This window comes from Microtus oregoni, unplaced genomic scaffold (genome assembly GCF_018167655.1).
Source record: "Microtus oregoni isolate MIOR12 unplaced genomic scaffold, Mior012 000004F_ref0000308, whole genome shotgun sequence".
NCBI classification, from domain to species: Eukaryota; Metazoa; Chordata; class Mammalia; order Rodentia; family Cricetidae; genus Microtus; species Microtus oregoni.
In genome coordinates this window covers 10,782,957-10,855,045 of record NW_024543063.1, presented here as the reverse complement: position 1 = coordinate 10,855,045, position 72,089 = coordinate 10,782,957, and the positions used below count along the sequence as shown (strand labels likewise).

The window sequence follows — 72,089 nt, the reverse complement described above, 5'->3', positions numbered from 1 at the left end:
GCATCGGAGGCCAGGAAGATTTTCAGTTGGACCATCTCCGACTTGGTCTTGTTGCTGTTGTTGTTGGTAATAAAACTCACATTTACCAGAATGGGGCCAAACACAGAGTGGAAAGAAAAGCATTTCAGTGGCTCCAGCCAAGTCCCAGGGGTTTGGTGGCCCCATGCTGGCAGCTAGAGACTAGGAATCTGATGTCTTTGCTCGGGATGGTTGTGTCCCCCTGGTTCTGCGTGCATGCATGGTGAGCGCTTACAGAAATGCTGCTGTCCTTCCTGGGAGTATCGGTGACCAGCAGGTAAACACACCCCACACCATGAGCCCTCATGGAAAGGGGGGTAGGATGCCAAGAAGACATCCAATGCCTAACTCTTATTCTGCACGGAGAGAGTGTTGCCACAGCTTCTAAGCTGTTGTGAGAAATTCCTTTCCCAGGCATTCAGCTCCCAGCTGCAAGACTGCAGATCCAGATGGAACACAAGAAGGAAGGAGCGGAGGTCCGTCAGTATTATCGCGCCTGTTCCTTAGCACTCCTGTGTGCTGGGAACAAGATGCACGGCACATCAGCTCTGCCCTCTGGGAGCTCACAGTGGTGACCCGCTGATCGTGTGGACTGTGTAACCTCTTTGTCTGACAGATCTGGATGGAGACCAAGGTGTAAAACACAGGTGCACAGACCGCCTGTCTCTAGAGTGGAGGAACAAGCTGGCAATGGTTAGACAGTGTGCCAAGTGCTGCCATGGGAAAAGTCCAGGGCATTATGAGAGAGGTCATGGCTGGATCATTGAAACGATAAACAGGGACCTGTGTTAGAGGCCATCCCTTGTCATCAGGGTCACATGGTCAGAGTTTGATGATACACTTGTGTGATTCTTCTTGGGTTCCTTGGTGACGATGACGTTGTTCCCATCAAGGTGGGCTTTGTGGCACCATGGATAGCGGCATTGGACAATGTTCCCATAATACTACAGAAGAAATGAACGTCCTCAGGCAGTCACTGATGCCCACCATCTCTCCCAGCCCTTGAGACTATGCGTGAATTGGAGCTCCTTGGGTTGCAGAACTTCCCAAACGCTACAGGAAGGCCGACACCTGCCCAGAACACAAATGGACTGTTTTCTGAATCGTGTTTATAGACCCTTCCCTAGTTCCATAGAGAAAAGCTAAGCTTTCTTGAGGAGGATGCTAGAGCTTGTTTTATCTGATCCATGCTCCCTGTCCCCTCTTCCAACCCTTTCAGACTCCTCACTCGCAGAGAGAGGCCACTGGTGAGACCATACCTTTGTGGATACCGAGACAGCGTCACTCACCACACAAGCCTCCGCTGGCTTTAGTCCCCAGTTGTGTAGCCCCTACCTCTGGGGCTTCACTGGATGTCAGACTAGCACACTGCATCCAGTCATGCTCTGCCATCAAGCCCAGGGAATGAATGGATAGCCGATGGGTGAACCAAGGTGAGATGGAAGCCATGGCAGTTTTTCTTCTCTTCTCCTGAAGGACTGGATTGAGACACCCTTCAGTAACTTGCCAGAGGACAGTCCCATCCTGAGAAACCATAGCCAGTTCCCTAACACACTCTGGAAGGGGCTCTATCTCCTTCCTATCTGGGTTCCCCTGCTCCTTCTGAGTGACTTAGACTAACCCTTCTGGCAAAGGGGAACAGTATCTCGTCTTGACATTCTTCTTTCCAAGGAACCCAAACCCTTCCAGGGCTCCTCTCCCCTTCCACAGGATCTTGTTGGTGCCACAGTCAGCAATCCCCGGTCTCCTCTGAGATGAGCACATGACTCAGCCTGCTTGGTCCTCCGATCTTCTGCTTACAAACTATGTATGGTTCAGGAACATTATGCAAACAATCTTAGAGCTGCTGGGAATTAACCTATGGACACTGGGGGCCTTGTGTACCTCCCTCCCCTGTCTGGACAGGTTCATCCACATCTAAGCAGGAGCTAGCTTGACCTCTGTTTCCTAATACCTTTTTTCATCATCTCAGTTCAGAGAGTTCTTAATTTGATAGTAAATATTGATGGTCAAGTTGACAGGATCTAGAGCAGTGGTTCTCAACCTTCCTAATGCTGCAAGCCTCTAATTCAGTCCCTCGTGTGCTGAAAACACAAAGTTAGTTAGTTAGTTTGTTTATTTATTTATTTATTTAGATTTTTTGAGACAGAGTTTCCCAGTAGCTATGGGGTCAGACCTGGAACTCACTTTGTTCGACCAGGTTGGCCTCATGCTCTCAGAGATCCACCTGCCTCTGCTTCCAAAGTGTTGGGATTAAAGGCATGCGCCACCACTACCTGGTCACAAAATTATTCTCACTTCACTTTGGAAGGGGGCTCCTCCTACCTACCTTATAGCCCTGCCCACTGAACAGCACGGCTAACCTATTGTTTCATGTTTGCTGAGATAGCAGCTATTCAGGGAGGAGGGATTTATTGAGGCTCATGGTCTAAGGGAACATACAGTCCATTATGGTGGGGAAAGCATAGTGATGGGACCAGTCTGGGGCCAGGGGAGCATGAAGCAGCCAGCTTTTTGATTGTCCCATGGATCAGGAAATAGAAAGCTAAGCTGGGCATCTGCATTTAATGCTCCGACCATAAAATTATTTTCACTGCTACTTCATAACTGTAATTTTGCTGCTGTTATGAATCATAAAGATCTATGTTTTCCAGTGGTCTTAGCTGACTCCTACAAAAGGGTCGTTCGTCTCCCAAAGGGGTCTCGACCCACAGGTTGAGAATCACCGGCCTAAAGCCCAGGCGGTAGTGGCGCTCGCCTTTAATCCCAGTACTCGGGAAGCAGAAGCAGGCGGATCTCTGTGAGTTCGAGCCCAGCCTGGTCTACAGAGCAATTTCCAGGACAGACTCCAAAGCTACACAGAGGAACCCTGTCTCAGAAAATCAAAACCAAACAAACACCAAAATAAAAAACTCCGCTGATCTACAATCACTTAGGAGGCAAACTTTGGGCCTGTCCAAGAGGGAGTTTCTAGATTAGTTAATTAAGGTGACAGGGCTTACCCTGGAAGTGGACAGCACCATTTTGGGGGATGGGGTCCTGGACTGAATGAAAAGGAGGAACCAAGCTGAGCAGTGTGTTCATCACCCTCCATTCCCTGACCACTGGCGCCAAACCTGCCCTCCATGGTGAGCTCTACCCTCAATCCGTGAGGCAAAATAATCCTCAAGTTGTGTTTCCCAGGTGTTTTGCAGGTATTTTGTTATAGCAACGAGAGAAGTAACCAATGCACTTAACAAAATCCAGACTTCCCGGAACAGCAGCCTCCCAGGCACAGCTCCACTCTCACACAGCTGATGGAGGAGGCCACTATTGTGTAGCCAGTTACTGGTGTATCTGCTCTGCCTGGTAACCCAGGGTGGATCAATTGGCCAACTGGGGCAGACAGGTAGAGACCACCCTGAGGTGACCGCACTGTTCCTGTTTGCTTATGACTGCCTAAGCTCTGGCATTCCATGCTCTGCTTACAGAGGACCCTCGCTGCTCCAAATGACTGTGGCAATTGGCTTTACGACTTGAGTGTGAAATACCCCCGGCAGGCTCATGTGGTTTTTTGAACATTTGGCTCCCAGCTGGTGGTGTCATTATGAGAAGTTATAAAAACCTATAGCATATAGGACTCAGATGGCTGATGAGGCCATGTGGGGGCAGGGTGGCAGGCTTTGAGGGCTATAGCCCAGTCGTCTTCTCCTCCTCCTTCTCCTCCTCCTCCTCCTCCTCCCTTACCTCCTCACCTCCTCCCCCTTCTTCTATTTGTTTTCATTTTTTGTTTGAGACAGGGTCTCATTATATAGGCCCAGCTGTCCTGGAACTTACTATGTAGACCACGCTGGCCTTGAACTCAGAGATCTGCCTGCTTTTCTCTCCCGAGGGCTGGGATTAAATGATGCATGTGCCAAGTTTAGCTTCCTCCTTCTTGATTCATGGGATTATAAAGAAGCTGGCTGCTTCATGCTCCCCTGGCCACAGACAGGGGCTGATTCCACCATTATGCCTTTCCCACCATAATGGACTGTATCCCCTTAGACCACAAGCCACAGTAAATTCCTCCTCCCTAAATTGCTTCTGTCTCAGCAACCAGAAAAGCAATAGGTTGGCCATGCCTTTCAGTGGTCAGGGTTATGAGGTAGATGCTACCGTGGAGGAGTCCTCTTCCAAAGTGAAGGCACAGATTGCACAGATTTAGCCTAAGGTCGTTTGCGTATCCAAGAAATATGGATTATTGAGCTCCTACTGTGTGTCAAGTGTTCTGTGAAGTTTTGGACCTCCAGAGATGTATGAGACCCAGTCTCTGCCCTAAAAAGTTTCCTGCAAAGAGAATCATTTGAGCTGTTGTGAAGTTTACAGTGCCTGAAACCTAAATCTGTTGTTGCCCCCAAAACAACCACAGACAGCATGGACAGGTTTGGCCATGTGCCAAGAAGACTCCCTGGAGCAGATTTGGAAGCACACATACAAGACCTCAGAACATCTGTCAGGCCCCTGCTGAACGCAGCTGCTCCAGAGAGCTTCACAGGTGGCCCTGTGAGATTTTATATGGGCCCCATCTTCCCTGACATGTGGCAGTTAACTGACCCAGCAATGGACATTGGTGGATAGACCAGCAAAGACAATGACAGCTGGCTGGAACAATGGTGGCAGGAGACAGTCTGAATGGCCTTCCAAACCCTGAGCCACTTTCCAGGTCCCATGAAGCCCAGCCCTGGGAGGTCTGGCTGTGGCCCCAGACAGCCATGCCTTGGAGTTAGGTGTCTGGCTTTCTCTCTTCCCATATATAGTGTGCCTTCTGTATTTACAGTTTCCATATTCAAGAAGCCAATCAACAGAGGACTATTTGGGGAAAATGTATTTGTAAGGAACCTGCAAAGAATTTTTTCTTATCATTATTTTCTAAACAATACAGCATAACGAGCTGTTTATTAGGATTTATATTGTATTTTGTATCTCAAGTAACACAGAGATGATTTAAAGTATGTGGGGGTGTGGCAGGAAGGCTCCGCAGGTAACAGTGCTTGCTATACAAGTCGGGTGATGTGAGTTTGAGTCTCAGAACCCATGTAAAGGTAGGAGAAAAGCTGACTCCACAAAGTTGTCCTCTGATCTCCACACATGTGTGGTAGCATGGGTTCCCAACACATTCATGTCATACACACACAAACAATAATAATAATGACTACTATTATTAATTAAATAACTCTAACTGGGTGATAGTGGTGGTGGCGCACGCCTTTAATCCCAGCACTCAGGAGACAGAGGCAGGTAGATCTCTGTGAGTTCGAGGCCAGCCTGGTCTACAGAGCTAGTTCCAAGACAGTCAGAGCTGTTACACAGAGAAACCCTATCTCGAAAAACCAAAATAAAAAAACAAAAAAAATTAAACAACCCTTAGAGTGTGTGGGACTTGAAGATAGGTCCTATGTAATACCACGTTAGTCCCTGCGAGAGACTGGGACCTCTGTGAATGTGAGGGGCAACTGCGCAACCTCACAGGGAAAATGCTTCCTTTCTTGCTTGTTTAATACAATCATTTTTAGTAAACATGTTAAGTTATGCAACCACTGGTCTCTGTCAAAAACCTTCTATTATTGAAGAAATATGGCTGAGGGTTTCCTGACACCAAAACCCCTCGACCATCCCAATACCCCGAGGGAAGATGTTTCTGTGTTCCAGGAGCACACAGGATGGGCCCCCAGCTGGCCCTTGGGGAAGTCTTCCCTAGAGCTACCCAAGGAACTGTGGGAAACTGTGGGAAAAACATCTCCATCTCTTTGGCCCTTAAGTGACAGCGACCAGGTGCCCACATATGGGCCAGGCACCCCCTGTAGCAGATGTGGTGTGGATGAAACCTTCCTTCAGGGCTACCCACCAGCTTCTGCCTACAGACAGCAACATCCCTGTCCTCCACCCCACCCCACGTACGACCATTGGCCTGCTTTTGCTGTCTGTGTACAGCACCTCCAAATCCCTTGGTGTCTCAAGTCCCCACCACAGGAAGGGGATGGGTCTATACTCATCCCCAAGGCAGTCAGCAACCAGTATCACCTCAGAGTTACCATCCAGGTAGACTCCTATCCCAGGGTTTCCAAGGAATTGGGATGAAAATGTCGCAGTATACCTGATACCTGTCATTCTGAGGTTTGCAGGAGAGGTCTAGCCCCATGGCTGGCTAATCTTCTTCTCTGTTCCCGCACTAGGAGGAAAATCTTCCAGTCTCGTCCACGTCCTGTGCCCCAGCTCCCTCCTCTTTTTTCACTGTGGAGACTTCATTTCACTTTTAATTAACAGTAGCATTCTTTGTTGCCTGCAAGAGGATCCAGTCGGAGCTAAATCAACTAAATAGGGGCTCCTCACAGGGACCTGGAGCAGCTTGCAGTTGCTGGGCAACCAATACTGCTGTCTCTTCCCGAGGTGATTTCCACGGCCTTAGGCCCCCTTCAGCCTCTTTCCTGGCAGAGAGCATCCGATGGCACAGTGTGGTGTGAGGGTCCCTAGCCTTGGGCTTTTACGTCCTGCACAGACAGGGAAGAGGGACGTTATTCCAGGCCATCTCCGGAAAATGTCATACTGTTGTGGCTTGAATATAAAATTTCCTTACAACATCCCGGGAACACTCAGCCCCCAGCCGGCGAAGCTATTACGTGAGGGTTCTGGAAACTTCAGGAGGTAGGCCCTCGTCAGAAGAAACAGGTCACCGGAGGCAAGCATTTGAAGACCACACCAAATTCCCAGCCTCCAGCTCCAACTTTACTTCCTGTCTGCCAAGAGGGAAGTAGCATCCTCCGTACCTGTCCCGCTGCCATGATGTTCTGCGTAGAGTCAAGCTACCCTGAACTGAACCCACTGAAACTGAGCCGGAGGAAATCCTTCCTCCCTACCTTGGGTTTCTGTGAGGCTGCTCCCAGTGATGAAGTTCTGATTAGTCTATACTCCATTCCCCTTTTGTTTGTCTGTGTGTTTGAGAGCACGTGTGTGTGCGGGTGTGCACATACACACAGGGCACACATGACGATCGGAGGACAACCTTGGGTGCTGGTCCTAAGGTGCCTTACACATTTTGTTTGAGATAGGATCTCATTGGCCCAGAGCTTTGTTAAGTAGCAAGCTATCTGGGCAGCAAGCTTCCAGGGATCTGTCTGTCCCCACTTCCCATGTCTCTGCTGCCAGGATGGCAGGTGGACACCACATGCCCAGTTGTTTACACAGGTTCTGAGGTCCCAAACTCATAACCTCATGCTTGCAAGGCAAGCACTTGACTGATCCAGCCATCTCTCCAGCCCTCATGGAATTTTTTAAAAAGATGTATTCATTTGTGTATTTTATGTATGTAAGAGCTCTATTTTCATGATTGCCTGTATGACAGAAGAGGGCCCCAGATCTCTTTATAGATTATTGTAAGCCACCATGTGATTGCTGGGAGTTGAACTCTGAACCTCTGGAAAAGCAGCCAGTGCTCTTAATTGCTGAGCCATCTCTCCAGCACCAGAATATACATGCATACATGTATATATTATATAATCTTAACTAATATATAATATATGCCAAATCTTAACTTGTTACTAGCAATGTGACATTTGTTTCTTTGTTATTCCGAGGCACTGTTTGAGTCAACAGTGGTTCCCCTGCCTCCTTCCCAGCTCAGGGAGAGAGATTCAGCCCCCTTTGAATCCCTACTTAGCGATGGCTCTATCAGCCAGAGAGCTCCTTCTGATACTGTTGGAGGGCTCTGGAGATGTTATTTTCATCTTAAGAAAAATGTGACCATCTTGGTAACTGGTGACTGTCACCACTCCTACTGTGAAGGCTGCCCACACGCAGAAATGAGAGACTTGGGACAAGACCCATTCCCTGCTGTCATCAGTAGGTACTATTGCCAGACTCCAGGAGCTGAGCCTCCCTTGCCTTCTGGTTTGAAGTGAGGCTGTTGCTTGGCAGTCAACCATGCACAGCAGAGGGATGCCTGTGAGGCCTGGGGAGGGATGGGGGGAGAGCACCTCTCTGTGCGGGGAATCGTGGGGTTTGCTTCGTCTCAGCCGCTTCAAGAGGCATGAATCATGGTGTTTTTAAGGTTTGAGCTGCCGGCTTCGGCGGCACTTTGTGTGCCTTCCAGTCACTGAGAACCCGAGGTACTCCCTCAGGCGGTGCAGCACACAGGCCGCCTGTGTGTCTCTGTGTTCCTCGGAGACTGGTGAAGCATGCAGAACTTGGCCGAACATTTAACATTAGACACTAATCTTGTATACCCTGCCAAGCTTGCAAAACCGCCATTCTATCTTTTTATGACAAGTGTATACAAAGTCTGATTGCTTAAGATAAATGCTCAGCCTCAGTCTTGCATCCCAGCCAGGCACCGGTTAGGTTGTGTTGACCTCTGTTTGCGGTGCGGAGTAGCTACCTCAGGTAGCTCATGGCTTTGGGGGGGTGGGCGGGGACCCAAGAGTATCTTGCAGTAGAGTCATTGGACCGGGGCACACAGACCCAGTAGGGATCCACAGGGTGTGGTGGAAAGAATATATGCAGAATATAGGGGAAACATCCCCCAGACGCCCCCAGTTTCTCCTACGTTCACTCAGCAATCAACACAGACCTCTCTCCCTCCCTCCCCGTGTGTGTGTGTGTATGTGTGTGTGTGTGTGTGTACACCTGCCCCTCAGTGGCATCAGCTGGGTGGCCTCTGACTCACTTCAGTTCCAACACTGTCTACTCAGAGGTAGCATCCGATGCCATAGATTGAGAGCTCGGTCCCCCAAACTGTCCTCCCACTTCAGACATCAGCCACAAGCCCCAGCTGTCTTACTTGAGCTTTTGACCTTGGTACTCTACATTGGGGTTCTTCCAACTCCTTGAGATTCAAATAATTTGCTAGAGACACTCCCAAGGCTCAGAAAAACATGTTTTCAGATTTTTATACTTATTTATTTATGCATATGAGTGCTTTATCTGCACGCATGTCAGCATGACAGGAGAGAGCATCAGACAGAAGAGGGCATCAGATCCCCATTGTAGATGGATGTGAGCCACCATGTGGTTGCTGGGAATTGAACTCAGGACCTCTGAAGGAGTAGGCAGTGCTCTTAACCACCGAGCCATCTCTCCAGCCCATGTTTTCAGATTTCACATAAAGGATACTCCAAAAGGTGCCAATGGACACTAATGAAGGGAGTTGCATGATAAAGTTGGAAGGAAGGGGTGCAGGACTGCCATACCCTTCCTGGGCACCTTGTGCTCAGGGGACCTGCATGTTTTAGCTATCAGGAAGGCCCAAGCCCTGCCCTTTGGGGTGGAGAGAGGGAGCTATGAAGGTATTCTTACAACAGCAGGATTGATTAAATCATTGACCCTCAGTCCTCCTTGCTTCCTAGAAGGTCGAAGGACAGATTCTGAGAGTCCCAGCTCTCTCCTGCCCTGGCTTCCCTATGACCGGCCCCACCCCGGGAGCCACCTGGAACTGCCACCATCAGCCATCTCATTAGTATTAGTATGCAGGTGTTGCTCACCACATGGCGAGGCTGAGGATTTTAGGAATTAAATGCCAGGAATCAGGCTGAAGAGCACTGGTGCATTTCACAGTATTTGAGGGAAGCTGGTGGCGCTCTCTTGAGTGTCCGTGTCCGTGAGCCAAGGTCCTGCTGCGCGCCAGCTTCCAGCCCGAACTCCCCCAGCTATGGAGTCGCTCCCTTTCCGTTGTCAGGTCACGCAGGAGGACTTGTGATAACACTCCACACTCAGAGCCCCCCACAGTCCTAAGCCGAAAGCCGGCCAATGGTGCTTCTCACTCAAAGTCAAAGCAATCTGCCTCCCCTCCCCTGTGTCTGACCCCGTGTGGCAAAGGGACGTTTCCCTCTATCATCCGGACGCTCTCCGGAGCAAGCTGACAGACACCCGAAACCAGAGGGAATGAAAGCCTACACACTCGCGCGTGTACAAATGTGGAAAAGTCGAGCATGGAAAGTCACAAGTGTGTGGCCACCCACCGGCTCTACGGGGCACACAGAAGGCAAACCCGACTCCTGCTGGGGAGGCGAGACTGTAGACAACTTTGAGATGGACTCATACACCGTGTTGGGGGGGGCGGGGGTATCTAATGAGCTTTGAACATACACAAAAGCCCAGGACGAAGCCCCACGAGCTGTAAAGCAGACAGGGGTTTGTAAATGATTCTCTACGGGACAGCAAGAGGACATGGTGTGTGACAGGCTTTTCTGCCACAGGAGCAGATTTAAAGGAAATGCAAGGTCAGAGGGACCTGACCTTTGGGAGTGTGGGAGAGACTAAGGCCCCCCAACCTCTCAGAGCATTGATCTTTGGGGTCCTGTTTCCTGGGCATTCCACATTCTTTCTCACCTGAAGGACAGCTCACAAGGCTACAGCTTGAACTTACTGAAGGCGGGCCATGGGGAAAAGCTCTGATGCTTTACACTATAAAATGCATCCTGGTTGCACCAGCTGCTGGGGACCCCCTCCCCTCAAACCTCCCCCGTACTGCCCTCCTTCTGAGTTTGATTATTTTAGCTGCAGCCTAGTTTGGGGAGGACACAATAGCTCAATACAGCCGGCTTCGTTAAACTTCTGAGGAACGCGGGGGTGGAAGAATGGGGGGGCTATTTCCATAGGTGTTTCTCTCTTAGTGCTGCCTTTGAATGAGAGCTTTGCAGTCCTCTCCCGTTCCTCAGATGACAGTGGAGTAGGAAAGACCAAAGGAAGTGCTCAGAAGGCAGCGACTCTGAATTCACAGATGTGCCAAAGGCAGCCTTTGTGGGGAGTGGGTGGGCCACTGGAGGATGACAATTTTGCAGCAGGTCAAGTAAGGACATCCCTGGAGGGTGGACTTTTTTATGACATCAACTCCTAGGAAGGGATAAAGATTAATAAACATCTTATATAAAGATGACAGCATGGCTGTGTGCCCTCGCACTGCCTTAGATCACAAAAACCCTCGCATTAATTGTATTGCTGAAATTCATTACTTTAGTCCGTATGTGTTCTTCAGACGGGAAGATCGTCTCTAGTGATTCCCAGGATCTTCCTTAGGTCAAAGACTCCACAGGGAAACTCAGTTTTGCTTGCTGAGCCCTGGAGAAGGATGGGCTATGGCTTCTCCATGCAGTCAGAAGGTGTCACCCTTGAGGCTCCAGGCAGGACCTCTTCAGGGGAGAGGGGATGTACACAGTAGTGTGTACCACAGACAGCAAGCAGGCTTCGGACCAGAACCCCATAGTCCTATTGCTCACACCCCTGATCCCAGGATGCCCGTGGATACCCACTTAGCCGGCAAGTGCGACCAGCAGTTGAGTGGGGCGGTTCCTCTGCCATCTCTTTAAGTACCAGACTGCTAGCCCTTCCACTTAAACTGCTGAGCACTCACCTATGGGAAGGTGGTGGGCACTATTGCAGGCATCTCGAGCAAAGCCTATGGCAGAAGTGGGCTCCCAGTTCCCCTATTCTTTCCTCTTCAGGAACGGCTGGCACCACAGAGAGCCGCCAATCCTCTGTTCCGTCCTTCTTGCTCCATTCAGGAGTAGATGTGGCCTTTACCCGGGAAACACAAATGCCAACTATTTCTGCTGGAGATGCTGTCCCGACACCACGGTTCCATTTTCTCCAGCAGTATCCTGATTACAAGGATGGGTGCCAAAAACCATCTGCTTTGGACGTCTCCAAGCTTTTCCTGTCTTCAAGGTGGCCAGACTTTGGAGCCCCAGATCCAGATGGAGAAAGTGCCATAGGATCTGTGGGGAGAAGGCACGTCAATGGTCCAGGGAAGGTGGCCAGTCTCCAAGGAATGTTTTTGATGTGGACATTTGATCTGGAGGGAAGAGCAGCTTGCAACCCAGTGGGAACTGTAGGAGAAAGCCTTGTGACCGTGTAACGTGAAAGCCTTCATTCACAGGCCTTGTCCTGGGACCCTGGATCTGTGACCACTTCCCTGCTATTTCTCAAATAAGGATCCTCTTTTATTCATTTACTATTTTTTACGTATCTGGGTGCTTTGCATCATGTGGATGCAGTTCTTGAGAAGGCCAGAAGAGGGCACCGAATCACCTGGGACTAGACTTTCAGACCGTTGTGTCACGGTCCCTGGGAAACAAACCCTAGTCTCTGGAAGAAGAATTCTTAACTGCTGGGCCATCTCTCCAGCTAACCCCACTTAGTTTTAAAGATTTATTTTCCCTTTTATTTGTGTGTGTTGTGAGCCACCCTATGTAGGTGCTGGGAACTGTACTCAGTACCTCTGCAAGAGCAACAAACGTTCTTAACCACTGCGCCGTCTCTGCAGGTCGGAAGGAGACTCGTTAGAATTCATACAGGTCCCAGAGCAAGAGGGAATCCAGTGACGACAGAGGTGGCAGGCATGTCTTTGTAAAATGTCATGGAGCTCAGAGCTGGGTGTACTCAGTAGAAGTCGTGGGGACTGCCTGAATGCTTCCACCTAAATTCAGGTATCGAAGCCCAACTCTGGACTTTTAGGAGGGCAACGAAGGTAAAATGAAACCCCAACAGCCGAGCCTGACCCAAACAGATCAGTATCCTTATCCGAGGGTTCCAGAAAGCTTGTTCTCTCTCTGCCACGTGCAGACACACTAAGAAGCAAACATTTGCAGCCAAGAAGAGCGCTCTCACTGTACACAGGGCCTGGCCAGACCTTGTGCGTTCATCCTCCACGATGGGGAGAGATGCCTTTCTGCCGCTTCAGCGGCACCTCCTACGCGCCGCCAGCCCCTGGCGATATCTGCAGAGTGAAATCCCAGGGAGGAAATACCAACATCTCAGCTCTGTTAACCACCAGCCTTCGTCTGTGTTTGCCCCGATGACTTAACCCACCCGCTTCCCCCAGCCCCTGGAGTTAAATTGTCTCCAACACTCAAGGGATGCTGGCCTGACGCCATCCTCCATGAATGCCAGAGCCCATTTGCCCGCGGGTGCAGGCAAGTCTACCAAGCACCTGGGCTTTGGTACCTCCCCCTACCCCACTCTATAGCGATTGTCCCTGAGGGCCTTCAGTGAAAGCAAAGTCCCAGCTGCCCCTTGAGGGGGGAAGGATGTGAGGGGGGTGTGGGTGTGAGCAGAGGCTTTCTGCAGCTGGAATGGGCCTTCTCAGTGCCCAGGCCCATCAGCCTATCTTGTGTGTTTATGGGGGCTTCTCCTCATCTACCAGATGCTACTGAAGTCTCATTCCAAAAATATTCCCTACCCTAAGACTATCTAGAGACTTCCTTAACCATCCTATGGATCCTGGTCTCTAGGCCCTCTCTGCTGGAGAGGGAGGGGGAGGACCCGGTCTCCTCCCTGGACCTTGGCCACCAGCACTGGGTCCCTTGCGTCAGGCCCAGCTTGTGTGAGAGACGCTGCCTCTGAGAATCAGCTCTTGCCGTCCTCAGGTTTAGTCACGGCTGGCTTATCCCTGAACAACGGCCCTAAGTGCCTTGCCCTCCTCACTATCAATCCTTTCCAAGATGTGACTTGAATGGGAAGCATTAGGAGTGTGTTTGGACATCCAAAGCTAACCTTAGAAAAGAGGGGTGCTCCACAGAGCCCCACTTTGCAGATTAAACGGCCTTTTTTTTTTTTCCGACTGTGCTGTGCAGTACCTCTCCCACACTCTCCCACCTCCTCCCACCCCCATGACTGCAATGTACCTTGTGCAGACGAGTTTTGGTTATAGTTTCTCAGGTGACTGCTTTGGAGCAAAGGCACCGCCTGGGGCCTCAAAGGTGAGCTCGGGGTCGCTCCCACAAGCATTCCTTTGAAGTCTTTGCTTTGCAGACACCAAAGGGCAGAGGGCCTCACTTGTGCTGTAGCTCACAGTGACGGTCCCTCCCCCAGCACTGTTCACGGAGGGAAGAGGGGACAGGCATGCACTTTGCTCTTCTCTCCTGTGTTCCATGTTTCTTCAGTACCTGGGGTAGCTCTGCCCTGGCCTTACCAAGAGGCACTGCCGAGAAGTGAGAGGTACTACGGTGGTAGTTTCAGGGTGTGCACCCCAAAATCAACTTCCATAAATCTTTGAGTCCCCTGTCCTCAGAATGGGATTCTCACAGCAGCCTCAGCCAGCTTCTCTGTGGTTCCCAAAGGATGCTGTCCACAGTGTAGCTGGCCCTCTGAGGACCAGGGAGGATCTTGCAGGTGGGCCTCTCCACATGGGTCCTGCTTGGCTGGCCAGAAAGCCCACCCTGTCTTTCCCTCGCTGATCCGTTAAACCAGTCCATTCTAATCCTCACGAGTCTCTGCAACTGCTACTGAGCCTACAGTCATTTCAAGCATCTTTGAAATTACTGGTGATTCATGGTAACTTTCGAGAGGGTAGAATCTTCCCTGTGGGCGTTCTCAGAAACCCAGGGCATCTCCACTGTATGACTGTAATGACGTCACCTTCCAAAGGTTCGTGGGAAGCAGGCACGTAAGCAACAAAGCTGGCAAAGGCAGCTGATGAACAGACATTCTACAGTGACATCCTCTGGGATCCAAGGGCATAGGGCCCAGCCGTGAGGTAGCTAGGGTTAACAGAAAAATGACCGCCGAGACATGAGGATGTCCCTACTTCCACATCTGGGTCATGTCTTGGAACTTGAGGTACTTAGGAAAAAGGAGTGTCATAGGCCTAAGCCTATTGGGCCATGCCTGTCAGGGACTCGGGTAGGTGAGGAGCTTTAACACTGGAGGATATGCATGGTCGGCAGGCCTCTCAGGCTGGGCCCCTTAATGGATGCAGAGCCATGTTGTGGTGGAACAAGATGGCTGAAAAGGATTGGGGCCGGGTTGTGGGGTCCATGAGACTCAGTGGCTACTGCAGATAACTGAGCACCCATGTGACTGCCACTAGACTTCCTCAGGGTCTAGCTCCTAACTGACTGGGAAGACCAGTTGCACACCTGAGATAGGTGCCCTGGAACACCATACTCGGTGTCCTGGTGGCTGGTGAATCTGAGGGTCCACAGTTGTTAAATCTGAGGGGCCCTTAGTGGTCAGTTCTTCTCTGGAATCAGAAATGGAAGCCCAAGACAAAGTCATAGTGCATTGAATGAATTTATTCATTTGGTAAATCATGTTAATCACATTGGTTTTCCAGTTAATTTTTGCTCGATTTCACAATTGTACACATAGCTGATATGTCAGATTTTTTAGCCTGGGTACAAATAAGGTCACGTTTATGGTTAAACAATAGCTTCTAGCCCCATCGACTTTAGTAACAGGAATCTGGGCTTTTTCCACAACTAAGTCCTGGGTGTACCCGACTCGCTGACGGCCATCAGCTGTGCTCCGACTCTAACCATCCCTATTTTCTGTACCGCTGGGCCAACTGCCAGTTACGGACCCATAGGACTGGTGACGTGGGCCCAGAGTCTGAACACACACAGGTAAGTCTCCCTGGGAAAAGACAAGACTTTCCTTCCACTCACTCTTTGGGGACGAATTAGGGGGTTCTCGAGCCTGTCCCCCCATCTCCAGATCCAGGGTCATCACACCGATTGGACACTGCTGTACCCCTCCAGGAACCTCTCCGCATTTTAAGTCTCTAGATTCCCTGCCTTAGACAATGGTCCTCTTGGGCACACAAAGCCCTTTCCACCATCGGGTCAGTTTTAGCATTGGCCATCAATGGGGATGGTGGGTAGTCAAGGCCTGCTAAGCCTTTCCTCTGGGGACGCCTACCTGGCAGACACACTTGCACATGGACAGGACTATTGGACTCTGCCGGATGGGCTAACGGCTCCGTACACAGAGAGAACTCAGTGGAGGTGGTCCCAAGACCTACCCGAATGTTCTGCTGGATATGACAGTCAGGCTGTCTCGGAGTCACAGATGGCATCTCTGCCCAGGACAGCTGTGAGACATCAAGGCTGGGGCCCTCCTTCCGGGTCTGCATGGCCCCGTGTCTCCACTGACAGGCTCCTGGAGGCCCAGCTCTGAGGTGGGCTCTGGATCTGAGACTCATGCTCTACAGCCACCGCCAAGGCCCTTGACGCTCTTCCTTACGTTTTCCTTCAGTGGCCCACAGGTGGCTCCACAGCGCCATCTAAACACTGCCTCAGCCGCCATGACCTGGGAGTATCAGCCTTTCCTTGGCTTCCAATCCAAGGGCAATGACAGACTCTCAAGAGGAAGCTGCTCTGCCTTTACCTTCCCTAAGGACCCTTCCTAGTCTCTCCCTGCCTCAGCCCTCCCTGCCCATCCATCTGCCTTCCTCCTCCTCGCCTCCTTTTCTTTCCTCTCCTCTTCTCTCCCTCCCTCCCTCCTCTTCCTCTCCTTCCTGCTCCTCCTTGCCTCACCTCCACCTTCTGCTCTGTGGGCAGGTTCCAGATGAGAGACACATCTCCATCTTCTCCCATCCCTCCCCACGTCACCACCCCTCCCCCAGTCTCTCATCCCTGGGATCCAGTGAGTCAGGGCTGTAGCTGCTCCTCTTCCTAAAGACCTTGTTTCTTATTCGTGTGAAGTCTCATGCATTTCTTCTCATCCCACTCCTTCCGTCTTGCAAAAGCACCCCACAATTTATCCTTCTAATCGTTTCACTCTCTGGAACGGCTGAGTCATGGCAAGTGAGGCTTGCAGCTGTCACTGTCAGCACCTCCGCCAGAGCGAGAAGAGCCCATGAAGGCTCCAACACTGATTCAGCTGTCTGGAGTTTCTTTCCAGGAACCGACGAGCACCTCACGGGCTTCTTTCAACCCAGGCCTTCCTGCCGCCTAGTGAAGAAAGCCACCTCCTCTCCTCCCTCCAGTTCCTGGCCAGCTCCCTAGACCTGTAACCAGTGAAAGGACCCAATAAGGACTCTTCCTTCATTCTGGGATGACTGAATCTTGCTTCCTTCCTACTGGTCCAATGATCTGTTTCTAGGCTGTCCAGGAGAGAAGGATGGTCACCTTCGAGAGAGCTATCTTTTTAGGTTGTCTGAGTCCTGAGACAGCACTGCTACTGACGGTGTTAGGAGAGCGGGCATCTGGTTCCAGCTCGGTGTGTCTTTCCTTCCCTGAGTATATTCTAGACATTTTTCCATTTTGCCCTCTTTCCAGCCTGGCCCCATTGGCCCCATAGTGTCTCCTACTTCCCCGTGGCCTGCCTCACACAGCCCCCTCCCTCCATCTAGTCCGTCTCAAGGGTATGAGAAGGTTTGGATGGCCTCTTGCACCTTTCTAGGGCTGGAAGGAAATCTTTTCAGCTCTTAAAAGCCCTCTTTGTCATCATTTCTATAGAGTCATTGCCAACAGAGCTTCAGAAGGGTCTGGGGAAAAGTGCAAGCTTGCTCCATCTTGAAGGCATGTTTCTTCCCTCTCCCTGTATCTCTACCAAAATGCTCTCGAATCCCAGCCCTATGCCTTTCTCCGTCTCTCCCTTTCTCGACTCTTCCAACAGAATGGAAAGATGGGAAAGCTGAGAAACAGGCTTCTAAAGTAAAGTTACATTTTCTTTTCTTTTCTTTTTTTTTGATTCTTTTGCTTTCTACATTTTGGACTTAGAAATGAAGAAGCCACCTGGTTCTTTAGCAAACGCAAACCAAGGGTGACATACGTCAGCCGTCCAGATGCTGTGGAAAGGTCTTAGGGGTGGGTATAAAGAACAAAGATGGTAGCCAGCGAATGTCAAAGAGGCACAGGATGTTTCTTATGAGAATTTGGGACTGGGATTTCCCTCCCTTGGGGTACCTTCCCTTAACCCCTGGAGATTGTGGTGTCCTGGTGGACCAGCTGGACTCTGGAAGGCCGGTGGGCCTTGATGCCCATGCGAAATTCTTTGATGACAAAGTAATAGCAGAAAACATCGAGGCAGCAGTTGATGTTGGAGAAACACAGGGACAGCTGCAGGAACAAGCTGATGCTCTGCTTGACTCTGCACTCCGAGATAAAGCTGTTCCTCACCAGGAACTGCAGGAAGAAGCCCAAGTGCACCGGCAGAAAGGAGACCACGAAGATGACAAGGTTGATAGCGATGGTCCAGATGCAGGCTCTCTGCCGGACCCAGTCTTGAGTGTACTCCCTACGGCCCATCAGGATGCGGATGCTCCTATAGGAACAAAAGCCCATGATGCTCATGGGAAGGAGGAAGCCAAAGATCTCCAGCGGGAAGAAGACCCTGGCACTCCAGGTGCCGTCGGACATGTTGTGGAAGCACTTGTACCTCTCCACTTCCCTGTGGAAAGTGTAGATAGGGATGCTTCCTATCCATACCAGGATCCAGAGGATGCAGCAGATCCCAAAGGTCTTCCTGGGGGACCGGAAGTAGCTGACCAGGAGCGGGTACTGCATGGCCAGGAACCTGTCCAGGCTGATGAAGCAGATGGTGAAAATACTGCCGTACATGCTGATGAAGTAGAGGCACTCCACCAGCGTGCAGAAGCCTCGGGAAGGGGAGTCCAGTTGCGGCAGGACCATCTTGAATGGGAGGGAGAGCACCAGCAGTAAGTCGAAGACAGCCAAGTTAATCATGTAGATGGAAGTGGCAATGTATTCTGGCTGCTTCTTCCTCAGAAAGGTACTGAAGCCTCGGATAGCCAAGAGATTGAGGACCAGGCCCAGGAGGAAGGTGGGGATGTGGACTGCCAGCTGCAAGGTACTCATCATGTTATCCACATCAACGAACGAGCAGCTGTCGCTTGTGTTTAGGCGGCTCATGTTCTTGCCTGCAACACCAACAGCAGAAAAGAGAGTTCCTCTCACCCCCTTGAACTGATGAACTAAGACAACCTGGCAGAGAATAGCCCTTAGCAACCCATGCTTGATGCACTGCAAGTAATAAATACTGAGCAAGGGGTTGGGGAGATGGCTTGGGGGTAAAGCACTTGCCATGCAAGTATGAAGATGGAGTTTAGGTCCCCAGAATCCCTAAAACACTGGATGGGCATAGTGTTGCATGGAAGTGGGCGACCAAGAACCTTAGAACAAGCTGGTTAATTAGAGTACCCAAATTGGTAAATTGATGAGCTCTGAGTTCAAGGAGAGAGAGTCTGCCTCAGTATATAAAGTGAAGGGTGATTGAAAGAAACACCTGTTATCAACCTCTGAGCAGCACACACACACACACACACACACACACACACACACACACATAAATATGTGCACGCATAATACACATGCATATACATAATCACAAATAAATGAAAAAAGAAAAAGAAAGAAGTCCATTGGAGCAGCACATACTGTTAGGATATTCTGAAGGGGACGGAGTAAACTGAGAGTGAGTGCCAGCCAGGGCTGCACATTTTAAGCTAGCTGTGGTGACGCACACCTTTAATCCCAGCATGCAGGAGGCAGGGGCAGGCACAGAGATGAGTCTGAAGTTGACCAGCCAGAAATACATACTAAAACCATCTCAAGAAAATTAAATTTCAGTTAAAAACTGAAAACTTGGACTAGAGAGGTGGCTCCAGGGTTTAGAGCACTCGCTGCTCGCGCAGAGGACCTGAGTTTGATTCCCAGACCCACATGGAGGCTCACAACCATCTGTAACTCCAGTTCTAGAGGGTTCAATGCCCTCATCCAACCTCTACAGGCATCAAGCATGTGCATGGTGCACTTACATACATAGAGGAAAAGGGCTCATGCCCATAAATATAAATCTAAATGAATAACAGAAAAATTACTTTTAATCCTGCCGCCCCAATATCCAGTTACTCCCTCTTACAGATGTCTCTTGATTTACTATGGATTTGTGTCCGCTAAACCCATTCTAAGCTGAACATATTGTCAGTCAAAACAAATACATGTTACTAGATCTAATCAAACACCATAGCTTAGCCTAGCTTGTCTTAACATGTTTAGACTCTTGTATTAGCCTGTGGTTGAGCAGAACACTTCACACAAAGCCTGTTTTGTAATGAAATGTTGAAGAGCTAATGTGATTTATTGACCATTAGACTCACTGAGTAGGATGACTCAAAGACCGTGTTCTCACCCATCATAAAACAAAACCATCGGGACCATTTGCACGGCATTCCACTCATTTTCTTATTATACTCACACATACTCACGCATACGCACATGCACATACACACACACGCACACACACCTACAAAATGGACTCCTCTGTATATGAGTCTCTCCTTTTTTTTCCATCAGAACTCCTATTGAAACAAGAAACAACGCAGACTCGGAATCAAGCTGGTTTAAGCAAAGAGAGAATCCCGCCTCGTTGAAAACTGCTGGACCTGGGGTGGTGCGCATCTGTGGTATGAACCTGTAACCCAGAAACGGGCAAGAGGGTCACATGCCGAAGACTAGCTCTGCAGCTGAGTGAGGCCTTGACTCAAAATTTAGAAGTAGAAAGGAGCCTGGGGATCTAGCTCAGGAAGGGAGCATCTGCCTAGCATATACGGCACCTCTGGGTCAGTCTCCAGTAAAACAGACTGGGGAGGGGATGGGAGGGGAGGGAAGGGGAAAAAGGAAAGAAAGAGGAAGTACTGGGGTGCTATTTCCAGACCCCAGCTCCCCTTCACTTCCTTCACTTTCCTTCACCCACTTTCTTGATTGGACATCTGACTCCCCCTCTGACTGCAGGGATGACCCCAATCAACACATCACATCCCCCCTGGACACAGGACTTGATTTGTCCACTGGTTCAAGGCAAGGCCTATGACCCGTTTAGAGGCTGTGAAAAACAATCAGATTCAAGCCTGGGCCCTTTCTGGGGGACTTGAGATGAAAAACCTGGAGCAACTCCAGCCTCTGCTGTGCGGAAGAGAAGTCCAGGCAGAAAATGACTTTCATGGAAGAAGGGACAGTCCCAGTTCCCAGAGGGAATGCAGTGCCAGCCCGAGGTCTGCCTAGGACAGCGAAAGCATCTTCGAGAAGTGGAAGCTAAGGACAAGAGAGCCGAGGCCGAGGTGTGCTTTCCCAGGGACGTGGCCTGGGCAGGCTCTAACCAGGCCTTGCCGCGAGTCTGTCACCATAGGAGGAGAAGATTGTCATTGTGGGATTCATTATAAAGGAAGGTATCTCTGGAATGGATTAAAAACCCAGGCTCTAGAACTTGACTTCTAGAGAAATGATGAAACAGGGCCTAATGCCCACTTCCTTCACTCATCCACCTCTGCCCACCTTCCTCTCTCACTCTCTCTCATCCCCTCTTCCGTCTCCCTCAAGCGAGACCAAACTGCTGATGCCCCAGGCCCTGGGCATTGGGTGGCGGAGTTCACGGGTGTACAGGGCACTGCATGGAAAGGTGGTCTCCACCCGGCTCTTCTCTAACCGCCTCAACAGCGGGCACCTCGGGGACAAGTGCAGCTGAGGTCTGCTCCAACTCTATCGCCCCTCCTTCACTCTCCCCGAGGTCCTGGCTACCAGGAGAGAGATCCCAAGGTAAGAGAAGGGGCGTCAACAAAACCAGCCGCCAGAGAGGACCCTGCACCCGTGGTCAGGATGTTGCTTTTAGCTTATGCTATTATACTGGAATGCATTTATAGCTGAGAAAAATAAATTTGAGCATCAATAAAATATCTAAAGAATACAAAAGTGCATGTCTGCATTGTGCCCCGAGGTCTCAGTAGTGCTTTCCAGAGGTAACCATGTGCAACGGCTGCTTGGAAGTTTTCTCCAGGAGTTTCTAGTTACAATCATGTTTTTATACATATACATAAGTATGGTGTCTTTGAAATAAAAATAATAATAACCACTATACCTACAGTTCTGTCCCTGTCTTTTCCAGTGAACAATGTATATATGACTCAGTTCTCTCATTCTCTCTAATAGCCTCCCTGAAGTCATTGTGTAGCCCGAACATCACTCATTCAACCAGAAGCCTATTAGCAAACATTTAGGCCTCCAAGTGTCTTCCTGAGTAACAAAGAACTCCACATCACGCATCCTTGTGGCTTATTTCTTTGCTACATCGTCACTGCCAAAAGAATTCCCGTTCCTTGACTTTCTCTCATTACTACAGATTTTGAGGGAGCCTGTGAGAAGAAAAGATTTGGACATTTTTGGATGGGAAGTGGTGGAGGTGTATGCATGTGTGTACATTTGTATGCACATGTGAACACGTGTGTGTGTGTGTGTGTGAGTACATGTGTGTGCGTGTGTGTACATGCATGTGTGGGTGCGGAGGCAGAGGAGGCTGGTCAGTGTTGAGGATCTTTCTCCGTCACTCTTCACCTCTTTTCCCCCACCCCCGCCTGGTTTGATTTTTGAGATAGAGTCCCTTGCTGAATCTGGAACTCCCAGGGGCTTACAGATGCGCTCCACCATGCCGAGCTTTTGTGTGCTTGCTGGGGATCTGAGCTCAGATCCGCACCCTTGCACAGCCAGCTCATTACCCATTGTCCCTACCCCATCCTGCCCTAGACCCAAATTTGCGTATTTTAAAGATTCTAAGTAGAATGCCATTCTCACACTCTTCATAATTCCCATTTAAGATAAAAAATATACATATAGACATACAGACATTTTTATAGACAGACAGGGCTATCTCAATAAAAGTTTAAGGTACACCGCTTGACTCAGGTGGTTTCCTAAGAGACTTTTCTTAGGTTCATGCCACAGAGACCCAAGAAGGCACCTCTCCCGTGACAAGTGCTGTAGACCTGTGCTGGCTGGTTTCATGTCCACTTGACACAAGTTAAAATCATCAGAGAGGAGGGAACCTCCATTGAGAAAATGCCTCCATGAGATCAGGCTGTAGGCAAGCCAGTATTTCCTTAATTAATGGTTGATGGGGGAGGGCCCAGCCCATTGTGGGTGGGGCCATCACTGGGTTGGTTGTCCTGGGTTCTATAAGAAAGTCATCTGAACAAGCTAGAGAAGCAAACCAGTATGCAGCACCCCCTCCATGGCCTCTGCATCAGCTCCTGCCTCCATTCAGGTTCCTTCTCTGTTTGAGTTCCTGCCCTCACTGCTTTTGATGATGAACAACATGTTATAGGGAACTGTGAGTAATATAAACCTTTTCCACCCCAAGTGGCTTTTCCCCCCTATGGTGTTTCATAACAGCAATAGTAGCCCCAACTTAGGCAGGACCACTGTGACGTCGTAAGTGCCTCCTAAGGTTGTGCAGGGGAACCTCGGGCAAGGGTCCTCAAGCTCAGGTCTCCCATGTAACTCTGCTAAGGGCAGAATGGTAGAAAAGTCCTGCTGGAGGAGGCTTAAAAGTAATGCAAAACGGCAGGCTGTTTCCTCCGGACAAAAACGCTCAGAGTGCCATAGGCCAGTCTCAAAAATAGCTAGCCTGACTTGGAAGCTGCAAGGTAGACTTTGGAGTCATGACAAAAGCAGGCCTGTGTCCACTGCTGTACTGAAGGAACAATGTCACAATAAAAGAGATGATAAACTTATGACAGTTACTACTGAGATCACTAACAGCAGAAAACCAAGGACTGCAAAGATAAGCAAAAAGAAGAAAAACAAAAAAACCTCTGGGCACACGTATGTGTCTGGGACAAGATCATGCTCAGGAAAATGCCACAAAATTAGGAAGAAAGAAACATTTGGGACTTGGGAAGATGGCCCATTGGTAAAGTGCCTGCCATCCAAGCACAAGGACCTGAGTTTAGAACCCCAGACCCCATTAAGAAAGCCCCAGCATAGTGGTGTGTGCCTGTAACCCCAGCTTTGGTGAAGGGTGGAGACAGGTGGATCCCTGGTGCTCATAGCCAGCCAGCCTGAGCCTCAGTTCCAGTGAGAGACCTTGTCTAAAACATAAAGGTGGAGAAAGATCGAGAAAAGACACCTTACAATGGCCTTGGGCCTACACACGTGTGCACCAGCCCCCACACTTACCCACAAAACAGCTGGATGTGGCGGGGCACACTTGGGAGCAGAGGTAGGAGGGTCACTTGAGCTCAGGGGTTCAAGACTGGACTGTACGTGCACAATACAGACCACCCGCAAAAGGCAAAGAAGGTTGGAAGGGAAGGAGAGAGGGAGAAGAGAGAGAAGCAGCAGATAGCAGAAGGAAAAAAATTGGTCTGGTCTAAAGCTATGATCTAAGCAGGGCGATGGTGGTGTATGTCTTTAATCTCTGTGAGTTCAAGGCCAACCTCATCTACAGAGTGAGTTCCAGGACAGCTAGAGCTGTTACACAGAGAAACCTTGTCTCAATAAATAAACAAACAAACAAGTTATGATCTAAGGCTGCTGGGAAGTGTCCACATCGACACTGCTCTCTCTGTGTGTTAGACAAGATTCACCTATTGCCATGCCCAGTAGAACTGCCCTAAAGGTCCCATTTTAATTTCTGAAAGACTTCACATGGGTCCTTCTCAGAAGGTTATCTCTGAAGCTCTCAACAGACGTAAAAGGACCTGGCTGAAGACAGTCACGTCCAGCAACGGCAGGATTACTGGGGGGTCTGAGATATTAATCCTCTCAATTCCCTCTGAGGGTTGAGGGGAATTCATCTTTTAAAGACTCTTCAAGAGTGGGGGGCTGAGGTGATGGCTCAGTGGTTAAGAGGACTTACTGCTCCTACAGAGGACCTGAGTTCATTTCCCAGAACCCACATGGGGTGGTAATGGTATGTAACTCCCCTGGGGATCGGACACCCTCTTCTAGCCCGTGGTACACATATACAAGCAGCAATCTCTCAAACAAATAAGATGAAAACAAAGAAATCTTTTTTTTTTAAATAAAAAGAAACTTTAAAAAACTGAGTCTTCACAGAAATACGATAAAATAGCGTAAGTGTACTCTGGGAAAGAGATGAAACAGTCATCCTCAGAGAAGACAAGAACTTATAAAGACCAGTTCATACTCAATGTAAGGCCTGGAGCTATGGCACCTTCTGCTCCAGCCAACCCAGGCCTGCAAAAATCGACAGACCACACCGTAGGTGACCAAGTCCCTCCATGTCAGAAGCAGATGCTAAGACAGCACTAGACACCCAACAAACTGATGGCGAACAAAGCAGAAAGTGTAAGACTTTAATTTTTATTATTGTGTATGTGTGTACATGTGCCACAGCAAGTGTGTGCAAGTCAGCTTATGCAAGTGGGTTCTCTTCTCCCACCACGTGGGTCCCCTGGGATTGGTGCAGGCTGTCAGCCTTGCCTGCAAGGGCCTTCACTCACTGAGCCATTTCATCAGGCCAAATGTAGGATTTTTTTTAAAGAGCCTTAAAGTAACCACTGACTACTAAAAATAGGTATCTGTGAGAGCAGAGGGGAACTAGCGAAGAAGAGAAAGGGGACTCAGCAGAATATATGAGATAACATGGCTGAGTATGACCAAAATACACGAATATACAGGAAAATGTCATAGTGAAACCTATTCTATATGACTGATGTTTGTTGAATTCCGCGGTTAAAACAGAACCTCTGTCTTCAAAGTCACCAAGGAAGATAAGGAGAAAGAACAAAAACATCAGACTATTCAGCACAGAGCAAATATAACCAGGAAAGAGGCTCGGTGTAGAAATGATAGTAAACATGAGACATCCTAACTGTTCCCTCCCTCTCAACATCCTCAGTTCAGTGAAAAAATATATTACTCAAGCCAGGTGTAGTGAAGTACCCCTTTAATCCCAGCACTCTGGAGACAGAGGCAGGCGGATCTCTATGAGTTCAAGGCCAACTTGGTCTACAGCCAGCAGGGGCTTCAAAATGAAATCCTATAAAACAAACAAACAACAAACCAGAAATATTATTCAACCCTGCTCTTATCAAGGGCACACAAGTGACACGATGTTCAGTGTGACAGTCCCATGACAACAAAGGAAACAAACAGAAGCAAGCTCTGAGGGCAAATGGCAGAACCAGCAGGGACCCGGGAATAAAGTCACCTGGGTATTGGGAAGGTTGTTTTCTGGGGGAGAAGTGGGCATGAGAGGGAAGTGGGGAGGGGGCGTGATGGGACTAAAAGATGCTCTACTCATGTGTGATGCTGGCACAATGAAGCCAACTACTTTGCCATAGATACGCGATAATAAAACAGATACATGCTAATAAAAAAATTTACATAAACAAAATAAGATATACACATAAGCGAAAAGTGGGGAAAGGGCTGTTTTCTGTTAGTAAAGGGAAAATACTCACTGGGAGTGTAGCTCAGTGGTAAAGCATTTCTCTGCCTGGTATGCCCAGGCCCTAGGTCGAAACTCCAGCTTCTCAAAATAAAATAAAAGAAGGAAAGGAAGATAAAGCCACGAGGGCTAGAGCTGCCATCTCGTGCACAAACTGCATGGAAGAGAAGCGTATAAGACAGGATTTAGAGACGGGCTAACCAAAGCGAATGGTGTCAGACTTTAACAGATTCAAGCAGGTCAAACAGAAAAAACATAAATCAGAATAGAATTAAGCAAACAGAGTAATTTATGCTACTCAACAGTTCTCAAGTTTGGTTTTAAGCAAATAAGTTACCTATTTTTACCCTTATATTCACAAGAAACATTGGCCAAAATGGACTATCTATCTGTCTAGCAAGAATAAAACACCCATCAAAACACCAGGGTAGGTCAGGTGTATGTAGTTAGGTGGTGTATGTGTGCCTTTAATGCCAGCATTTGGGAAGCAGGTGGATATCTTTGAAGTTGAAGATATATACAGAGACATACATACATACATTCTCTGGTCTACATAGAGATTTCCAGGTCAGCCAAGCTACATAGTGAGAGCCTGTCTCAACAAAACAAAACAAAAACCCAAGGCAGAAATAATATTGTCTATATTCTTTGACCACATAGAAAAAGTGTAGAAGAAAAATAATTGGCTGTTTAAAACTAAAGTGAAAAAGCAGGAAACAAAATGCTTGAGATTTTAAACGTTTTTGGTGTGTTGTTTAAAAAATTAATTCACAGCTGGGTGGTAATGGTGCACAGTTTTAATCCCAGCACTTGGGAGGGAGAGGCAGGCAGATCTCTGTGAGTTCTAGATCAGCCTGGTCTATAGAGTGAGTTCCAGGACAGCCAGTGTTGTTATACAGAGAGACCCTGTCTCAAAAAACAAAATCAAAACCAAACCAAACAAAATCAATTCACATGATGCAGCCCAAATCATTTGGAGACAAATATTCTGCCCTGGTTGCTATAATTTACATCGTTTTTTTTTTTCTTTGAAGAGGAAAAGGGGTGGGGAAAAACGAAATAAATGAAAAAGTAACCACTTGAGCATTAGAAAGGTGGGGGAAAGAGTCCCAGGAAAATGGCGGAGGATACAGATAAAAACAAAATACCAGAATCCAGAAGCGTAACGGGTGGGCTAGGGGCAGACAGTACATTAGGCTATGGACGTATGTCTAAGGCAATCCTCAGCTATGACCAAGAAAGCAAACTGAAATGCTTATCTAGATGTAGGAGACATTAAGCTCGGAGAGGAAGGAGATAACTACAGCAAGAAACACTGTCTGTCCCCTGTGTGCAACCACACGAAACCTTCGCACAGCTGACGACATGAAGCACCGGTTACCAGAACCCGAACAAGCAGGAGAAGCATCCATTAGAGTAGTAATCATGAAAGCAACCGTGCACCATTGAAGACAGCTCATGAATCTCACGAATCAAGCAGGCGCTTACTTCAGTGTGTTAAACCACTGGTGATCCCCATTTGCTATGAACTATGTCAGAATACAAGATAACAAGTAACTTCCGTCGAACCACGCCCCAGGACCAAACTTGATATATGGAGCACAAAAGAGAAAGACCAGAGCTTGGCTTATATATGCAGCCATCGTAATTGAGAGGCCACCAGGTAGAATTCAGAATATTATCATTATAAACCCTGTAAATAAGTCAGAAATATAAACAAGTTTCAACTGGGACAATTACTAACTAGCGTTGTGGGTCACATCATTAAAGTGAAAACAAAAAGCCATCTGCTTATATACACCGTTTTTCGTGAGAATTAAATGAAGAGATAGAAAGTGCTTCTTAGAATGATAAGGAGGAGTCTGCTGATACCACAGCAACTTTGTGTTTAACGGTAAAATAATAAAAGCATTCTTACTGAAATCGGACACCAGCACTCAGGCATCCCAGATAATACACTATGATATTTGGCAGATAAAATGAGACATCCCCCATCCCTGCAAAAAAAAAATCAATAATAAAGGTACAGTCAGTGAGTTGAGACTATTAGATCATGTTGGTAAGAAGTAACTTAAGTCTTCACCTGAAGGTAAGCAGCTAAAGACACTCAGGCTCGTTAAGGAGCTGCACTTGACAAAAATCAAACCAGAGGGAAAAGGCTAGATGAAAAATTAACAGACGACCTGCTTATAAAAGTCACTAGAGGGGAACTCTGCCGACTGAGGATCATTGAAAAGTGGAAGACAAGGCCTGAGGTACAATAGAAAGAAAGAAAGAAAGAAAGAAAGAAAGAAAGAAAGAAAGAAAGAAAGAAAGAGAGGGGGAAGGGGGAGGGAGAGGAAGAGGGAGGGAGGAGGAGGGAGGGAGAGAGAGGGGGGGAGGGAGGGCGGGAGGGAGGGAGAGAGAGTGAGCCCGGGCCTGGAGAACCGACTCAATGGTTCAGAACACTTGCTGCTCTTACAAAAGACCCACGTTCAATTCCCAGCCCCCACAGACCATCTGTAGCTCTAGCCCCAGGGACCCCCCCCCCACCCAGCACTCTTCTGAACGCTGCGAGCATGACACACACTGTACCAATACACATGGAGACAAACACTCATGCACATAAAATAAACTTTTAAAAATTTTAAAGAAAAAGAAAAACAGCACAGCTTTGCAGGAAAGAAAATTTCTTTAAAACATTAAAATAAAATAATATACCGAATAAAACAAAGTACAACAAAGAGTTTTAGAGAACAATATCCTTTCTGTATGAGGAGATGCTCAGCAAACAGGCCAAGGACACAGGAAAGGATTCACCCGGAGAGAAAATATCTATCAAGTTTGAGAAGCTGAGCAAGATCTCACCAATACTCAAATGAGTGTGCAAGCCAGTACATGGCACACAACTCAGAATATCTGATTAATCATAAGCCACAAAAATCATATTAAGTTTCTATCTAGTAACTCTTAGACTTTAAACAAACCATGCGAAAGAAGAAAATTATGTAGAGAAATGTGTTCTTTGTGGCATTTTTTTCTAATAAAAATTTCACAATTAAAATATGAAGCAACGGTTAATTTCACTACAGTAAATCCACTCCATGGAAATTTTTTTGATGCTATGCTTATGCTGACTAGGTTACATAAAAACCCACAGACTATAAAATTATACATTCAGGATGATTGCAACTGTGATTTTAAAAAACCCACACACAGAGGAAAAAAAAAAAAACTAGAAAACAATTTCCGTACACCAGACAACGCTGTACTCTGGCAGCTGGATGATAGGTGATTTTTAAAATCAGCCTTTTTCTTTATTAATTTTTTACATATATTCTTAACATAATAATACAGAAAAACATGGAAACAACATAAGATTCTTTAAAAACTCTATCAAGCACCAGGAACGGAAGGACAATGATAAAAATAGCTTTTGAAACAGACTGTGGTCTGGATTATTAACTCGAGGTGTGGCAGGGGGTGAGGGTCACAAAAAATGAAGAGATGCGTTGAACTGCCCAGCGCTCAGCTGAGCGGGCATTATCTTTCCAGGTCAGGGAGACTCCATTGGTTGTTTGGTTTTTGGAGGCAGGGTCTTTCTATGTAGCTCTGGCTCTCCTGGAGCTCACTACGTAGACCAAGCTATCCTCAGACTCACAAAGTTCCAAATTTATCCAAACGTATTTCATTATTTTAAATTTTTTCTTTAATAGCTAGGTGGAAGGGTACATATTTCTAATCCCAGCAACACTCAGTAGCTGAGTTAGGAGGATCTCAATTGAGGCCAGCTTGAATTATTTGAGACTTCACTCTCAAAATAAATAAAAATAAATAAATAAAGTGGGCAAAAGTAAAGATATCTAAAATCAAATTCTCTCCAAGTTTGGGGAGCTATTAAAAGCTATAAATGCAAACATCAGAGTTTTAATATTTTCCGATTTCATATTTATGTTAAAAAGATCTTATCTACTTTGATTTTTTTTTTTGTTTTTTCGAGACAGGGTTTCTCTGTGGCTTTTTGGAGCCTGTCCTGGAACTAGCTCTGTAGACCAGGCTGGTCTCGAACTCACAGAGATCCACCTGCCTCTGCCTCCCGAGTGCTGGGATTAAAGGCGTGCGCCATAATCGCCCGGCTCTTATCTACTTTGAAAAGACAAAAGGAAGAGAAATTTTATGATGAAACTGAAACAGAAAAAACAGCCTCAGTATGGAAGGGGGCAACTCTATTGAAGTTAACACAAACACAATAAAGTATTTTCACATTAATACCCTCTATGAAAAACTGCATCCATTTAAAAATCCAAGCATCTTTGATTGATAAGAAACAGAAAACTAAAAGGTTTGGTGTGCTAAAGTGAATGGCTTCACCTCAGTTTGTCGGGCTTGCAGTATGCTAAAAAGGAAAGAAATGGGAAAAAAAATTTTTTTTCTGGTCAAAAGATCTGCGAGGGTGGCGGAGACCCTACATTGATAATAGCTATGACGAATAATGAAATTTGAAACACTCACTTTATGCCCCCATTTGCACAGTGGAGAAATACATGTTGGGACTGTGCCAGAGAAGCAAAGCAAAGTAAGAGAAAGGGAAAATCGTGTTTAGGGACCCTAAAAATATCATTAATTCAAGTAGAGATGGGAGAGCTCTGGCCAGCCCGGTTCACAGGACAGATAGCAGCACAGACAAGGGAGCAAAATTTGAATGGGGAGTGTCCCTGTGGGGCAGGAGGGTCTCACGCTACTTTTATCCCACTCGAGTCCAGGCAGTGCTGAGGAGCAAAGTGGTTCATCGCTCCTTCTTGGGCCACAAACAGTGACAGAGCATCTGAACCCCCACATCCACAGACCCTTGACTAACACGGAAGTGGCCTTTCTACATGTTCTTGCTTGCTTCTAAGATTTTCTAGCATAGTCTCTTAAATAATGGGAATCATAGATAAAAGCGGAAGAGTTTTGCTGAAGTACTGGAAAGGAACAAATAAAGAGACCCACGAAAACACAGAATGGCAGCAGATGAGAATTTCCAGGTATTCTTTCCCGTATACAGGAGAGTAAGAAGCGAGGTGACCACCCTGACGCAATCTGGAAGAGGAACAAGGCCCCAGTCACCTTTCTTGGCTCTGGTCACCCTGAACCCCAAGGCCTGCTGGTGCAGGGACTCCAGGTGAAAAACTGCAGACACAGAAGCAGATAGGTTGAGCCGAACTCCAGACCCGTGGAGAGGAGACCCCATCTCCAGGGCTCAGGACTCGGTCCACAGTGTGACGTCACAGGGGGCGTAGGAAGAACAGTCCCAGGTTCTTTAGGGAGGCCTGTTTTGCTAAAAGTGCTTCTGAGAACAAAGAGGCTTCATTGTGAGTGAGTGAGTTCCCTGACATCAGAGGCATGCAAGCAAAAGCAGGAGGCCAATTCATCCAGAACACTAGAGAGAATGCTCCTATACTCCTGCTGCGGAGTGTTTTTGCTTGTCTTTAGCCCTGAAATTGAATCTTTTCTCAACCCAATGTCATTTTCTAAAGTTTAATAAAGAGAAAAAGTACCCACAGCATGGAAGGCACTGGCCCTGGGCTCTACCTCACCTCCGGCTCTGTCAGGAGACGCAGCTTTTGCTTTGCTTGCCTGTCAATAAAACCTTGCATTCGAGGCCAGCCTGGTCTACAAGAGCTAGTTCCAGGACAGGCTCCAAAGCTACAGAGAAACGCTGTCTCAAAAAACAAAACTAAACAACAACAACAACAAAAAACCCACAATACCATAAACCATAAAACCTTGCTTAGTCCCAGGAGTCTGGAGTCAGCCTCACCTCAGCTCTTGTTGCCAGCTCCTTCATGCAGCAATATGACTGGTGATAACGGTAGCCCCTGTGCCCAGGGTGCCCCATCTGCCACACTGGGCATGCCAAAGCTGTGTCTTCACAGTTGAGACTGAGAATCCAAAGTTGTAAGACTCAGCACCATCAAGTCCTCCTTTTCCCATAGTGGCCTGCCTTTTCCAGTCCTCCCAGGTGACAGGAAGAGCACAGTAGACAGGAATGTTTGCAGGCCAAGAGGGTGTCCACTCCCCTAGACAGCAGCAAGCTCATCAGTGCCCAGCCACTGCTCGAGACGGACCTCCAGGGGTCTAGACTGAGATGGCACCCCGACCATGGGGAAGCCCAGCTAGTGTGGCTTCAGGAATTCAGTTGGAGGAGGGACAAGCATTCTCTGGACCAGTGCCGGCCATCCAGTTTCCTTACTTGAAGCCCTAGTGTTCTGGAGATTACCAAGTTAGAACGCAAATACCAACCCCAAAGCAGCAGATGCCAGCCCCAAAGCAGCAGAAATGATGGCCCCTGAGCTGGGTTTCTGCAAACCAGAGGGCAAGGTCACAGGTGGGGATCTGAGATGGCCCAGCCAGTAAAACGCTCAACTCACAAGTAAGAGGTCTTAAGTTTGATCCTGAGCACCCACATAAAAAAAAAACAGGTGTACCCCTATTATCGCAGCTCTGAAAAGACAGAGACGGGGAAACTCCTGGGGCTTGCTGACCAGGTTTAGCCAAATCAGTGAGCTTCAAGTTCAGTGGGGGACCCTGACTTAAAAAGTAAGAAGGAAAGCAATTAGGAAGACAGACAACATTGACTTCTGGCCTTCACACACACATGTACACACACACACACACACACACACACACGTACACACACACACGTACACACGCATGCACGCACACACAAAACAATGTGAATCTCCTTGACACCAGGAGGGAAGGGTGGGGCATGGAGAGTGGAGGGGTAGCTCAGAGATGTGAGATCTGCCTGGCTACGTGCTCAGCACTCTGCAGAGGGGGTGGAATACGTCCTGAAGGTTAGGAGCATTGTGCACGTTTTACAAATGAGGAAAGTAAGACTCAGAGAGTCTGCCCAAGGTCGGCTGAACACGGTAGCTCAGGCCTGTAATCTCAACACCTGGCAGGCCGAAGCAAGAAAGTCGCCATGAGTCTAATGCCAGCCTGGGCTACGCGGTATTCTAGCTCAGTCTGGGGTGAGTGTTAAGCGTAGAGGAAGAGCTCAGGCAGGCAGAGAGGGACCCACGGGGACTCACATCAAACATCCACCTTCCTGGTCATCCCACAGGGTTTGCCCTCTGTTGGCTAAGTGGGGACTACTAGGAATCACCTGGGGGCAACAGGGCGGGTGTCCCTGCTGTCCAGGAATGGCACCATGATAAGAAGAAGCATGTCTTTTTTGTCTGTATAACACCAACTCCATAAAAACTCGTCCTTAAGAGGGTCTTACTAAATGAAAGAATGAAAGGTGGGGAGAGGGGGGGAGGGGCGGGCTGATCTATTGCAATGACTAGTGATCCCTCAGGGGAGCAAAACAGAGCTGAGAAGAACCTTCCAGGAGGATTGCCTGGATGCTGCACACACCCCTGCCCCACCCCCACGTTGAGCAGCACAAAGAAAGCCCAGTCCAGGTCAGAACAACAGACATTTCCTGACCTGTCCTCACTGTCAAGGAAGAATTCAGATTTTTCAGGGTTCTAAATGCCCATGTGTGTTTTCTCTGCCAGTCTCTCCACAAGATGCTTGGCTGGAGTTGGAAAACAATCCCGTTATAGGATAACAATCCGAACTGACCACTTGCTTGCCAGGGCACAAGCGGGTCCCCTCGTTTACTGCCCTCAAGAGCCAGTAAAGAGGGGACTAATACCCCTCCATCCCCAGAAAGGTAAACTGAGGCTAAGCAAATGACATGCGTGACAAACAGCTGGGTGTTGGCTCCCACACCCACCCGTGTCTTCTCAGGACCTTCTTGCCCAGGGGTTGTAGGACGATTCCTGAGAATATGTAATCTCTAGTGCTTGGTGATTTCCCAGCAAGACTTCGGGGGAGTGGACTGTGGGCCAGGGGAGGTTGATGGCACGCAAGCCGAGCTGGCTGGGGAGGGCTCCTGTCCTGCCTATGGGGAGCTTCCCCCACCCCGACCTGCAGCCTTGACTCAGATCAGGAGGAAGTTGAGGGCTTGTAGAAAAATGTCACCCTTTATCAGGGACAAACCGGGTCTGCCTGCTGTAGGCTGCCGCTGTCACGGAGTCCAGGGACAGCTGCTGGTCTGCTACCTGGGGAAGCCCACTGATCTAGCACAGGTGTGGACAGAACCCAGCCCTTCAAGGAAGCAAGATCAGGTCAGAGGCACTGGGCCCCAGTTTCTCTAAACGGCCCAGAGACTGTTACCTGTAGATGGTCCAGTGCAGCTGATTGAGCTTTGAGGTGTCATAGCTTCTCCAGGACCCAGCCACCTGCAAGCTCTGGGCAAAGCAACTTCCCCTCTTTGGGCCTGAACTTCCTTGAGTGGGGGGGGGGGGTGGAGGTGGGGGTGCAGGGGTGGGGCCAGAGACTTCCAAGCAGCTTCCAAGTTAACCTGTTTGGCTTAGGGGCTCTTCCTCTGGGGCTTAGAACAGGGGTTTGGCAAGGTCCACACCCCTCTGGGCAGAACTAGAATGCTGTGGCAAGCAGAGCGAATTTCCACAAAGTGGGTCCACTCTCTTCTGTCCCATTAGACAAGCGGGGGCATGGATGTGAGGGTGGAGGAGGAGGAGGTAGACCTAGGACGTTTTCTGAGGAGAAGGAAGCTTCTCCCAGCTGACATTCCCACAAGAGCATCACTCGGGAGCAGAGAGCAGTTAAGGAGGATCCCCAGGACATCCAGCACTTTTGCTTTAGGACAGGGAAACGCTGAGCGGAGGAGAGTGGTAGTGGACGGCTTTCTATTTAGACCATAAATTTGAGCAAGTCCTCATGATCCAGCCTGGGCTTACGTCAGACCCACACAGGTGTCTGCAAGGAGAGTCAGCAGATAGTTCCCTGGGGCCCTTCTTCAAAGGAAAGCTGAGCCAGCCTCTGCAGGATGCTCAGCAGGGAGCCCTCACACGTTCCAGGCAATTAGGAGAGTCTGGCTGATGTGCGGCCTGGCAAGGCAGCTCTGGTGCCAGGAGGAGCCAAGGGGCCCCTTGGAGCGTCAAGGCAAGGCTATTTTTACAGATCATGCACGCTGTGACTTTCATGTGTCTACAGGAATAGAAACTCCCCAAGGTGGGTCCGGGTGATTCATACCAGTACACGGGTGCTCCCTGCATAATATCAGCTTCTGTGGGAAGCAGGGGTCCTCCGGAGCTCTAGCTCCCACTATTCAGTGAAATCGTTGACAGATCTGTGACAGCCATTCCAACCCTTGCTGTCACTGAATTGATCACCCAATGGTAACACCAAGTGAGCTCTCTGTGCCGGAACATGAGGACTATACAGCAATAGGAGCCAAGACAAGACCCTGAGCAGACCTTCTTTAAGCGAGGCACTTTCAATGTCCCCAGCCACACCCTCACCAGAGCCTGGCTACAGGGCAAGGCAGAGCGTCTAGACCAGGGCAGCAAGAACAGGGGAGCCGGGAGCTTGACAGGCAGGAAACACGCAGATGTCTAATCCCCACCGCGTTGCCAGAGTCTGGGTCTGGAGACCCAGCAAGGGGTTCACACAGCTCTGCTCTTCCTCAAAGCAGGGCTCGCCCACCTCCTGCTTTGGCTACTTTCTTTATGTGTGTGTTGGTGATGGAGGCCAAGATCTCATGTACCCCAGGAATGGACTCAGACTCTCCTTGCCACACAGCTGGGATTATGGGTGTGTACCAACCTCTTTCATACATTCTTTTTTAAAAAAGAATAGATCTTGCTGTTGCTTGCTATTTAAATGATTGCATGCACAGCCAGGAGCCAAACAGAGACATGAAGACATTTGTAAAGTTATATGAACTATCATCATCCCCCCTCCTCTCAGGGCTCTATAAAGCCTGGAAAGATGGAAGGTCTCAGTAGCAACCAGGCAGAGACCTGCTCAGAGCTCTCTCTCCAGCTCCCCCCATCTCTGTAAGACCTGGAAAAGCATAAATAAAGAATGTTCTCAGGGGTTTCCTAAGCCTGTTATCCCTACTTTGATCCACCCTACCCTCTCGTCCCTAGGAGCAAGCTAGAGGCTTTGGCACCTGGGGTGGGCTGGCTCCAAAGGGTTGATTCTGCCTCACATACCTCCAGCTTCGTCAAGTGCATCAGACATCGAGAGAGCTCCAGGAAGCAGCTCCTTCTAGGGCAGAGAGCAGGCCCTTTTGACTGCTTGCCAGAGAGCTAGCTACTCCACGTACCACATCCTCTCCTGAAGCTGGTCCATTCACCCCGTCAGTCATCAGAGGCCCAGCACCCACTCTGAGAGAGAGCCTTGCCCATGCAGAGGCTTCAGTTGGGCCAGGAGGGGAGGCAGGGAGAAGGACCAGGCCATTTTGGGGTAAGGCCAGAGGCCCAGAGAACAGCCCAAGTGGTCATCTTATACACTGGGGTTGTTTGGCATTCAGAAAGGCCAGGGGTAGGGGTGCCTCTGAGGGCAGGGGTGGGGGCTGTCTCTGTGGACTGGGGTGGAGGTATCTCTGTGGACTGAGGTGGGCAGTCCCTGAGGACAGGTGTGGAGGTGTCTCTGTAGCTGAGATCCAAGGATGACTGGGAGTGAGAAGATAGGCTAGAAGCCAGTCAGTCATCCAGAAGTAAGAGCTGCTCAAAGGTCTCCTTGAACAAACACACAGAGCAGGAACATCATATTGGAAGCTGAACAATAAAAAGGAAACCTTGGATGAAGAACCTCCGGCTCTTCTCTGACTTTCTGCTCGGTGCATAGGGCAGCTCGGAGACTGGTACAAGTCCTGCCCTTGAGGGGCCAGGAGGAAGATGAGAGTAAAGGAAATGGCCACACCGAGAAGGAATTGGGACAGGAAGTGGGAATGGGGTGTCTGAGAGAAGGTCACAGGGTCAGCAGAGGCAGCTGATTCCTAAGCGAGCCCAGCCGGCCAAGAGTGGTCACGCCCCCTTGAAGAGCCTCAGCTTTGTGACTTCTCCCAGCCGATGACTTCCTCATCTTCAAGCTGGGGTCACAAGTTCAATCAACAAGCACTTGCTGATTCCCTCTCGCGTAGCCTGTACACACACAGCCTGTCCAAGAGAGACAGTAATACAGGCTCAAAACCAGCGACGCGTGCACGGAGTGAGGGGGCAAAGAGCATCCGGGAAGTCGACGCAACACCCAGACTCTGCGTCCCCATGGATGTACTAGTCTGCCATTGTCTCCCCTAAAGGGTGTGAGGAGAGGAAAAGGAGTGGGCGCTGATAATAGTACCATCCCAATGAAAGCCAGCTGCAGAACCTCAACCCTAAGAGGAAGCCTCGACAGAAAGCGGAAGGCGGGATAAACTGAGGAAGGAGAAGCAAGGAGAGGGAAGATGCGTTGAGAACCCTTTGCATCCACACAGTTGCTGCTCGTCTCACCTGCTCCAAAGCCCACGTTTGGTCACACTTCTGTCCCTAAGCCCAGATGATTCCCATAAGTGGCCAGACAGTTGACGAATGACAAATGAGTCCCCAGCTTTGGAGTCTTGACCGACTCCCTGAGGGAAGTCCCCTTTCCTGCCCTCCACATGGACTGCATTAGCCACCAGCAGAGGTTGAAGATGTCCAGCTTCCTTGAGAGTGCTCACGTGTGCAGCTTACAGGGAGCAAGGTGTCATATGTCATGTCAAGGCAGGGACAGCAGCAGCTTAGAATGCCCCTCCCCCTCCTCTTCCTTCCTGGAAAGTTGACTGTGAGCGCAGAGGAGGAAGTTCTAGGTGCTCTAGTTCACAGCACTGGGTGACCCGTCTGCTCTTACCTTCGTGGTGGTGGCCAGCTTTCTCAGAGGCCCCTGGTTCCTACCTTCCATGTACTGCCTAGCGCTGCTCCTGACTTGCATATGCTGACAAAAGTATTCTTCAGATCTGCTGATTGTCCTGGTGCTCAAAGTCCACGATATCTAGAAGGGACCCTTCACTATGAAGGTTCTGGAAAACATAGACTCCAAGATTGCCCCACTGCTGAATTCAGGGTAGGAGAGAGTCCTGTGTTTTGAGCATTATCAAGGTCTCCATGGTGGGAGGGAAGCCTACCAGGCCCTTAGGTACCTTCACTCCACCGGCTGCATGAAGCCTTCAAGCACCGTACCGATACAGTGCTCCTGCATAACACCCCTGGCTTCATCTCTTTCAGCTTCTCCTGGAGCCGAGGGAGGCCTGACTTGTTGTGGAAGAGTCCTCGGTTGAACCAGTGACTCTGTCTCTATATAAATCTAGCACATTTTCTCATCTCTGATGCCAACTTCTGATCTCCTTTGACATTGCCCAAAGTTACAGCTACCAAGTCATTTTTTAAAGATTATTTATTTTATTATATGTGTATGGGTATTTCACCTGCACACACAGGTATGTGCACTGCATGCATGCCTAGTGCAAATGATCCCCTGGAACTGGAATTACAGACAGCTGTGAGCGGCCATGTGGGTGCGGGGAATTGAACTCTGGGCCTCTAGAGGAGCAGCCAGTGCTCTTAGCATTGAGTCATCTCTCCAGCCGCCACTTTTTAAAAGGAAGTTTATTTGCGTCTTGCCCTGGCTGTCCTGTAACTGGCTGTGTAGACCAGGCTGACCTCAATCTCACAGGGACCCACCTGCCTCTGCCTCCTGAGTGCTGGGATTAAAGGTGTGCGTCTCTATGCCCAGCTAGCTAACTCATTCTTGTTTATTTTTTTATGAACATGAAGGAGGGAGCAGGTAGTGAGCCTCTTCAAAATAATTTCTCTTTGTGCTTCTGTTGCCTAAAGTGGACCAAGTCTTTTCCCCCGCATGCCCATCAGAGCCATGTCTCTTCATGCTTCAGCTGTTAAATTCCCACCCTGGGTTACTGTGAGCATTCTCTTTTCTCTCCACCCCTTCCCACCCCTCCTCTCCATAGCTACATATTACTTTGGTTTTGCTTCACAGAAAGCACTAATTCTGTTAGAGTAACTTGTACTTTTGCCCTCATAAAGGTTCCCCCTTGGGCTCTTTACTAACAAGAACAGCTTCCATCTTAGCTCTACTGTGATCAAACACTGAGAGAAGCATCTTCGGTGAAAAATGATTGACTTGGGCTCACAGTTTCAGGAGGTTCAGTCCATAATCACTTGTCTCCATGTTTCCAGATCATGAGGCAGAATGGCACGGCAGTGGGACTGTCTTGTGTGGGCTTTTCATCTCACAGTGAACAGGAAGCAGAGAGAGGAGGGGACCTACTTCCTCTGCCTAAGCTCTGCCTCTCAAAATAGTACCACCATCTGGGGACCAAATGTGCTCCACAAAACTCTAGTAAATCCTTCACAGATCTAGGGCTCACTGTACTCATTTCCTTTCTGGATATTTTTGATATAATCTTGACTTTCGTGTTTTTTAATCCTGGAGTGGAGGGTAGAAATCAATACCAAGAGCCTGACAGTCAGGGTTGCGGGGGTTGTTCTTTGCCACTGCCCTAGGAGCAGTGTGCCAGCGCTTGCTCCCTGTTCCAGATGTAGCCACCTCTGCTCTCTCTGATGCTGTCACCTTCCCAGTCACACCTCATTCCAACACTTCATTTAACCTCACCTGCACTCATTGTCACCTTGACTCCTCAAGGACATGCCATTGAGGGTGACAGCTCCCTCACCATTTTACATGTCCTGGGGATCAGCCAATGGAATATGCTTTTTTTAAAAAAGGCAGTTAATTCTCCACACCATCTAGGGGATGAACACTACCATGGTCTCATTTTCAGAGAAGGAAACTGAGGTAGGTAGCTCGAGTAACAGGCCTAGATGCGTGTCATGCGTGCGATGCAGAGCTGAGGTTTGGACCTTCTCGGGCCAAATCTATCCATCAGGCTTAGCGCTGAGGACACCCTGTACTGAATCCTTCCCAGGCCCAAGGAGGCAGAGCTGATGAGCATCCCTACTCTGTAGATGTGGCAATGCACACCTTGGGGTTCAACTACTTGCCTATGATACACACTTAAGAAGCCAAGCACTCTGTTGAGTGGTAAGCCAAAGGGAAGAGTACAACAAAGGTGTGTGTGTGTGCGCGAGCGCGCGCGCACTAGTCACAGTCTGGACATACAATCCACCCAAATGTCCAGCAACAGATGAGTAGATAAGAAAATATGATACATACATGCAATGGAGAACAACTGAGCCTTGACAAAGTCAAGAATCCTACCAAGTATGGGGTACAAGCCTGTAATCCTAGCACTTTGGAGGTAGAGGGGGAAAAGATTGAGTTCAAGATTATGCTTGGTCAGGCATCACTTGGGTATATTCCCAAGAGTGGTATTGCTGGGTCCAGGGGTAGGTTGATCCCGAATTTCCTGAGAAACCAAAACACTGCTTTCCAAAGTGGTTGCACAAGTTTGCATTCCCACCAGCAATGGATGAGGGAACCCCTTCCTCCACAACCTCTCCAGCAGAGGCTATCATTGGTGTTTTTGATTTTGGTTGAATAGGGGAGCAGGGAAGCACATATCTTAATTAAGGGAGCCATCTTAGGGTTGGGAAGAGACTTGGACCTAGAGGGGCTTCCAGGTGCCCAAGGTGAGGTCCCCAGTTAGTTCCTGGGGCAGCTGAAGATAGGGAACCTGAAATGATCCTATCCTATAGCCACACTGATGAATATTTTGCATATCACCATAGAACCTTCAGCTGGCGATGGATGGAGATAGAGACAGAGACCCACACTGGAGCACTGGACTGAGCTCCCAAAGTCCCAATGAGGAACAGAAGGAGGGAGAAGATGAGCAAGGAAGTCAGGACCAAGAGGGGTGCACCCACCGACGGAGACAGTGGGGCTGATCTATTGGGAGCTCACCAAGGCCAGCTGGACTGTGACTGAAAAAGCAGGGGATAAAACCGGACTCTCTGAATATGGCGGACAATGAGGGCTGCTGAGAAGCCAAGGACAATGGCACTGGGTTTTGATCCTACTACATGTTCTGGCTTTGTGGGAGCCTAGCCAGTTTGGATGTTCACCTTCCTAGAAATGGACGGAGGGGGGAGGACTTTGGACTTTCCACAGGGCAGGGAACCCTGTCTGCTCTTCAGACTTGAGAGGGAGGGGGAGAGGAGTGGGGGAACGGGGAGAGGAGTGGGGGGAGGGGGGAGGAGTGGGAGGCTGGGAGGAGGCGGAAATTTTTTTTCTCAATAAAAAAAAATAAATAAATAAAACTTCTAGTTCTAATAATAATAATAATAATAATAATAAAGACTATGCTTGGCTACTAACAAATATGAGACTAGCCTGGGCTACATGAGACCCTGACAGAAAGAAGGGATCGGGAGGAGGGGAGAAGCAAAAAGAGAGGAGAGAGGAGAGGAAAAAGAGAGAAGACTGGAGAGATGGTTTATTCAATAAAGTGCTAGCCATACAAACAGGAAGGCCGGAGTTAGATGCCCCAGAAGTCATACCAGGCACTGGGGATGGAGAGAGAGAAGGACGCCTGGGGTTTGTGGTGGGCCAGTTTAGTCCCAAATCAGTGAGCTCCAGCTTCAGTGAGAGACCCTGTCTCCGAAACTAAGGTAGAGAGTGACTGAGGATGACACCTGAGTGTGCTCTGACCTTCGTGTGGACGTACACACAGGAGCATGTGCACACAAACATGTAGACACACTGGCACAGCAAGGAGGGAGGGAGAGAACCTTGGAGCTTACATCACCGTGAGTGGAATTGGAGAACATTCTGGTAGGTAAAAAACAACAACAAACGGGCATGGAGACAAATGTCACATGATCACACTCACAGGTGGAATCTGAACAGGCTAAGTCCTAGGAGCAGAGAAAAGGGTTTTACCAGAGGCTGGGGAGAATGGGGAGCAGGGATGGGAGGGGTTGGTTGAGAAAGGGTCTGTGGTGGTTTGAATAAGAACCCCATAAGGTCATAAATTTGAATGCTTAGTCACCAGGGACTGACACTGTAAGGAGGTGTGGCCTTGTTGTTGTGGATGTGGCTTTGTTGGAATAGGTGTGGCCTTGTTGGAGGAAGTGTGTCACTGGGGGGAGGATTTTAGGGTCTCTCAGGCCAGACCCAGAGTCTCTCTCTTCCTGCTGCCTGCTGATCCGGGTGTAGAACTCTCAGCTATCTCTCTAGCATCATATCTGTCTGTGTGCCGCCATGCTTCCCACCACATAATGGACTAAACTTCCGAAACTCTAAGTCATCCCCAATTAAATGTTTTCCTTTATAGGAGTTGCCACGGTAATGGTGTCTCTTCACATCAATAGAACACTGACTAAGGGTTTCACTATGTAGTGGAACTCACTACATAGACCAGGATGGTTTGGAACCATAGAAATCTTGCTGCCACTGCCTCTGTCTCCCGAGTTCTTGGATTAAAGGTGTGTGCTACTGTGCCCAGTCCATCATGATCCTGTTTTTGTGTTTGGTCCCCCGCCCCCCATTTCCACCCTAGCACTGGCATGGAACCCTCGGTATCTTTCATATAGAGCAGATCCATCACCAAACTACATTCTCAGCCTACTCTATATATCTAGGCAGTGAAAAGGATCTTTTCAATGTTTTATCACAAAGAATCAGTATTTGAAAAGGACAAGACTTGGTTGTTATGAACTTGTACTGGTCTCACACAGAACACCACAAACCTGCACAATCAATCAGTGTTTGCTGACTGCAAACTATTGAAGATGAGCTGCGGGCCAAACCTTGTCTGCCTGTTGTCAAAGCTCTGACTCGAATCGGCTTTTCTAAGACCGTGAAGTCCCTGCCCTCCACATCCTGGCCTTATAATGAAACCTACCCTCATGTCTTAGGGTTTCTGTTGCTGCAACGAAACACCATGAGGAGAAGGGAAGAGAGGGGAAGAAATGGTTTCTGTGACTTATACTTTACTTCCATATCACAGTCTGTCATTGGAGGAAGTCAGAACAGGAACTCAAGCAGAGCAGGAACCTGGAGGCAGGAGCTGATGCAGAGGTCATGGAGGGGTGCTGTTTACTGGCTTACTTCCAATGGCTTGCTTAGCCTGCTTTCTTACAGAACCAAAGGCCACCAGCCCAGGGATGGCACCCACAATGGGCTGGGCTCTTCCCCATTGATCACTAGTTGAGAAAATGCCTCACGACGGGATCTCACGGAGGCATTTCCTCAACTGAGGCTCCTTCCTCTCTGATGACTCTAGCTTGTGTCAAACTGACAGAGAAAACCAGCTAGGACACCTCAGCCCTGCAATTTAGTTCCCCATCCCATCCAGGACACCGCAGAGTCTCTCTGCTTCAAGGAGCCTCCATGCCTGTGAGTGAGTCATCGCGCTCACTGCGCAGGTCATCCTCGGTCTGGGTCACTGCCCCAGCTCTCCTCTACCCCACCCCTAGACCCATAGACCAACAGGTTCCCGGAAACACCCCAGGACAAATGAAACCTCTTGAAATGAGAGTCGTGGTTCCAGTACCCCTTTCGTGGGGTAGTCGGGCCCCATCCCAGCCTAGGACCACCCACAGACACCTTCACCTTTAGTCTCTGGATCCCTAGGCAAGCCTGGGTCCTAGGGTGAGGGACTCTAGCCCTTTGTCCTGTACCCAGCCAGAGTCTGCATCGAACTAGCCCTTGGCCAGGACATGCACTGCTTGAATCTGGTGCTATTCCCAGGGCGAGCCATAGAGCAGAGGAAATATGAGAGCTGTCACCAGAGTGCCAAGGGCTTCCTATGAAGCATGCCTTCCGTGCTCTAGGATTTAGGGTGACTGGAAGTCTTGATTTCTAGGTTATGTAATTCCTAACATTTCAGAGACACCTGCAAAGGAACCCCTGAGTGTGTTACATAACGCACACACCATTATATGAAGAGAAAGTCTTCCGTGTTCATTAAAATAATTGGATCTACACTTCTAAAGGAAGAGAGCATGGGCATGAATATTTATAAGATGGGAGCTCAGAAGCCTCTTGACTAAACACCCCCAGAGTGCTGAACTAAAGAAGGGGTGAAGGCTGAGGACAGTCTCCACTGCCCCAGCCCACCCTCACCCCATGTTGAGTCCTGTGGGGTTGAGTGTCCCAGGATCAGCCAGCAGCGTGCTCCACTACACCAAGCCTGAACCCATCACTTCCCAGCCCCCTACAACGACCCCACACCCAGCTCTAGCCCAGGCACTTCTAGCTGCTCCCCCCTAGGGCCTCAGTGTCCACACTTGCACAATGGGCACAGTTAAATTGCAGGTCTCTCTCTCTCTCTCTCTCTCTCTCTCTCTCTCTCTCTCTCTCTCTCCTCCCCAGCTCTATCTCCTTATGAAATTGTAAAGAAAGTAAGCCAGGAACAGATTCAGATTCCAGAGAGCTCCAGTGTCCGGCTTCCACACCACCCCCTCATTGCTTTTGTACCCCCTCATCCTGACAGCCCACCTCATTCAGTTAGCATCCCATCTCCCACCAGCCAGTCCCTCCCTTGTAGCTCACAGGCTCTTCAGTGCCTCCCTCCTGTCTCCTCTCTGCTCTTCTCTTGCCTCTCTCCCCCCTCTGGCCCTTCTCTGACCTCCAGTCCCCCACCTTCTCCTGACCACTTGCCTCCTCTTGCTCCCTCCCCGGGGCTTCCTGTCAGCAAGCCCAGGGGCCCACGATGGTGGTACTTGGGACTCTGGAAGCCATAGAAGTCAACAGCCTGCTGGGCACAGGATATAGCCTATGGTGGGCAGTTTCTGTGTAGCCTGGTGAAGTCATGGAAGCTCTGGGAAGCCCGCAGTTCACAGCAAGTTCACAGTTCGTCCTAGGCCATGGGGGTCTGATCTTGTCATTGCAAACACCAAACCAAAAAACATAGAACAAACTCCTTTTTGTGTCCTTCCATAGGCTCCTCAGTCCTGGCTGACTATAAGAAGCCAAGCTATGACATACTCTGGGCCTCTGAGCCTCTTTCTTTGCAGCACCTTTCCCTCACAGGACCAGGCCCCAAACTTTTCAACCACTCAAACCATTCAACCCTTAAGATGAACTCAGAGAAACCCTTGACTGAACACCCCCAGAGCACTGAACTAGAGAAAGGGTGAAGCATAAGGATAGTCTCCACTGCTCCACCCCCACCCTCACCCCATGCGCGTCTCCTGGCCAAGAAGAAGCAGCGCCCCACGTCTGTGCATACCTGCACCCCAGACCGTTCTCCTCAGTAGAATTCGGCGGTCTCTTTAAAAGGTAAAAGTACAGCGGATAGTGGATCGAGATGGTGGACTGGGGATTTAAGTTCCTTAGAGGCCCTTCCAGGCCTTCCACATCAGAGAGCAGCATTAAGTTGGTGACCCTGCTTTCTAAGGTTACATCTACAGTCAACCCCAAACCACAGCGGAGCTGGTCAGGCTCCATCTGGTCACCTTACTTCTGCCCCGACTTGTATCTATGCCCCCACCCTCTGTTGTAACGATCCTCGCCTCTCCTTTCACAGACTAGATGGCCTTCAGAGGACCTGGCCTTGGTAGGTTGTTTATCTGTCTCCCGGCCTCCTCGCTGTACTGGCTGCAGCTTTTCCTCTCATCGCCCCCTCCTTGGACGACAGGGTTGCTATCTCCAGCCCAACTCTTGTCTTTGGACTCAATCTGCCAGCCCCTTTCCTTTACACGCACACCAAAGCTATTGGGAAGAGCCTCACATTCCATGGAGAGGTCCCTAGCCCCTCCAGCGGCCCCACCGGCACCAGAGAGGGGACACAGGACTATTGACACCCAGAATATATGACGAAAGCTCAAATTCCGAGTGATTCGTGCCAGAAAAAGGTGGGTGTAGCCCTAAGATTCATGGAAGCGGTATGACACAGGATTATCAGGGAAATTCCCCGACCCCCCTGGCCCTGTATCAAGTCCCACAACACACGCAGTCTCTGCTCACTTCCCCTCAGGACAGTTTAGTGCTGAGGCTCCTTAGTGTAGTCCCCATGTGCTACCTAGAGTAGGGACAGGGTGACCATAATTCTGGGTGACTCGAGGCTGAGGGGACCCTGCAAAGATCCTAAGCTTGCAGTGTTGAACAGGACAGTCTCTGACCAGCTGATAGAGTTGGTCATCGTAAGTCATTGAAGGAGCTTGAGGACTGGTCCCTCGCTTTGGTTTGAGAATTTCTCATCCTGATCCTACTTTCAAGATTCCCAGCCCCTACCCAGGATTGTGACTCCAAGGTGACTGAGCCCAGATGGTCATGGCTTCCAGGAAGCACAGGACACTGCTTCTCATCACCTCGACAAACAAGCGTCCTGGACACCTTTGTGCCAAACCCATGTGGGTCTCTGGAACCTGGGGCAGGGGATCCTCTCCCTCTCTTCCTCAGAGATGGCTGCCAGGTACTCCAATTTCAGCACCACCTCGTCCACATAACTACCCAAGAAAACGTTCCTGGTGTCATTATCAGACAAAGAAGCCGCCTATGTGACTTCAGGCTAGGCTTGCTGCCAGTATGCAGCCATGTCTGGAACACATCAGAGAAGAGGCCTTGTGTTATACAGAGGTAGGCCCACTCGGGAAACCAGAGTGGAGAGTCCAGAGCCTGGTGGCCACCCCATCGCAGCCTAGGTCCACGTGATGGCAGACCCAGAGAGACACCTGGGTCTGCTCAGGATCCACAGTGGGAGGGCACACACTAGCAACTGGATTGCGAGGTCTCCACTAGGTCACCTGTTCTGATCCTCAAGATAGTTTGCCTAGTTTGTTCCACCCCTGCATCCAGAATAGCTGTGCCATGCAGTACAGTCATCTCTTAGCCTTCACAGGCCACAGCCAGAACCACACATACGTACTCAGATGTGCACACCCAGAGACACACAATCATAAACACACACACATTGACACACACCCTGGCCCAATTGACCCAGACATACACATAGACATAGTCAAACATACTCTAGACTGGAAACATTCAAACACACACACACACACACACACACACACACACACACACACAAACCTAAAAATATACATGTCATGTACACACATGTACAAAGAAACACATACAAAGGCACATGCACTCATATGCAGATGTATTCGTGCTCCCACAGGCACCCCCAAGGATGCAAGCACACAGGACCTGAACAAGCTACAGAAGTCACTAAGACAGAGAGAAACTCAGAAAGCTATGTACACCCTGCAAGACACACCTCTGAATGCACTCACCCACTCATGAGCCCCATGCAACTTACCAGGACCTAGCTGGTTGCTGAGCCCCTTGGCCTTCTCAACACCCTGGTCCTGGCCTCCCAGTCCCTCCTCACCAAGGCACTTCATAGGATAAATGGAGTGAGTTGCTCAAGAGGGGGTTATTCAGTACAGAGGGCTGGAGTCAGAGTCCGGCATCCTGACCTGAGCCAGTGGCGAGGACCAGTGGCCTTGCTACGATGTGGCACAAGGACACTCAGATGAGCCAATGGTATGGTGCATCCTCAGACCTGGGGACCACTCAAGATGCAGCTGCACAAGATGAAGATGCTTTTCCCAAGGTGCACTTGGAAAGTCTTTAACCTCTAAAGCTGCCAAAGAACCACAGACCTGATCAAAGCAGCTAAGAAGTGAACCCTACAGAGAATAGTCTATGAGGAGCAAAAATCCCATTTGGGTTAATTTGAGTGGATCTTGTCCATAACGATTTTATTTTGCTTTTAGCTATATGTAATAATGTATAAACTATACCATAATCTTAAGAAAATATATTTAAGTTGAATTCTTATTAGGATTGCAACTGCGCAAATAAATAGTATTTGGAAGATTTAAGTATTGATAGGTTAATGGAAAATTCACAATGGAAAATACTAGCTGTAGGAAGAACAAATTGTGGTAATATTGGACAATTTTTTTTTCTTTCCCCAGGCAAATAGCACGATGCCATAGAAATCTACCTAGGAACAAAGGATGAAGTTCCCACTTCTCACGCTGAATATCTTCATAGAAAAAGAGTGGAATTTAGTGGGAGCAAAAGGAGCCAGGCTGACTGAATTTGACACCAGGACATTTTCTCTCTAATCTGCCATGTTACTAAAGTCAACCTTCAGTTTTAGGTTTCAGTTCTGATAAAAAGGAGAGAGAGAGAGAGAGAGAGAGAGAGAGAGAGAGAGAGAGAGAGAGACCAGAGATGTACTCAACTCAGTGGTATTTTGAGTGCTTATCACACACAAGACTCCAGGTTCCATTTCTAGCACTAAAAAGAGTGAAAATAAACAACCAACATGTGTACTGGGGCCCTACTCTGTGTCCGGCATCTTGAGCCTCTACTTTGTGCCCAGCATCTTGTGGTCCTACTCTGTGCCCAGCATCTTGAGCCCCTACTCTGTGCCCAGCATCTTGTGGCCCTACTCTGTGTCCAGCATCTTGTGGCCCTACTCTGTGTCCAGCATCTTGTGGTCCTACTCTGTGTCCAGCATCTTGTGGCCCTACTCTGTGCCCAGCATCTTGTGGCCCTACTCTGTGCCCAGCATCTTGTGGCCCTACTCTGTGTCCAGCATCTTGTGGCCCTACTCTGTGCCCAGCGTCTGGGACTCAAAGACAAATGTTTCAGGGTTCACACTGAGCCTTCTTAGAAAGATGTCACTGGACTCAGGGTGGAGGAGAAGGGAGTGTGGATTCCAGGAATGATTAGGAGAACTGAGGACCAAGCAACCAACTTAGGCATGGTAGGACCAGAAATGTTGGGATATTCTGTTACAAGGGCAAGACGGGCTATGTGGGCAATCAGAAGAGGCATGGAGCCCAGGATCAGGCTGTGAGGAGAGCAGCCACAGTTTAGACTAGGGACTTAAGGTCCCTGAAGAAGATGCCCCATCCATACATTGAGACTGTGGGATGCAGAAGGGCTGGGAAGTCACCATGTAGAGAGAAGAGAAGAGGCCCATGGAATATGCGTGGTAAATGACTGTGGAGCAAACTCTGGGGCAGGCGAGATGGCTTAGTGGGTAAAGGGTTTGCTGCCAAGCCTGCCCACCTGAGCTAGATCACCAGAGCCCACATGGTGGACAGACAGAACCAGCTCCCACAAGGTAGCCTCTTACCGCTGCATGCTCACTGTGCTGTGAACATACACCGTAAAGAAATAAAAGCCTTAGCTTTCTAAGCAGCAAAGGTCTCGGTGCTGAGACTGTGGTTGCTGACCGACATGCCCTAGACCTCGTGTTCCATTGCTAGTGAAGAAAAGCAGATAATGAACTCCAGGGAAGAACAACATTAAAGAGATTAGCAGAGAGGTTAGACCCATGACAGTGGAAAGCCGTGGGTCAGACACAGAACTATAAACCACAAAGGCCACAGGGAGATTCCAGATGAGGGGGCTGGCAGGTGAGAGAGGGAGCCAGGACTGTCTAATATGAGGAACAGACTTGAAGGTGAGCCAATGGACAGACTGCACCTGGGAGGGGGAGGGACAGCGTCTTGTCAGATGGCTGCTCTGTATCTCTGGGTTCAGGATTCAGGAGTGGTCCAAAACTAAGGAGAACAGCAAATATGTGGGCATTAGCCCACCAAGTTCCATTGTCTTCAAGAGGACTTGAGTCCAGGATGTTCCCCAGATGTGTTTGTTAAGTTACTATTCAGAACTGAGTTGCCGGAGCTTCATTTGGTCGTCGCTCATGCCCTCCAAGACTGCTAAAATGCTAGGTGGGGCACGAGGTAGGAAGTGAGCAATACTCGAAATTCTGCTGTTGCTGCTGCCGCTGCTGAACAATTGAACTGACTCTTTTGCTCTAAACTGAGTCAGATTTCCTAAGCCAAATATTGTTTGCCCAGCCTTCCTTGACCCTTTTTAGTCTTCTAAGAAGCATATTTTGAAAATGCAGCTAGTTTCCTTAAATAAAAAGATCCTATATTTAAGTCGGGTCTTATGACTGAGAATAGTAAAGTGTGCCCCATAACAAATTGGGATGACTGTTTTGTTTGATACTGGGCAAACATTTGAGCCACGTTTCAGGCATTCAGAACACTATCATGCGGTGGCAATGGCCTTATCGCCTCTAAGAAGAACAGCAATATGAATTTCCTGAATTCTGTCAACTACGAAAACAGGTTTCACCAAAACCACCAAAGAAAATGGGGAAATTTGACTCAGTAGGATGACAGAGCTACTTCCTTTAAAATTTGGTTAAACTCACTCTTGTACTAATAGCTGGGGACTATGTAAAACATCACAAAAAAAGAACTTGGCCAGGCTAGGACCTCTTTTTTGCTGCTATGGAAAAATTCTCTCTCTCTCTCTCTCTCTCTCTCTCTCTCTCTCTCTCTCTTTATTGAGACAGGGTTTCTCTGTGTAGCTTTGGAGCCTGTCCTGGCACTCTCTCTGTAGACCAGGCTGACTTTGAACTCACAGAGATCCACCTGCCTCTGCCTCCCAAGTGCTGGGATTAAAAGCATGCACCACCGCCGCCCAACTGGAACAGGTTTTCTTTAGAAGACTATTTAGTGGAACTGGAGACATGGCTCAGCAGCCAAGATCTCTTACTGCTCTTGCAGAAGACCCAGCTTTAGTTCCCAGCACCCACATGTGGCTCACAACCACATATTAACTCCAGTTCCAAAGAATCCACTACCCACTCTGACCTCTGATGGCCCTGCACACCCATGGTGCACATATACACACTCAGGCACATACACATAAATTACATATATAATATTATGCATTAGGATTATGTAGGGGCTGGGGATGAGGCTCCAGTGGGAGAGGGCTTGCCTGGAATACAAGATAAACTGGGCACAGAGGTGCACACACTGGTAATTCCAGTGCCCGAGGAATAGAAGCAAGAAGTTAGAGGTTCTGGGTCCTCCTTGGAAGGTTCTAGAAAAGAGGTGACTCCAGAACTCCTAGGAGGCTCAAGGAATCCAGGGCTTTCCATCCAGCCACAGTTGTACACTGGGTACCAACGAGTTGTTTGGCAATGCCCGCACCCCCTCCTATTCTCCTGGGACTTTGGGAGGATGCCACTTAGGGATGAAAGAAAACAAAACTCTCAGTCACATGATTTGTTCTCAAGTGCCTGATTCCAGCTAATCACTCTGGTGTCTTAGTAGAAAACTCCAGGAGAGCCAGGGCTTCCTCCAGAGTTCTTTAAACACTGTTTCCGGGTTTGGAAGGTGGGTTCACTCAGTAAAGGGATTGCTACATGAGTCTGAGGACCTGAGTTTGAACCCCTAGCACTCCCGCAAAAACAGGCATGGTAATGTCTATAATCCTAGCTCTGAGGGATGAGACAGGAGCATTTCTGGAGTGATGTGGGATTCTTCTCTGTGTGCTGTGAATATGTTTTATTACCATTGGTTAATAAAGAAGCTGTTTCGGTCAATGACTTAGCAGAGTAAAGCCAGACAAGAAATCAGAACAGAGAGAGAGAGAGAGAGAGAGAGAGAGAGAGAGAGAGAGAGAGAGAGTCAAAGAGATGCCATTTAGCTGCTGAAGGAGAAAGACGCCCAGAACTTTCACCGGTGGGTCACAGCCTCATGGTGATACACAGATTAATAGAAACGGATTACTTCAAGATATAAGAGCTAGCTAGAAATACACCTGAGTCATTGGCCAGGCAGTGCTATAGTTAATATAGTTTCTGTGTGATTATTCAGGTCTGGGTGGCCGGGAAATGAACAAGCAGTCTCCCACTATACTGGAGCTCACTGAGTATCCAAGCCGGCCAAATTAATAACCTCTGGCCTCAACATACACGCACGTGCACAAACACATACATACACACATTTTAAAGTTCCCTTTGAGAAGACACACAAGTTTTATTCCGGCTCTCCCTCCAGCGGGCTCCACTAAGACACCACGGTTTTGAGATGGAGCGCAACTAGGCCTGACTAGGTGACAACAAGCAACTCCCACCCCAGATGTACACTTCTCTATTATCCCTACAGCCCTTGGAGTTCCCTGAGCTCCAGGGAACCCTGGGATTCCCTTTGTCCCCAGGCCAGGAGTGAGGGGTGGGCTCTGAGTGGCAGATTATCTTTGATGTCTATGAGGGAGTTTCCAGCCTGTGTTAATTGGAGTGGAAATATGTACCCAGACCGTGAATAGCACTTAGGCTAGAGTTCTGGACAAAAAGAAAATCAGAAAGTGAGCTGAGCTCCAGCGTTCATCCTTCTGTGCTTCCTGACTGGTGGCAGTGTGGCCCCAGCTTCAGCCACCGTCCCCTGCCACCGTTGACCGCATCCTCCAAGTGTGAGCCGAAGCAAACCCACCCTTCCTTAGGTTGCTTTAGTAGGTGCTTTGTCACAGCAATGAGAAAAGCAACTGATAGAGACCCAAAAATAAAGAAGGCCAAACATGTCTACTTAGCCCAGAGAGAAGAGAGACTGGGGTAGAGACATGGCTGTGTTCCAGAAGGAATGAGACCAGATGAGATAAACATGCAAACAGAACACGGCACCCCCAGCCCACCTCACTCCAGGCATGGCGGGTACCACGAAAAGGTCCTTGCTGTGAAATGACACACCCTGCCACCGTCTCCCTACACCCAGCAGCTCCCAGGCTGAGCCGTAAACAATGTTCATTTACTCAAAGGCTATCCCACCCGTGGGTGGGGCATAGAAGTGAGGAGGGGCTTTTGTTTCCCCCCCCTCCCCCCCTCCGTAACACACACAGCTGTATCCAAGCAGCCCAGAGCCAAAGTATCTTCATAGACTCTGGAAAGATCCAATTCTCTGAGTGGATGATGATCCCAACTTAAATCCTGTGATGTCACAGTATAAAAGATGGGTGTCAATGGCCTGGGGGAGATGCAACCTCCCAAAGGCTGACTCCTTGGATGGTACCCAGACAAGGGCCAGTAGCCAGGAGGAAGAAAGAGAAGATGGCGCTAACCACTCACAGGGGTGGTCTTGTTGGCAGTAGGGAGAGGGTCTTACAGTCTGCATACCCCTCCCCCCCCTTTGCATCCACCCTTGGCATTAAGACTCAGAGTTTGGGTCTAGGGATACGATTCGGTCAGTAAAAGCTTGTCATGCTAACATGAGGATCTGACTTCAGATCCCCAGCACCCAGGTTAAAAACCGTGCATCTAGCACTGGGGAGGCAGAGACAAACAGGTCCCTGGTGCTTCCTGACCAGCCAGGTTCATTGAATGGATGAAGTCCAAGTTCAACAAGGGACCCTGACTCAAAAAAATAAGGTGAAAGCCATCGAGGAAGACAGCCAGGGTCAGTCACGGATCTCCACAGGCATGCACACACCCATGCAGACTGTGAACACACATACAGACACAAGCATGCACATATGCACAGGCACGCTCACAAACACACACACAAACTACACACACACACACACACACACACACACACACGCCGGCACATACACGCGCACGCATGTGCACATGCATGGCTAGTATTTCCTGATAAACTGCACTCACTTCAGAAACACCAGCAAACTCAAAGCTGTCAGCCAGTGGGATCAAAGTTCTTCAGCTGCAGATGCTAAGTGCTGAGGAAGAGCCAAAATGGCCGGCTCTGTCTTCTGGGCCGTGACTCTTGACCCTTGAACAGGTGACTTTCAAGACTGGGATGTAGACGCGTACAGGGGCTGAAAGGCAGCAAATGTGGACTCTGACACACAGCAGGCTGGGGTCAGGATGTAACCCACACACAGCCGAGACTCACAAAGTAGCAGCACCCTATGCCTGTGGACAAGTTCTGAAAGGTCAGCCAGGACTCCCAGGGTTCACCTTTGCAGGGTGATGAACTTGAGGTGCGTGGCCCTGCTGGCAGACAGAACAGCAGAAATGGGGTTCTCTGGCTAGTTGTCTTCCTCTGCTTCTGTCCTAGGGAGCACTGAGAGCTGCAGACCTTGGATGTACCTTCTGGGAGTACCTAAGGCCCAAGGGTTGGAACTCTCTCCTGCAACTGCTTTAGGGAAGCCTGCAACCATGCCAAGGAAGCAGAAACCCCACCTGGAGGTGACTGGATGTTATGACCAGCCACAGCTGTCATCTGAATGCCCAGAAGCCCCCAAAAGCAAGAATCCTTTTGCCAACACAGATCTGGCATCAGAAGGTCCTGTCCACTCCCCAGGCCCCAGACACCCACCCTGGACTCGCCTGTATCCCCAGGTGTTTCCAGGGCTCTCTACCACGGCAAGCTGTGTGCCTATTGCTTCCCACACATGTCTCGGCCTCTCTCTGGGAGCACTAGGACCCTTACAGCTCACGGCTTTCCCCTGTAGGTAAATGTCTCACTAAGAGGAACTGGACTGTGACCAGGAAAATCTCGGGGACAGATGTGGTTGCAGTCTCCCACCCACTCTGAGTCATGCATCGGTCCCCTCCCTGTCCTGCAGGTCTCAGGTTGAATATCACTCCCCAGAAGGCCTCCCTAGCCCCCGCCCAAGTCAGGAGCCTCGTGCAATCTCTTCACAGCCTGTCTATATCTTCATACGAAATGTCAAGGACTCAGTTGAGAGGGACTTGTGTCTCTACACCGTGGAGACACACTCCAGTGGCTCTCACCTTCCTTGCTTAATAAACATGGAAGTGAGCTTAAAACGTATTGAGCTGGCCACAAAAAGATGGCCTTTGGTCTCCAGCCTGGGGAGTCTGGCTTATGTTTCCTGGATCCCAATAGTCAGGTATCCTAAGGCCGAGAGAGTCTGACATCTTAGGTGATGAGTCCCCAGCCTCCACCCCAGTGCCCTGCAGCCGGGCATTACCCATGAAGCTCCAGGAGGCTGGTTTTAGGGAGCAGGGGATACACAGATACAGGGGCTACTGCCCCTTCTAGAGAGAAGGGGCGGTGAAGAAGAGAGGACCCTAGTGACTTTTCTAGGAACCTAACAATAGCCCCCAAAGAGGTTGCACCACTTTTTTCAGCTAATGGACATGACTCAAAAAGATCACCTACCCTAGTGTCTGGGTCAGACCCCCAGGGGTCAGAAGACAGTGGGGAGGGGGTTACCTAGAGTTCCCGGGTGCCTACATAACAGGAGCCATCATCTGCCAACCCCAGTGTCCAGCAGGATACAGAAGTCCAAGTGTCCACTGGTGGGAGATGCCCAGATTCCCAGAGAGGGAGACGGTGGGAGGAAGTACATGGGCAGCTGAAGCAGAAAAGGGTCCAAAGGAAGTGAAGGACAAAGGAAGATTGCAGAGCAGAGGGCTAGGGTGAAAGGGCAGAGCACCAGCTGGGCCCCTGGTTCTGTTCCCTATGGCTTTACAAGAAGGGGGTTGTGCATTGAAAGGGGGCAAGAGGAAAGTAAATTCTGGGGAAGGAAAGAAGGGAAGGGAAAAGAGAGAAGGGGAGAAGAGAAGTCAGAAATTCTGTCTCCAGCACAGCTGTACTCATTACAGAGATGTGAACACTAAGGCTCCTGCTGGAGTCTGGCATGGTCAGTGCTTGGTCTAGAGCCAGAATCAGGCCCCTGTACAACCTGTGTCGGACTGAGCTGGGCCCTGTCTCAGCCAGAGACATTATGGACGGGTCGCTTTTTAGACTTCCCTGAGAGTTCGGTTGATGGCTGCCCTCTGGAGCCTGATGAGGGGTGCAGCCTCACCTCTCCCACAGCCCACCCACAGGTTGAGATAACTGGGCTCAGGGATTTTTTAGGATGAACATGGGCACCTGTGTTAGTGTCTGGCCATCACAGAGTGGGGTGGAGTCACGACAGTAAGAATCACGGCAGTGTTGGCCTAGGACCTGGATTGCTAAGTCTCCCGCTAAGGCCTATTCAAGAAGGATAAGCCAGGTGTGGCGACTTCTCAGCACTATTCCTGTTCTCTTTGGCTGAGAGTCGTGACGTGAGGGGCCTCTCAGAGAAGATACTTTCCATGATCATTGGTCACAGCAGCAGCTGGGTGTATCTGGGTCCTAGGGAGGAGTTAGAAAAGATGATGGGAACCACTTAGAGCTGTGTATGGGCCGGGCAAGGCTGTGGTACAAGGAGGGACACATTCACATTTGCCTACATAAGACCTGACATATAAGGATCCGGAAACTGCAAAGCAGCCCTGCCCTTCACGTGGAATCTGTGAGTTGACAGGCAGTAAGAAAGCCCCGGGAAGACAGGGAGCCTGCAGAGGGGACCCAGAGGGACTCTGATTCCAGTAAGCATCAAGGGTTAGTGCAGGGGACACCCTTAGCAGCGATGACTCGTCACGGGAGATTGTCAGACTGAGAGCAAGGAGGCGTGTGTGCAGAACTGAGACTCCATTGCTGTCCCGTCGTGAAGGTCTGGGAGTTAAGAGGACCTGAATGTTTCTTGAAGGCCTTGTCACAGATAGAGAGTAAACTTTTTCATCAGGGTTCTCTGGGCCAGGCCACTGTCCTCCCAAATATTCCCAGAGAAGGTCCCACATCGCCCCCCCATGATGAACAAAAATCCTTCTTGATGCACGCATGCAGGGGACAGAGCAGGCCCTGCATTGGATGCTGCAGATGTGACAGTGAACCAAAAATCCACCCCAGGCATCATGCATGGTGATGAACCATAGCCTCCTGTGACAGGAACAAGCGGCGTGGCTGTGTTTCCTTCCTTCCTTCCTTCCTTCCTTCCTTCCTTCCTTCCTTCCTTCCTTCCAGGACAGGTTTGTGTCTAGCTTAGGGGCCTTGTTGTAATGTAGCAGCTAGACAGGATATGCAGTGTGCTGGGGAGTGCAAGGGCTGTGTGGTTGAGCTCAAATGTCAGGAGGGGGTACCAAGTTCACGGAAGAAAGTAGGGGGTGAACGTGCTGCTGTGGCTTGAGGAAAGACAATGAAGGAGGTTTAGGTGGGTGCAGTTGGAGGGGGGGTGTAGAGGCAAGTGCCAGAGGGATCGTGGTCACTTCCTCCGCATTAAGGAGAGACTTCCTGGGAACCTGGCCCAGACCAGCAACCTCTGTGGGAGCAGGATTAAAACAGGAACACCTGCAGGAACAGGCCCAAGCCAGCAACCTCCAAGGGACCAGGCGGGGAGCCAGTGACCTCGGCAGGAGCAGACCCAAGCAAGCAATCTCTGAGGAAGCAGACCTGAGCCAGTGACCTCGGGGGAGCAGGCCTGAGCCAGCGACATCTGCAGGAGTAAGCCTGAGCCGAGGACATCCGCAGGAGCAGGCCTGAGCCAGTGACCTCCACCAGAGCAGGCCTGAGCCAGTGTCTTCCACTAGAGCAGGTAGGTACAAGGCAACCACCTCTGCAGGAACAAGCCTGAACCAGCAACCTCCACGGGAGCAGACCCAAGCAAGCAATCTCTGTGGGAGCAGGCCCAAATGACCTCCAGGAATGCAGAGAAACCTCTGGAGAGACTGGAAACGTGGCCCCAACTCCACAACAAGGAAAACCATCTGAGTCTTGGGTCCACTGTCACCTGGAAGACTGATCACCAGAGACACAGCCCCAACTACACCAATCAGAGGAAAAGATGGGTAGACAAGGTAAGAACACACTCAACACCACCAAGAAAAACTTGACACCAACAAAAACTAGTGGCCCTACAACAGCAAGACTTGAACACCCCAACACAGATGAAGCAGAAGGAGATAACCTAAAAAATAACTTTAGGAGAATGTTTGAGGCCCTAAAAGAGGAAATGAAAAATTATCTTAAAGAAATGAAGGAAAAAGACAAACAGAAAAGATATGATAAAGGAAATAGAATCATCTGTCAAAGGAAATGTTAAATCTAGCAAAAACTTAACACAAAATATCCAGGAAATATGGAACACCATGAAAAGACCAAGTTTAAGAATAATAGAGAGTAAAGAAGAAGAAGTCCAACTCAAAGGCATAGAAAATATATTCAACAAAATCATAGAAGAAAACTCTCCTAACCTAAAGAAGGATATCTCTATGAGGGCCCAAGAAGTTTACAGAATAACAAATAGACTGGACCATTAAAAAAAAGTCCCTTACCATATAATAATCAAACTGTAAAACATACAGAATAAGGAATATGAAGAGCTGAAAAGGAAAAAAACCAAGTAACATATAAAGACAGACCTATGAGGATTATACCTGACTTCTCAATGGAAACAATGAAAGTCAGAAGGTCCTGGTCAAGACTTATGCAGACATCATGAGACCATGGGTGCCAGCCCAGGCTACTATACTCAGAAAAACTTTGAATCACCATAGATGGAGAAAACAAGATATTCCATGACAGAACCAGATTTAACCAACACCTAGTCACAAACCCAGCCATACACAAAGTACTAGAAGAAAAATTCCAACCCAAGGAACTTAGCTACATCCACAAAAATACAGACAATAGATGATCTCACAGCAGGAAATCCCGAAGAAGGGGAAAACACACAACATCACCAACAATGAAAACTATAATAACAGAAACTAGCAATCACTGGTCATTAATATCCCTTAATAGTAACAGACTTAACTCACCTATAAAAAGACACAGGTTAACAGATTGGATATGAAAACAGAATCCATCCTTCTGCTGCATACAGTAAGAAACACACCTCAGCCTCAAAGACAGACATCGCCTCAGAGAAAAGGGTAGGGGAAAATTTTTCCAATCAAATGGACCTAAGAGGTAGCTATCCTAATATCTAGAAAAATAGAATTCAAACTAAAATCAATCAAAAGAGACAAAGAAGGACATTTCATATTAGTCACAAGAAAAATCTATCAAGAGGAAATCTCAATACTGAATATCTATGCCCCGAGTACAAGGGCACCCTCATATGTAAAAGAAACACTACTAAAGCTTAAATCACACATTAAACCCGACACGCTAATAGTGGGAGACTTCAACACTTTGCTTTCACCACTGGACAGGTCTGCCAGATAGAAACTTAACAGAGAAATAAGGAAACTAACAGATGTTATGACTCAAATGGACTTAACATCTATAAAACATTCTCTCCAAACATAAAGGAATATATCTTCTTCTAGTACCTCATGGAACCCTCTCTAAAACTGACCACATACTAGGTAACAAAGCAAACCTTAACAGATTAAAATAAATGGAATAACTGCATGTATCATCTCAGATCACCTTGGCTAAAAATTAGAATTCAACAGCAACACTTATTTCAAAAAGCCCACAAACACATGGAAATTAAACAATGCTCACTTAAATCATCAACGGATCAAGGAAGAAATCAAAGACTTCCTAAAATTCAATGAAAATGATCACACAACATACCCAAATTCATGGGACACAATGAAAGCAGTGTTAAGAAAAAAATTCACAGAACTAAATGCCTACATAAAGAAGGTGGGAAAATCCCACACTAGTAAATTACAGACTCTAGAACAAAAAGAAGCAAACTCACCCAGGAGGACTAGATGGCAGGAAATAATCAAATTGAGAGCAGAAATCAACAAAATAGAAATTAAAAAAACAATACAAAGAATCAATGAGACAAAGTGTTGCTTCTTTGACAAAATCAACGAAATAGAAAAACCTTTATCCAAACTAACCATAAGGCAGAAAGAGAATGTCCAAATTAACAAAAATCAGAAATGAAAAGGGGGACATAACAATAGACACAAAGGAGATCCAGAGAATCATCAGGTCATACTTTGAAAACCTGTATGCCACAAAATTGGAAAACTGAAAGGAAATGGACAATTTTCTGGTTAAATATCACTTACCAAAATTAAATCAAGACCAGATAAGCAAATTAAACAGACCTGTAACTGCTGAAGAAATAGAAACAGTCATCAAAAGTCTCCCAACCAAAAAACAAAACAATACAAAACAACAAACAAAAAAGCTCAGGACCAGATGGTTTCACAAAATTCTATGAGATTTTCAAAGAAGAACTGATACCAATACTCCTCAATTTGTTTCACATAATAGAAACAGAAGGAACATTGCTAAACTCTTTTTATGAGACTTCAATTACCCTGATACTCAAACCACATAAAATTACTAAGAAAGAGAATTGCAGACCAGTCCCACTCATGAACATGTATGCAAAAATACTCAGTAAAATACTGGCAATCCATATCCAAGAACACATTAGAAAACCATCCACCATGATCAAACAGGCTTCATCCCAGAGATGCAAGGATGATTCAACATATGGAAATCTGTCAATATAATCTACCATATAAACAAATGATCATCTCATTAGATGCTGAAAAAGTCTTTGACAAAAAACAACATTCCTTCATGATTAAGGTCTTGGAGAAAGCAGGGATACAAGGAACATACCTAAACATAAAAAAGGCAATATACAGCAAACCAACATCAATCTAAGTAGAGAGAAACTCAAAGTGAGCCCACTGAAATCAGAAACAAGACAAAATTGTCCACTCTCTCCATAACTATATAGTCCTTGAGGTTCTAGCTAGAGCAATAAGACAACAAAAGGAGACCAAGGGATAAAAATCAGAAAAGAAGAAGTCAAACTCTCACTATTTGCTGATGATATGATAGTTTACATAAGAGAACCCAAAAATTCTACCAAGGAACTTCTACCACTCATAAACACCTTCAGTAATGTACCAGGATACAAGATTAACTAAAAAAAAAAAATCAGTAGCCCTGCTTTATACAGATAATAAACGGGCTGAGAAAGAAATCAGAGAACATCACCCTTCACAATAGCCACAAATAACATAAAATATCTTGGAGTAACTCTAATCAAACAAGTGGAAGACCTGTATGACAAGAACTTTAAATCTTTGAAGAAAGAAATTGAAGAGGATAACATTGAAGAGGATATTGAAGAGAATGGAAAAATCTCTCATGCTCTTGGGTAAGTAGGATTAACATAGTAAAAGTGGCAATCTTACCAAAAGCAATCTACAGATTAATTGCAATACCCATTAAAATTCCAGAAAAATTCTTCACAGACCTCGAAAGAATAATACTCAATGTTATACAGAAAAACAAAAAAAACCCAGAATAGCCAAAAACAATCCTGTACAATAAAAAAACTTCTGGAGGCAACACAATCCCTGACTTTAAACTCTACTACAGAGCTACAGTACTGAAAATAGCTTGGTATTGGCATAAAAACAGACAGGAGGACCTATGGAGCCAATTGGAAGACCTGGATATCAATCCACACAACTATGTACATCTAATTTTTGACAAAGGAATATAAAATGGAAAAAAGAAAACATATTTAAGAAACGGTGCTGGCATACTGGATATCAACATGTAGAAGAATGAAAATAGATCCATATCTATCACCATGCACAAAACTCAAATCCAAATGAATCAAAGACCTCAACATAAAACCGACCACACTGAACTTCAAAGAAGAGAAAATGGGAAGTACACTTGAATGCATTGGCACAGGAGACCACTTCCTAAAAGTAACCCCAGTAGCACAGACACTGAGAGAAACAATTAATAAATGGGATCTCCTGAAACTGAGAAACTTCTGTAAAGCAAAGGACACTGTCAATAAGACAAAATGGCAGCCTACAGAATGGGAAAAGATCTCCACCAACCCCATATTGGACAGAGAACTGATCTCCAAATATACAAAGAACTCAAGAAATTGGTCATCAAAAGAACAAATAATCCAATAAAAAATGGAGTACAGATCTAAACAAAGAACTCTCAACAAAGAAATTTAAAATAGTTGAAATATCTTAAGGAAGTGCTCAACATTCTTAGCCATCAGAGAAATGCAAATCAAAACAACTCTGAGATTCCATCTTGTACCTGTAAGAATGGCAAAGATCAAAAACACTGATGACAACTTATGCTGGGGAGGTTGTGGGGTAAAGGGAACACTCCTCCATTACTAGTGGGAGTGAAGACTGGTACATTCACTTTGGAAATCAGTGTGGTGATTTCTCAGAAAATCTGTAAACAACCTACCTCAAGACCCAGCAATACCACAAGGACATGTGCTCAACTATGTTCATAGCAGCATTATTTGTCATAGCTAGAATCTGGAAACAACCTAAATGTTCCTCGACTAAAGAATAGATAGAGAAGGTGTGGTACATTTACACAATGGAGTACTACAGAGTGGAAAAAAATAATGACATCCTGAAATCTGCTGGCAAACAGATGGATCTAGAAAACATTATATAGTGAGGTAACCCAGACCCAGAAATACAAATATAATATATACCCACTCTTGAGTGGTTTTTAGTCATAAAGCAAAGAAAAAACAGCCTACAACCCCAGAGAAACTAGACAACAATGAGGACCCTAAGAGAGACATACATAGATCTAATGTACATGGGAAGTAAAAAAAGATCTCCTGAGCATGTGCATCATGGGAGAGGGTAGACGGAGAACGGGGAGAAAGGGAGGGGAGTGGGGAAAAATATATAGCTCAAGAAAAACAATAGGGCTGGAGAGATGGCTCAGTGGTTAAGAGCACTGCCTGCTCTTCCAAAGGTCCTGAGTTCAATTCCCAGCAACCACATGGTGGCTCACAACCATCTGTAGTAAGATCTGGTGCCCCTTCTGGCCTGAAGAACAATGTATATCTAATGAATAAATAAATCTAAAAAAAAAAAAAGGAAAGAAAGAAAAGAAAAACAATAGAAAAAATAGAAAATAATTGGAATAAATAAATTTAACATTGCAAAGAATAAAATCTTCAAATTGAAAAAATAAAGTAATAGACTTTTCCACCCTGCCTTAAGCCGGGCACCTTTAGTCCCAGTGCTCGGGAGGCAGAGGCAGGCAGACTTCTGAGTTCAAGGCCAACCTGGTCTACAAAACGAGTTCCAGGACATCCAGAGCTGTTACACCGAGAAATCCTATCTTGAAACCCCCCGCCAAATATATGGACTCTCCATACAGACAGGTGGCACATGCCTATAACCTCAGGACATAGTAGGCTGAGGCAGGAAGGGATAAAGATTTTTGGGTCAGCCTGGGCTATAAAGCAAGCCCTTGTCTTAAATGAAAACAAACAAACAAACAAACAACTAAGAAAACAAGTAGAGACCCAGAGATGAATGACCTCATTTGTTAGAGAAACCAATGCAGTGAAAAGAAAAGAAATGGGGGAGGAAGAGGGAGAGAGGAATGGGCCATGTTGTTCACAATGCAAAAAGGTTCATATAAGAATAGAAAGTTCTAGCCGGGCGGTGGTGGCGCACGCCTTTAATCCCAGCACTCGGGAGGCAGAGGCAGGCGGATCTCTGTGAGTTCGAGACCAGCCTGGTCTACAAGAGCTAGTTCCAGGACAGGCTCCAAAACCACAGAGAAACCCTGTCTCGAAAAACCAAAAAGAAAAAAAAAAAAAGAATAGAAAGTTCTAGAGATCTATTCAACTGCATGGTGACAGTTGTTACCAATAAACTTAGGGATCTGACAACCGCTAAGAGAGGATAGCAAATGTTTTCAAAAGGAAAAAAAAAATAAGCATGTGAGTTGATGGAAATGTTAGCTTGATTTGATCATTTCACGGTGTGTCCGTGTATGAAAACACAGTCACGCACTATAAATGCACAGCACGTCTCGCTCAGGGTGGAGACGACGGTGGGCCGGCCAGCTTGCTAGGCTGAGATGCTGCAGGGATGAATGAGTGGGTGTGTGGTGGAGACTAATGAAGTAAGGCCGCCAAAGCTGAGGGCTGTGGAGGCCGAGCCAAGAGTACGGAAGAAGGGGGTTCCGCAACAGGGCAGGCAAGTTCCCATGGCAGCCCCCACCTAGACCAAGCCAAATTGGGATTAAAATGGCAGCAAGGAAGACTGGTCTGCCAAATCCTTGGGACTTGGGAGGCTGTGCGACAGCCAGCATAGTAGACAGATTGTGATTCCTTGGGACCCTCCTAGGACTCTTTGGAACCCTCCTCCAAAGCAAGAGAAAAATCTTAATAGTATCCTGTTGACAAACCCCAAAGTAGATAGGAATATCCACATGTTTGTGCTGAACCTGGGTACCCCCAACCCTGTCCCAGGTTTTCCCACTTGAACTGAGCTCGGCTCAAAGTTGACCCGCCACCTTTCCACATCTATTCCCAGGGACCCTTTAGCTGTCGCTGCCATCTCTTCACCTGCTGCCAAGCCGAACACATACCTGGCCAAAGAGCTCATTTTCTGGCCACTTCCTCTCGGCCCGAACCATGGTTATTTTGTGGTGTGGGCCTATTTTATTGAGGTGGGTCCCTGTTGTTCTACGAGTGTGTAGGAAATGGGGTGTCATTACTGATACCAGTGACAGCAGATGACCTTGGCAGGGGCGAGACAAAGGCAAAACACCGTTAGATGCGCTGAGGCAGCAAACCTAAGCCAGCCAACCGGGAGCTCCCATGCCAAGGACAAGAATGTAATTCAAGAGCAGCACACTGGCAATCTAGAAGACCGTATCCAAGCTGCAAGTGTCATAAGGGATTTGGTTGTATTTTTAGCTGGACGGGGAATAAAACCCATTTTATTCTCCCCTGCCCCTTGCCCAGTAAAGCTGAGTCTCATGCTCAAAGTGCTGCTGTCTTCAGCTTTAACTTAACATCCCCAAGCCTTTTCTAAAGAAGAGTGGAAAAGCTACATGCAAAGCTTGCAGAAATGGTTGACCCAGCCCTGAGCCGGCCTAGGCAAGATTTCTCTGCATTCCACCCAATAGGCACAGCACAGGAGGCACGGCATCTTCTACCCAGCCTCCCTCTGTGCCAACACCCACCAGCGCCCTCACTAGCTTCTGTTCCCCACGAGGGTCTTCCGTCATCTCCCTGCTGGCCTTGATATCTGTGTCCCATCAAATGTTGGCCCTGTCACCAGGGAATACAGGGAACGGCAAAGAGATCAGAACATCAACCTGCCTAGCCCTGACTCCCACCCCAGGCCTCTAGGTAACTTTCCCTGCTCTGTAAACACACTGCCCAAGAGAAACAAGACAGACTAGGCAACCTTTCATAATGCTTTTAATTATTGCAAAATTATTTTTAAAAAATTGATTATCTAGATACAACAGACATGTCTATAATTCAAGCACTTGGGAAGTAGAGGCAGGAGGATCAGTAGTGTTAAGGCCAGCCTGGGGCTACATAAGACTGTTTCAAAACACTGAGGAGAAGGAAGAAGGGAAAAAAAAGCACCAACAATAAGCTCCAAAGACAAGAAAACAATCTCCTATAATTCCTGACCCCACATATCAAATAGAGTGGGTTTAGTCTTTAAGAATGCAAAAAGAAGTTGGCAGGTACGTAAGGATCCAACCTTATAACTGGCTATTTTCACTTAATAATATATATATATATATATATTGGTACCCATTATTACCCAGTTATAAATCATTTTACTTCCCTCCAGGGCTATTGTTTTTAAAAAGTATTTCTTGAAGGGAATCACTGTGTCAACAACACCTGATGCCTGATGTACCACAAGGGTTTCTCTTCTGGAAGATGGAGAAGCATCTTCGCCCAGTCTCTCTGCCTCCATCACCACTTCTCAAAAGCTGGGTGCACAGCAACTCCACACTGTGCTCTTTCCTCCTTGCTTGGGTTTGTCTCCCATCTCACTCCCCACTTGCCAGCTATTGGCTTGTTTTCCTTTTCGTTCCCCCCTTGGGTCTTTCCACTCTCATAACAAAAGCCACACAAATAGCAAAACATTCCCTTCTTCCTTTGAACCAATTTGTTTTCTTACAGCTAAACAGAAATTGGATGACATTTGAAATCATTTTCATGATTACTAACCCCATTCAAAAATAAGTAGAATGGGTATTTTTTTTTTAAACACACCTCGCACGTAATCAAAGAAGTGAAAACGAAACGAAACTTCTTTTTCATATCAAGTTGGCAGAGATTTATCAAGTGGGTGCCTGCCAGCATTAAGCTGTGGGTGGCTTCCAGAAGGCAATCTGACAGCCTGTACCGAGAGCCTTCAAAACAGCCTAGGCCTTGGTACAGAGGAGCATGCTTGCTCAGTACCAGTCAGAACTTAAACATTCCCTGGGCTCCTGAGAACTGAGAAGACGGTAACTCCCCTCCCCTTCATCTGGCCCAGAGAAGACTGTGTTGGAGGACAAACTGGGTTCCTGAACCTCAAGGAGGGGAACTCTCATTGAGACTTGTGGATTCAGACAGCAGGCCATAGCCCATCAGGAATGAAAGGCCTGTGGTAGGACCAGCTATGGTGCCCAGAGCTGCACACTTGGTGACTATCACATGGAAACAGCCTGTTGCCTTCTGCAAGCCTTCAATAATAACGTACAGATCCTTAAAGGTGCAGCCTAGAGACTGATGAGACGGCTCAGCTTTTAAATCCATGTGCAAATATAAGGATCTGAGTTCAGATCCCCAAATGAGTATGGCAGAGCAGGGTCTACATTCCCAGTCCTAGGGAGGTAGAGACAGGAGGATTCCTGGAGTTTGCCGGAAGGCACAGCTCTTGGTTTAGTGAGAGTTTAGTCTCAAAAAACAGTGTTGAGCAATTGAGGAAGATAACCAACAATTTCTTTCTTCCACGTACAACATACATGAGCGTGTGTGTGTGTGTGTGTGTGTGTGTGTGTGTGTGTACTCTCAAACACACACAGATGCAAACTGGTCTAGACATGTGAAGCCAGCTGGGGTTCTGACACACTAAGCATTTTATGGTCTATAGAGAAGTGTCCCATGACCTGGGGATGGTTCTGCAAGTCTCCGGAGTTGGGCTACTGACCCCTCCACAGCCTTCTTTGAATTCAGCCCTCTGCTTTCCCCATGGTCCTTCTGTCCCTTCTCAGAGTCCCACCAAGTCTACGGTCCACTGGCAGCCACAAACATCATAGGCATTTCTGAAGTTTAGGGGCTGGAGAGAGACAGAGAGTTCACACTGCAGAAATATGTGCTTTGGGTTAACAGGCAGGCATCTCCACTGCCCAAACGGCCCTTGGCCTCTTCCATGGGAGCATCCACAGACCTGTCCCCAGCCCCTTACACGGCTAGTTCCTCTGACTCACCACCTTCTCAGCCCACGCTCTCCGCCCAGTTACCTCCTTCAGAGCAGTGGAAGGCTCTGAGTTGTGGCCCAGGCCCCAGTTTGTACAACTTTTAGTTTTAAAATGCAGTGATCAGACAGGCAGTGGTGGCATACACCTTAACCCCAGCACTCAGGAGGCAAAGGTAGTAGTAGGATATCTGTGAATTCAAGGCCAGCAGGGTCTACAAAGCAAGTTCCAGGACAGCCAGAGAAATCCTGTCTTGAAAAATAACAGCAACTAGAGTACAGAGATCTGTTATAGGCAGCAGGAAATTCAGACAGCGTCCGATTGACTATCAGAAGAGAACCCAGGGCTTCAGCAGATGGTAAAGCATTAAGAGACAGGGGTTGCTGTAAGCAAGCCCCAGCAGGAGCTTGGTTAAAGACCTTGAGCTTGAATCTATACACAAAACCACGTATAGAGATTACTTGTCACCCAGGGTTGTCAGAAACTTCCTCCCCCAGGGGAATCCAAAGGAGAGTCATCAGCCCTGGAGGCCCAGGGGCATGATACACAGGCCTGGAGGAGCAAGTCATGTTAGCTGAGCTCACTCTGAGAACCTCAGCTTCCAAAGCTGCCAACCCACTGGCTTCTGATCGACAGAAGTCTCAACACAAGCCAAGCTGCCCAGGAGGCCAAATCATAACCAGAAGGCTGTGGAGTAAGTTCCATGACTCAAATGTTTCAGACTCTGGTATATAGCCCCAAGCCTGATGTGCCTCAGAAACCCTCCTGAATAGTGCTTTAGGCAGTCAAAAATGTCCCTGCTTCTGGCAACCTGCAAGCATCTTTGGAACAGGCCCGCTAGCCTTAACCTTACCAGGGTCTAGCCTACTTTTCCTCATGGTGTGTCATCCCAGCAATAGTAATACTAACTAATGGGTTACTGACTAACTAACAGTACTTTAACAACAACAATGGCATCCAAGCCTTTGTTTAAACTCTGGAGCCACTTTATTGTCTGAAATAATATTGTCTGCGAGTGTTCAATGAACACTCCCAGTATCCATTCCCTCTCGGTGCTCTGCTTAGCCCTAGCTCCCTCCTCTCCATGTCATCGACAGAAGCCTCACGGGAGTTTGTGTCCTGACAACATCCCCCATAGTATCAGCTCCTAGGTCAAAAACTCTCAGACCCCAGAGTTTTAGCTGTGGGTAACCCTGGCTCCTGCTGGCTCTAGGTTCCTTTCTGAGAAGCAGAAATTCTCAGATGGTTGCAAATATACCCACTGTGGTGGGGGCTGGGGGAACCACTTTTGTCATAGAAGGGCAGCTGGTGGCAGGTGCCCAGGACAAAATAAAAATAATAAACCAAGAAAAGAGGCCTGAGAGCAACAGAGTGAGATCCGAAGTGAAGAGCCAGAACCAACCAAATGCTGAAAGTGAGCATACACCTGCAGGAAGTGACCCCCCTTCCTTTTTCAGAATGTGGAGATGACAGTAACAACTTTTGCATCATGGGACTGCTGGGAGGATTCGATGAATAAATATATAAAAGGCACACAGAACACTGTCTACAATTCAGAAGCACTTAGGAAATATTCCCTGCTTGGTTCTGATGTCAGCTTGCCGCAGGTTAGAATTACCCAAAGAACAGTCCTGATCACTTCCATTGATGTGCCAAGACCCACCCCACCCTTTTCTTGGGGGGATGTGGGGGAGCACCTTCTGATAGCAGCTCAGATTCAAAAGGGCAAGATAGAAGGCAGATTGAAAATGCCTTTGTTCCCTTGGCCTTCCCTCTTGCCAACATAACTTCGCTGAAATCAGAACCAGCGTTTCTAAGCCTCTGTCATGGACTAGGAATTCTCCAGAAGCCCTTCAGATTTTCAATACCAGATTGCGATTGTTAAAATGCCCAGCCTCAACAACCCAGCAATCACGGGGTTGTCACCTCTTGGGTGTGGGGCAGTTCTTGTTACTATTTCAATATAAGCTGACTTAACAAACTACATATGTTCATTCTATCAGTTCTGTTCCTCCAGGGAACCCTGACAGGCCTACCTTGACAGATGTTTTTCAAAAGACGTTAGTGCTTTTCAAGTTCCCAAAAATACTTTGTTTTGAAACTTCAGACTTGGAAAATATTGTATGTATAACACACCACTCTTTCAACAAAAATCTCAATTCCTGCACACTTTTGCCGTGACTCTGAAATGGCCAGAAGAGCCTTCTCACACAATCTTTTAAGCAATCCCCACCAAACAATTTGAATCGGCAGGTGAGAAGAAGCATGGCCCCTTTTAAAAATTTAAAAATTTGAGTCTTGTTATATATCTCAAGCTACCCTGGAGCTCAGTGTACAGCCAGTTGAGCCTTCAACTTGTGATCTCTCCTGCTTCAATCCGCTAAGTGCTGTGTGCCACCCACTATGCCTGGTCAAATGTCTCTTATTACAGCTGCCATTAGAGACAGATTCATCTTTTTTTAATTTATTTATTTATTTATTAAAGATTTCTGCCTCCTCCCCACCATTGCCTCCCATTTCCCTCCCCCTCCCCCGATCAAGTCCCCCTCCCTCATCAGCCCGAAGAGCAATCAGGGTTCCCTGACCTGTGGGAAGTCCAAGGACCACGCACCTCCATCCAGGTCTAGTAAGGTGAGCATCCAAACTGCCTAGGCTCCCACAAAGCCAGTACGTGCAGTAGGATCAAAAACCCATTGCCGTTGTTCTTGAGTTCTCAGTAGTCCTCATTGTCCACTATGTTCAGCAAGTTCGGATTTATCCCATGCTTTTTCAGACCCAGGCCAGCTGGCCTTGGTGAGTTCCCAATAGAACATCCCCATTGTCTCAGTGTGTGGGTGCACCCCTCGTGGTCCTGAGTTCCTTGCTCGTGCTCTCTTTCCTTCTGCTCCTGATTTGGACCTTGGGGTTTCAGTCTGGTGCTCCAATGTGGGTCTCTGTCTCCGTCTCTTTTCATTGCCTGATGAAGGTTAATATCCAGGAGGGTGATTATATGTTTTTCTTTGGGTTCACCTTCTTATTTAGCTTCTCTAGGATGGCGAATTATAAGCTCAATGTCCTTTATTTATGGCTAGAAACCAAATATGAGTGAGTACATCCCATGTTCCTCTTTTTGGGTCTGGCTTACCTCACTCAGGATAGTGTTTTCTATTTCCATCCATTTGTATGCAAAATTCAAGAAGTCCTTGCTTTTTACTACTGAGTAGTACTCTAATATGTATATATTCCATACTTTCTTCATCCATTCTTCCATTGAAGGGCATCTAGGTTGTTTCCAGGTTCTGGCTATTACAAACAATGCTGCTATGAACATAGTTGAGCATATACTTTTGTTGTATGATAGGGCCTCTCTTGGGTATATTCCCAAGAGTGGTATTGCTGGGTCCAGGGGTAGGTTGATCCCGAATTTCCTGAGAAACCGCCACACTGCTTTCCAGAGTGGTTGTACAAGTTTTCATTCCCACCAGCAATGGATGAGTGTACCCCTTTCTCCACAACCTCTCCAGCAAAGGCTATCATTGGTGTTTTTGATTTTAGCCATTCTGACAGGTGTAAGATGGTGAGACAGATTCATCTTTAAATTTCTCCTAATATCGGTATCCCTTTATTATGTGACAGTCGTTTCTTCCGTCATCAAGCGCAGACAACCTACTTCACTTCACCTTCCATAAAATGGTCATCTCTGTGTACTTTGAGTGGCCAGGGATTCTTCCCAGCACACCGTTGGGATCATGGGAGGTAACACAAACACTCTACACTCTTAGTGATTTGGGGTTATTTCCTCAGACACGCCTCAGTAGATAGGTCTTGACTTCCTGCTTTCTGTGGTTCCTTGATGTGACAACCACTTTATAGCCTCGTTATGAGTAGGTGCGACAGTTAATCAGATGTTCTTAGAAAAGAAAAAAAGAGAGACTTTCACACAAACTTTGTGTTCAGTACATATGTGAAATTCCAACAACCTAAACACAGGCTCTTTCTTGATACACATTCTTTTCAGTCTGTTCTAGACCTGAGGATTCTCAGGTGTGAACTTGTGGCAGGTTGGCTGTGTCAGTATTCTGGAATCTATGAAATGCTGATGCAGTGCGATGTTCTTCCAACTAAAAAGTAAAACCAAGTACAATTCAAGAGAACATTACCCATCCCCATGGTAGACCAGATATCCATAAAGTAGAGTCCTACAGAAAGTATGGCAAGAAAGACTATAGTGGCATCTTTAAACTAGAGGCTTCCCAATTCTCTAAAAGGCAGGGAGAAAGCCCCCAGGGGAAGGCCAGTGACAACTATTTTGCTAGCATTCATCTCAAAGTAAGGTTTCACTCCCAATTTTTTATTCTTTTAAATTTATTTTTCAGTTGGCATGTGTGTGTGGTAGTTTAAATGTAATTGGCCCCCATAATCTCATAGGGAGTGGCACTATTAGGAGGTGTGGCTTTGTTGGAGTGGGTATGACCTCGTTGGAGGAAGAGTGTCACTATGGGGGCGGGTTTCAAGGTTTCCTATACTCAGGATACCACCCAGTGTGTTAGTAAACTTCCTGTTGCCTGCAAGTTGTAGGGCTCACAGCTCCAGCACCATGCCTACCTGCATGCCACCATAATCCCTGACATGATGTTAATGGACTGAACCTCTGAAACTGTAAGTCAGCCCCAATTAAATGTTTTTCTTATAAGAGTTGCCATGGTTATGGTGTCTTTTTACAGCAATAAAAACCCTAACTAAAGCAGAGAGAGAGAGAATGAGGAGAGAGAGGGGTGGTATGCCATGGACTGGGTGTGGAGGTCAGAGAACCACCTGAGGAGTAAGTTCTCTCTTTGGGGATCAGCCTCAGGAGAAAGTACACTTAGCCCCTGAGCCATCTCATCAAACTTTTTTTGTATTCTTTTTTTGTTTGTTCTTAGAGTTTCTTTTATTTTGTTTTGTTTTGTCTTGTTTTTTGAGTCAGGATCTCTCTGTTATGCAGCCCTGACTGTCTTGGAAATTGCTATGTAAACCAGTCTATCCTCAGACTCACAGAGATCAATCAAACTGCCTCTGGGATTAAGGCATGCATCAAGCTCTCTCTTTTTTTTCTTTAGATATTAAACTTGCAGAAAAGATGAAAAACAAAGTTTGCTGAAGCTGCTCTTTTGTTTCCCCAAAGGCTCAGACCTGAATAATCACACCGAAACTATGCTAATTACAACACTGCTTGGTCAATGACTCTTGCATATTTCTAGCTAGCTCTTACATCTTGAATTAACCCATATCTATTAATGTGTACATTGCCACGAGGCTGTGGCTTACTGGGTAAGATTATGGCTGACATCTTTCTCCTTTGGTAGATGCATGGTGTCTCTCTTACTCTACTTACTCTCTCTCTCTCTCTCTCTCTCTCTCTCTATATATATATATATATATATATATATATATATATATATATATATCCTGTTCAGACTTTCTTCCTGGTTTTGCTCTGCTAAGCCATTGACTGAAACAATTTCATCGATCAACCAGTAAAAGCAACACATATACAGAAGGACATCCAACATCATCTCCCCTTTTCTGTCT

At 47.8% G+C, this 72,089-nt stretch overlaps 1 protein-coding gene across 1 annotated transcript; it reads right to left on the bottom strand.

The window, feature by feature from the left end:
* Nucleotides 1-17,491: 17,491 nt before the first annotated feature.
* Gpr55 (G protein-coupled receptor 55) lies at nucleotides 17,492-44,998 on the bottom strand. Its single transcript, XM_041650993.1, has 2 exons — nucleotides 44,957-44,998; nucleotides 17,492-18,631 (listed from the first exon to the last, which is right to left on the bottom strand). The coding sequence occupies exon 2, from the start codon at nucleotides 18,621-18,623 to the stop codon at nucleotides 17,664-17,666; it is 960 nt and encodes a 319-aa protein (XP_041506927.1). The 5' UTR covers nucleotides 18,624-18,631; nucleotides 44,957-44,998; the 3' UTR covers nucleotides 17,492-17,663.
* Nucleotides 44,999-72,089: the final 27,091 nt, after the last annotated feature.

What these genes read in the sequence shown, in the direction of transcription:
- Gpr55 (XM_041650993.1), bottom strand. Translation starts at nt 18,623, where the DNA reads ATGAGCCGCCTAAACACAAGCGACAGCTGCTCGTTCGTTGATGTGGAT.